Raw genomic sequence first — 72,089 nt, forward strand, 5'->3', positions numbered from 1 at the left:
GGGCTGCCAATGCTGGCGTTTAGTACGAGAAAAACGATCCTTCTGGTTAAGTAGACCTTTCCTGTGTCTCACAAACTGTACAAAACCGCGTGCTGCTGGCAGGTAATGGCTAGTAATTAGCGTGGCAGGCAGGTAATGACTTGAAATCACCTGCTAATTGTTTCTGAGTGTTTGCTCACTTTCAAAACTCTGGATGAGCGGGGAAAGTCGTGGGGGGCTTTACTGATGGGAATGGAGAAAAGGGGAGGGACACAACCAGGGAATCTCTTTCTGAACAGGGTATCTCCCCTTTTGCTGCTTATTTTACCCGCAGGGCCTCTCTGAGGGACTCCGGAGAGGCACTGAGAATTGGCAGGTTACTTTACCAGCCTGCTGCTCCTACTGGGAAAGATGGTGCCTGTGGAGAAATCCTTTGCTGCTCTGGAATCCAACCAACCTTCTTAGTTTCAGCCTCTGCACTAGAAAATTGGGAGGGAGAGAGTAATGGCAGCTTGTTTGTAAAGAAAAATGAATTACACAAAGCCAGATTTTACTTCCCTGACATAACCTACTTCTTTCTCTTTCGTGAGATTTCCCCAACATCATGGAGAGCCCTTGGTGCTGATGCAAGAGCGACCGGGCAAAGAGCCTATGCCAAGTTGAGACTGGATCACTTGTCTAAGGATCCTATAAATGCTTCAGACAAGCGCTCACACACAGAAATCCATACAGGGCACAAGTGAGTAACATAACTGAACATTTTGAGAAGGGGATGGAGGGAGGGGGTCATGGTGAGCCGGAGAATGTGGCTTCTCTAAACTTGAATGAGGGGAGCTTGGGTAGCTCAGTCGGTTAAACATCCGACTCTTGATTTTGACTCAGGTCATGGTCTCCCAGTTCTTAGGATTCAGTCCCACACTGGGCTCTGTGCTGACAGTGAGGAGCCTGCTTGGGATTCTCTCTCTCTCTCTCTCTCTCTCTGATCCCTCTCTGCTCATGCACATGCATGGGTTCTCTCTTTTTCTATAAATAAATAAACAAATAAATAAATAAATAAATAAATAAATAAACTTTAAAGAATAAAAAAAATAAACTTGAATGAAATGCATTCTGCTCCAGCCAATTGCTGGGATATGGATATGGGGAAGAGAGGTCTCCCAAATACTTTAAAAAAAGTTTCTGAGTATAGTTGATGTACAATATTATATTAAGTTTGGTTGTACACATAGTGATTCTCTATAAGTTATGCTATGCTCACCATAAGTGTAGCTGCTATCTGTCACCATACACTATTACAATATTATTGACTATATTCCCTATGCTGTGCCTTTTATCTTTATGACTTACTCATCCCATAACTGCAAGCCTGTGTCTCCCACTCCCCTTCACCCATTTTGTCCATTTCCCCTCCTCTCTGGCAACCATCAGTCTATTCTCTGTATTTACAGGTCTGATTCTGTTTTTTATTTGTTTGGCTATTCATACGTTATGTTTTGTTTTTATATTCCACATGTGAGTGAATTCATATGGTATTTATACTTCTCAGTCTGACTTATTTCATTTAGTGTAATACTTCTGGTTTTATCTATGTTGTTGCAAATGGCAGATCTCATCCTTTTTTATGGCGGTATAATAGTTCACTGTGTACATGGGTGTGTGTGTGTGTATGTGTGTGTGTGTGTGTGTGTGTGTATGTACATACCACATCTTATTTATCCATTCGTCTATCAATGGACACTTAGGTTGCTTCTGTATCTTGGTTATTGTAAATAATGCTGCAGTGAACATAGGGCTGTATATAGCTTTTTGAATTAGTGTTTTCATTTTCTTTGGGTAAATAGTGGTAGAATTATCATATAGTATTTCTATTTTTAATTTTTTGAGGAACCTCCACACTGTTTTCCACAGTGGTTGTACCAATTTGTATTCCCACCAACGGTATACAAGTGTTCATCTTTTTCCACATCCTTGCCAACTTGCAATTTCTTGTCTTCTTGATTTTAGCCACTCAGATAGGTATGAGGTGATATCTCATGGTGGTTTTGATTTGCATTTCCTTGATGATGAGGGATGGTGAGCATGTTTTCGTGTGTGTGTTGGCCATCTGGATGTCTTCTTTGGGAAAGTGTCTAGTCATGTCCTGTGCTCATTTTTTAATTGTGTTGTCTGTTTTTTGGTGCTGAGTTGTAGAAGCTCTTTATATATTTTGGTTATTAACCCCTTTTGGATATATCCTTTTCAAATATCTTCTCCCATTCAGTAGACTGCCTTTTTGTTTTGTTGACTGTTTCCTTCACTGTGCAAAACCTTTTTATTTTGGTGTAGTCCCAATAATTTGGTTTTGCTTTTGTTTGCCCTGCCTCAGGAGACGTATCTAGAAATACGTATATGATGCTAGGGCCAGTGTCAGAGAAATTACTGTCTCTGTTCTCTTCTAGGATTTTTATGGTTTCAGGTCTCACATTTAGATCTTTAATTCATTTTCAGTTTATTTTTGTGTATGGTGTTAGAAAGTGGTCCTGTTGCATTCTTTTGCATGTAGCTGTCCAGTTTTCCCAGCACAGCCCATTAAAGAGACTGTCTTTTTCCCATTGTATATTTTTGCCTCCAGATTTCCTAAATTCTTAAGAGGAGCCAGAAATCTGGAATTTTATGGGAAAATATCCTGTTTTAAAGCTTTGAAACTAATTAGAAAAAATAAAATCTTTGTGTAGGGGAAGCAAAACCACTGGCTTGATTTTAGGTCACAGGCTGCTAGTTGCTGACGTCTGTTTTAAATTATATATATTTTTACTTGGTACCTTTTCTTTTAGTATCTTGTTAGATGGCAAAGAGGAAGAAAGGAAAGGTGGGCTTACATATTCAACAAGTGTTATTTGGCTGTTAGAATTTTCTTGTGTTTCTTATGCCCAAACAGTTAAAGAATGACATCTTAGGAAATCGTCCCACATGATGCCTGCCTGGTTTTGAGCTTTTCCCTAAATGCTGAAGGCCCCCTTGGGCCAACTCTCTCGGGCTCTTTCAAACATGTTTTAGTGGAGAACTTCTGTGAGCACGGACTCACTGGTTCTAATAAGTCATTGTTAAGGAGAATTGACTGACTGTCCCTCATGCCAGCAGTCCAGTAGGCTCCGAAGAACATAGCCGAGGAGCTGGAAAGGCCTAGATTTCATTCAATTTGGGCTCTGCCTACTTACTACTATAACTTCGGCAAGCTCCATCCAACTCAGCCTCCATTTTGTCACTGGTAAATTAAGAGTAATGTACTTACCTTGTGGAACTGTGGTCAGGGTTAGAGAAAAATGCTTAAATTATCCCTTTTATGAATCTTTCATATAGCACACATGAATAGATTGTGGTCATGAGACTTAATAGCCAGATACATACTTTACACTGGTTAAAATCCAAATCATAACTATGCTTTATATTGATTTGAAACCTTCTATGCTTTTCCAGAATACTTAAAGAAAATTAACAAACTTCCTGGTAAAGTTTATTTCCAGATTAAACAGTTTCAAATGAACACTAATGTAATTATGCGATGAGTTTGAAAAAAGTTCAAAAGCTAGAGTCAAGTAAATTCAGGTTTTTTTTTTTTTTAAAACCAGGTGGTCATTTTTATGTATACAAGTAAGAAATCATCTAGCAGATCGAGGTTAATAGAGATTAGTCATACATAGGATTTACTAGGTTAGTATTGGAATGGCAAAAAGTGGAGCTGGTCACCGTGCCGAGGACTAGAAGAGAAAGAACTTGCATAGGTGTCTTTTAGTAAAGAGCCAGATTTTGGAGGTGGCCTCAACATAGTCTGAAAAATCATCAGGTCTACCTTGGATTTTCTTTCTACGCAGTTACTGTCACTTCAGAAGAGTGGTTTCTAACTGCATCACATTACATCAAATTGAAAAATTATCCTTTTATTTGTTCTTATTTGTTAGGTGGGTCTCCCCCCTACTCCCCCCACCTCCAGGGGCAGGGGATAATATAAGTACTAAACATTTTATTCTCAAACTGAAAGAGAAAATTGAATTTATACGGAGATAAAGGTGCAGTTGGCTTAATTTGCCCCTTTTCCAAACGCTTTTTATATATAGTTGCCTAAGCAGTTTGTGACACTTATATCCTCTTTCTACCAGCCATCAGTTTTATACATAGTTTCTCTAAAAATAAAGATATTAAAATCAGTCTCTTATTCAGCCACTAGCTTCCAGTGTTCAGAGTTTGATTGTTCAGTTGTATAGTAATTAAGAAGAATGTCTAGCTCTGAAGCTTTTTGAAGTTTTTTTTTCCCTCCCTCAGGATAAAATAAAATAAAATAAAATAAAATAAAATAGGTACCTAAATTGTTTGAAGACCCAGTTTAATTTAGAAAAGGCAAAACCAAAATGTAAGTATAGAGAACTATGAATCTTATCTGAATGTATAAGTTGAGCTACATGACCTATTTAAAGACAAGAGAAGTTGTGTTTTTTATTATATCATTGTTACTTTTCTTGAAACATCTGACTATAACAAAAGGAACTTAGTAATATACCATGATTTTTACGTAGCCCGATGGCTACAGATCCTGAGGTGTCACTCACCTCCTTCATCTATTTGCTCTTATATGTGTTCACCTCAATATTCAATAGAATATTAAGTGATAGATTTCATTCTCTATAAAGTAGTACTCTAATAGAAAACAATAGACTTTAAACAGAGAAATCCAAACATACATTATGAAGAGTTACGTATAAAAAGTGCAACACTTAGTTTATCAGTATGAAAATGAAAAGATAGCTCATTATTACTATGTACAATCATCCTCACTATGTTACATTGGGAAAAAAATCCTCTTAAGGTCAGATTGGTTGTGTTGCTAAATAATCAGAATTTTCTGTTGTAATTTGCGAAACCTTAAAAATGAGAAGAATTGATATCATGCTTTCAAACAAAAACTCAAATCATTTCAAGCCAGATTTTTATGAGTCATTGCCAGACTGTGCGTTTTCTCTAATTAAATTATTTTCTTTTAAAAAGCCAGCCTTGGTGGGGGTGGGGTGGAAGTCAGCAGGCAGAGGGAGAGAAGGGAGCTCAGAAGATATACACATAAATTGTCTTAATTTCTGAGAAATGGGGGTCTGACAATCACTTAAGACAATATAGTTGATATGGCTGTCAGGACGGACTCTTTTCAAAAGAATGTTTTCATAGAATATTATCGTGACACTTTGCTCAGATGGATGTCTTTAGCAGTATTTGATTAATGTAACGTAATAAAAGAGATGCACACCAAAGTGTCTGTACGTGTCTTGTTAAGTATGTTTGATTCATTATATGTGGTTCTCAGTTCTTTCCTCTTTCCGCAGTTCATTTTTTATCATTTCAATAATATATCTATAAATATGAAAAAGTTGGCACTTTCAAAGTCTTTGACATATATGGCTATGAATTCATAACTCTAAAAAATTGTATCTTTCAACTTGTCATTTTAAAGCTCATAGAGTTTATTACAGTAAGTAACCTGTGTTAGAAATTAGATTTTGAACTTTAGCAAGAAGATAAATAAGCTCATGAACCTAAAAGTTAAAGATACCTAGACATAGATCTAAGATAGAATTACATGAAAAGATCAATTACTAAAGATTATAATTTTAAACTCCCTGAAGATATCATTGAGGCTTCTTTGGTTACTAGTTTCCAACTAATTTTGTTTTCCAACTCCAGATATCAAATATGGAGCAAGTTTGTAATTAACAAAGCTATCCAAATTCACTTTTATGATCATCTTAGTTGTAATGGGTTAATGGGTTAAATGTCATGGTTTACGTATTAATGACATAGATGGTTTTAAGACAAGGTATTCTGAAGGCAAAATAATGGTATATATATATATATACACACACACATATATATACACATATATATACATATGTGTATACATATATATACATACATGTGTATACATATATATACATATATGTATATATATTTATATTTTCTTTGTGTTACTATTTTAATAAGAATAAGCCATATAAGGTAGATGCTATTTTACTGACAGAGAAGCTGCGACAGAGGTAACATGGCGAAGATCACACATATGTCAAGGGGCAAAGCAGAGCTGGGCTTGGAAATCAGAAGTCTGGCTCCAGAGACTTTGACCACCTCTAGGTGAAGCTACATGTGGAATATCTTCTTCTCGGTGCCTTTGGTCCTGCTTCATACCCTGTGCTACGTAAGTAACAGCTTGTCCCTCTCACTTGCCATGTTTCTTTCCATGATTCAGTGAAGAAGATAATCAGGGATCAAGATGGCAGAGGAGGAAGATCCTAAGCTGACCTCCCACGGACACACCAAAACTACAACTACCTATAGAACAGCTATCTCTGAGAATGACCTGAAGACTAACAGAACAGGTCTTCCACAACTAAAGACATAAAGAAAGAGCCACATCATGACAGGTAGGAGGGGCAGAGATGTGGATTGGTCGGGATGCACACCCCTGGCATGGCGACCCACAAGGAGGAGGGTTATTACCAATGTGGAGGTCCGCCCTGATGACTGAGGGGTTCACACACCACATTGGGTACCCTAGCCATGGGGCTCCCACTAGGAAGATGAGTCCCCGTAATACCCGGCTTTGAAAAACAGAGGCAAAGTCCAAGAGCGCTGGAAGGCTATAGGAAACCAAAACTCTACTCTTAAAGGGTGTGAACACAAACTCCCTCACTCTGAGCATCACTGCAGAGGCAGCAGTTGGAAAAGCACTTGGGCCATATGTGAAAGAGACTCACTGACGAATTTTAGGGCAGGTACCAGAGGCGCAGGATCTGTAGGAGTTTTCTTTGGGAACAGAAGTACTGGTGGGCACCATTGGTTTTACTCTCCTACCTAGCTGGTCTGGTGTTGGTGGGTAACATTTATGACTTCCCCATCTACATTGCCATCACTGCTCTCTCCACCCCCATATTCCCCTGTGGAACTGCTGGGGCAGGCACCCCCCACCCCCAACCAGGAGCTTCAGCCCCTGCCATTTATATGTGGCATCTAAAAAATAAAACTAACAGAACAAAACAGAAACAGTCTCATGGATACAAATTGGTGGTTGCCAGAGGGGAGGTGGATGGGGAGAGGGATAAAATAGGTGAAGGAGATTAAGAGGTACAAACTTCCAGTTATAAAATAAGTCAGGGGCACCTGGGTGGCCCAGTCGTTGAGTGTCCGACTTCGGCTCAGGTCATGATCTCACGGTTCGTGGGTTCGAGCCCTGCCTCGGGCTCTGTGCTGATAGCTCGGAGCCTGGAGCCTGCTTTGGATTGTGTGTTTCCCTCTCTCTGCCCTCCCTTTACTCTCTCTGTCTCTCTCTCTCAAAAATAAAAATAAGACATTAAAAAAATAAAATAAATAAGTCATGTGGATGCAAAGTCCAGCTTAAGGAATATAGTCAATAATGCAATTAATTTGTATGGTAACACATGATAATTGGATTCACCAGGGGTGGTCATTTCATATAAATGTTGAATCACTATGTTGTATACCTGAAATTAATATTATATGTCAACTGTACTTTAAAAAGAAGATAGGGGTACCTGTGTGGCTCAGTCGGTTAAGCAGCTGGCTTCTGCTCAGGTCATGGTATCACGGTTCGTGGGTTCCAGCCCCGCATCGGGCTCTGTGCTGACAGCTCGGAGCCTGGAGCCTGCTTCAGATTCTGTGTCTCCCTCTCTTTCTGCTCCTCCCCTGCTTGCACTCTGTCTCTCTCTCTTTCTCAAAATAAATAAACATTAAAAAAAATTTTTTTAAAAGAATACAAAAGAAGATGAAATAGCATATTGAAGCTTGAAAGAGAGTCTATTTAAATGATGCAGCTAGAACAAAAGAAAAACCTCTAGCACATGCCCAATGGTTCCTCTCAGTTTTTATCCAGAAGTACTGTGTGATTATTGATTAAAGTGAATCCTTTAATAACAGAATGCCCAAGTGATGGGTTTACTCTGGTTATAACGTGGAATGTTGTGAAGAACTGAAAATGAACAAGAAACCCATATTGTTCTTTATTTCCTCATTTTCTGTTAAAAATACATGTGAAAATATGCATGCATCCATTTCCCTCAAAAAGTGAGGGTCTAGCAAAATGAATGAATTATTTGATCAGTGAATTCCATCGTAGCTGAGAGGGGGAGAGAGAGAGAGACAGAGAGAGACAGAAAGAAAATAATGGCCGACCATGAGGATAGCAAGTCTGAAGTGTTCCACATAATGAGGTCTGACTCACAGATGATCTGCGGGTTTCGAGTGCCAGGCTAGCACATCATGTGTGAATAAGCCTGTGGCAGGGGCTGAGGGTGAGGCCTGAGGACATGGTTTATGTTGGAGCCTCACGGTGTTCTGGGTGACTCATATACACTAAACAGCAGAGTCATGAACCATTTATACACACCCAATATCAGGTTCACTTCGAGGCTGTTCTCCCGCAGCCATTTTACAGCTCTCTCTAAAAAGCACAGAACTTATTTCGGCCTTTTCCAGGAGGATCACGAAGAGGAATTAACAGAGGGCCTTAATGTCTTGATGGTCCTTTCCTGGGGAGATTGTTCTTCCTCTGAGCCCCGAAAGACACTCCCATGGTACTTTTTCTCTCTATTGTGCTGTGAAAGGAGTGGGTTTGGGGTCAGCTAGCGGCCTAGCTCTCGGCAATGTCCTCACCACCTCTGAGACCTTGGGCAATTCGCTTGTTATTCTTGGGTATGGTTTTCTTGGAAAACTATAAACCTTACAGAATGGGATGGCAGAATTTTATGCATTTATGGGAAATTAACAGAGAAGAAATGTTAACATTCTTTTCAGTGGTCACTTATCCAATTGCTTCAGCTCAGGAACGACCGATGCCAGAGCACTAATTAAGGATGTTAATGTTCAATTTTGTATCTGTTTAGTGTCAAGAGAGAGGAAGAGAGGGTTTTAAATGTGCACTAGTAATTTTTTTATAGGTATGTACAAGGCTTTTTGAAACTATCAATAAAGTCAAGGGACCTATGCAAGGACTAAGAGAAAGTCAAAAGAAAAGAAGCATTCCACATTGTAGGCTGAAGGGGTAGATGGCTTCTTCTGGGTGAGAAAGCATGATCTATCGTGCACCGTTCATGGAACGACCTGTCTGTGGCTGGGCAGCGCCTTCAGGCCTCTGAGTCCTGCCCAAGCCAGGACCTGCCTCTGCTCATTGTCAGTGCTATCACTCGATGCCAGGGAGCAGAGGGGCCCCAAGGGAGTCAATGATGTTGTTTAGGGTTGTCCATTTTGGGGACACATTGGCTAGAACGAATCATACGTTCATAGTCTTGAGGGGTCCTCCGTTTTTAGAGAATTAGAAAGAAACACCGTGTTTGTCATTTTAAAGTGCCCAGGTCTGGCACTTCTGTTCAGCATGTACTTTGGGCAAGTCCCCTCACCTGTTGGGGACTAACTTACTGCCTCTGAGAACTGAGGGAGCTGGACCCAAAGGTCTCTAAGGGCTAAAGTTTTCATGCCACTGACTCTGGACTTCTCTATGTAAACACTAAGTAAACTTACAGTAACTATGGAGAAGGACTATATCCTTGCTGATAATTGTAAATGTCCATGATGTCAAAATGCAGGATGGTAAAAAGTGAAGTTGAAAAATGAGGAAGAGGTGTGACAGGGTGCAGTCTAAATAGTTTTGAAGGGTGTGCACTTTTTAGGCTGCCTAGGATCAGGGCATGTCTTCTAGCGAATTTCAGAGTTGACCAAACTACATTTTGGTTCGGACCTACCTTATCCAGCAAGAGAGAGGATGGTAATTAAAGCAACGATAGCCCCATGGCTCACATGACCCCTTTTTCTGATTGAGGGAGGAGGCAGAGGGGAACACGGGAAAGAGAAAACACTTATATTAAGCAATTGTGTCAAATTCATTACTGAAACATATATTTCAAACATACACAAAAATGTGGTAAAGAGTATAATGAATCCTCATGTTCCTGTGAACATTCAACAATCAATTCATGGACAATCTTGTTTCATCTATATCTTCACTTAATCTTGTTTTACTAAGATTATTTTGGGGCAGATCTCTCACATAATTTTGTCTGTAAATGTTTTCCAATGTATCTCTAAACGTTAAGAACTCTTTTCATTTAACAGGCAATTGCAATGTCATTAACACACCTAAAAATTTACCCCAAATTCCTTACTATTATTCAGTATCAAGTCAGAGTTCAGATTTCTCCAATTTTCTCATACACATAGATATTTAACAATTTGTTTGAATCTGGACCCTAATAAGTTCATAAATAGCTATTGGTGAGTATGTCTCTTCAGTCTCTTTTAATCTATAGGTGTCCTATCTTTCTTTCTTTCCCCCCACCCCCTAATCTCTATTTGATGAAGAAACTGGGTTGTTTGTTGATCAGAAAATCATGAATTTTCTGATTTTGATGATTAACTTTCTATGTTACCTCTTCTCATGTTCTTCAGTCCCCTCAGTTTCCTATAAATTGATACTTAAACACATGATTAGATTTCTTTTCTTTTTTTTTTTTTTTGACAACTCTTCATAGATGTGTACTGTATTTTTATCAGGAAGCAAATAATGTCTCATTGCCTCCTTTTTCTTGTTCTATTAGTAGCCATTATTGATTACTGTTTAATTTCTTCATTATAGGTTGTCCTATATTAATTTTATTAATATAATCAATTCCTTTTCATCCTAGTAGCTGAAATATTTTTATTAAGAGAAACTTCCCCTACTTGAATACTTGAAGAATTATATATTCATTATAATTTGTACATAAAACTCAGGATAAATACTGGATTTAACCCTCTCTTTACCAGTTTCAGCTTATTTTCTAGCATTCTTCAAAAGTGACCCATGAGAGCTGTGTGTGTGTTTAAACTGTTTATTTTGATCTCGTGGATTTAAAAAATATTTGGACCTCGAGCTTGTAAGTCAGACGGATGTAGGTTTGCATCCCAACTCTGCCCTGTTACACCAGGAAGAATTTTCCCTCCTTTCTTCCCATGATTAAATCCTGGTGACCTTTAGCTCTCCTCCGCAATAAGACTTTCTCTTAACTCTCCTGACCAGGTTAACACCTCTCAAATGCACAATTTCACATTCATTTGTGTGGATGTTGGTTTAATGCCTGATTTCTTTGCTAGACTGTAAGTTCCCTATGGGCACAGACCATGTTTTGTGTTAACTAACCATCAGATCCCCATTATGAGGGTGTATGTAAATATTTGTTCATTGAATGTTGAAAAACTTGGCTAAATTAATCTCTCTGAGCTTTAGTTTTCTCATCTGTCAAATAGGGGTGATAATACTGATATCACAATATGAAGATTGTGAAGATGTGACAATATGAAGATATGAAGATGTGAAGATTAAGTGAGACAATGGGTGCAAGATACCTGGTCTATCATAAGCATTCTCAAGTGGTAGCCGGTTTCATATCTGATGACCTTGGACACTACGCTCCTGTCATGAATTACTTGGCTGACACCTCTGATTGTATTGCTTGGGAAACAATTATCAAAAAGTAATTTCTGCTTCTGTTTATGAAATGCTAAGTCAGATGCAAATCAACAGAGTTCTAAAGTGTTCTGAAAGGGAGAAGAGAGAGAAATAGCATTCAAGTCTCCTGCCTCCAAAATTGGGGGGGGGGGGATGAAGGAATAATTGAGAATGATATCAAAATAGTTATAAAGAATTATATGAACCGATGAAATCTGAGGGGATGGATGGAGCAGCCTAAGTTAGGGGAAGGAGAAGAAGCACAGTCTCTGGAAGAGGTTTTGTGAGTGGAAGAGAAATTCTGAAGTTAGGACTGGTCTCAGTGTCAAAAAAGGAAGTTGTCGCTTTAGGAGGGCTGACTAAATGTCCTCCGAGACTCCCTTGACTAAAAATATCTCTTCCATTGGCTTGGGGTCATTCAAATCAGAGTCTATCCTTATGCAAATGTTAGGACTTTAGATATTTTCTTACTCACACCACACTGTGTCCCCACCTCCGTAATTTTGCTCAGGCTGGTCCTTCCTCTGGAGTGGTCTTCTCACTTTTCTCTACTCACCATTTTTGTATCGTGTCAGGAGTCACTTCTTCTGGGCGTCTTTTTCAGGCTCTTGCTCCAATCCACCAGGTGCGTTAAGGACTTTCATTTTAGCAAATTCAATAAGCTAACAGTGTGGAGGCCAGAGACCAATTAGAAGAACGCAGGCAATAGGGAGGTCATAGTCCAGGTAGATGATGAGGCCCTGAACTCGGGCAGGGGGCTTTGGAAAGAAGAGGACAGATGAGGAAGCAGATTCAGGAGGTAGAACTCATAGTGGCTGACTACAGTGTTTTGTCTGAGGCGGCTCCTAACATTCAGCACACAAGTAACTAAAAATGTTGGCCCCTTAGCGCAGTCCAGACCTTATGATTCTTGTATTATTTATTTGGCATTTAGACTTAAGACTAAAAGGCTCCCATTCCTTTTCACAGAGCTGAGTGATCCTGATTTTCCCCCTGTTTTCTCAGGACATCCCGTACATGTCCCTGTCACCGCATTTACATTTACCGCGGTGTTTATATCTGCTGACTTCACTAAACTGTGAGCACCCGGAAGGTGAGAACTCTCTTATTCATCTTTGTAACCTCGGCAGAGTGCTCAACACATACTTAGTGTTTAAGAAATAACAAATGGGTGGTTGAGGTCTTATCTAACCGTTGTACATTTACATTTAGATAAGATATTTAGTTACCTGGAAGGATAAATCAGTAACGTGTTAACACATGAACCTAAGTTAGTTTATCTGATTGACCCCTTTTCAGCAGCAGGAACAGAGTGGCGGAAAACCAGCAAGCTGATTTGGGGGGAAGGTCAACAGCACCTGCTAACTTTCAGCCCTGGCTGAGATGGAGGGAAAGAGCAAAGGTGGTTTGTGTGGACCCCCTTAGCATGATCCCTGTGTGAGAGAGTAGGAGAAAGCAAGAAGTACTTAGGGGAGAGCAATCACTATTTTAGTATTGGCGAGATTGTAGAAACTGAGCAAAGGCAAACTGGATTGAGGTTCGTGGGGGTGGGCAAGTGTTGGAGAGCCTTACAACATGGTCATGACAGGGTAGTATGTAGAAATATCCATCAACGAAATGCATGATAGTCTTTCCAGAAAAAAGCCGCCTTATATTTGCAGTGTTTTGTATATTTGCACAGAGAACTTGCTCATTTATCTAGGTTCTTAAAACACTCAGTTATCTGCCCAAGAGATGCTTTTTGACATAAACAACTATCTACCTGGTGTCAGAATTTCTCAACAGATAAGACATGCTTGTACTCAGGAAGGAACTTCTGCAGTAAGATAGCACACCAAACTTTTATTGTTAATATGGGAAGAAAGGCGTGTGTCAGAATAACAGGAAAACCTACTCCGGTGTATCTGAACCTGATGTGGGGGAGGGGTGGTCGTTTTTATCCGGCACACTGAAAGCAGCCTTTCTTGCAACATGGACTGTCCTTAGAATTCATTGCTTTGTGAATTTTTTTTTTAGTACCAGCAGAGATGAAATGAAATCCAGGATTTTTTCAGACCCAGTTAGAAATGAACAATAAGACATTTATCATTAATAATCAGACTGAGCTTATTGTATTTCATGGGATTTAGCATGTGTCCATGTTTGTCCAATTAAATGTTTCCATCCATAACATGTGTTTCTTCCCTAGGTGGAAGGATGGGCAGGTGTGGATCTTTTTCTATGAGCAAATTTTCCTTCTATCATGTTTAAATACATAAAATATCATAGCTATTTCCAATAGCTGTGTATTTGCTAAAAAAAGTTGTTTAAGTATAAAGATTTACAGGTCACATTTTGACTTCTGATATATATGGAATCTTAAGAAATTATACTAAATACACTTGTAAATTATATCGATTAGGAAGTCTGTGAGAAAGACAATTTACAGAAACGCCAACTGGATTGAGACTAGAGCAGAGTTGTTCAAATATGCTGGTTCTGGCCTCCTTTGGATTTTTATTTGTTCCCTTATTACTGTCAGGTAGACTTCCCCTGAGAAATTTAGGTGGAGAATTTAAAGGCGATGTGTTTTCAGGAAGACTTAGTGGCAAGACCAGAAGGAAGTCTTAGTGAAATATAGCAAAGGTCATTATAACGTGGCCTTGTCTCATAACTCTAGAGGAAGTAGGTAAGAGGTAGTGTCAGAAAGGGAAAGATACAGAGGTGTTTCTAATGCGGGCACAGGAATATGTGGCAATGATAGAATATTACTAAAGTTTTCCTCTAGAATGAGTCATTGCCAAATATAATTTGAAGCTTTATGCAGCTTCAAGAAAATATCAATTTCTATGATTTTTATGAACTTGCACTTTAGAAAGGTTGGCAAATTGATAGACAATGAATAAATGCGTTCAGAATTCACAGTTGAAGCTCATATTGTGGCTTGAATTTAGCTAGGTACGATACCAAAGTTAGTGGCACATGGATGTCTTTCCGATGGTCTGATTTGTTAAAAACAATGCTGACAGATCAATATAAATATAAATAAAATGCCAAAATAATTTGACAGATAACTAGGTATTCTAAGCTTAATTGGGAAGCACGGTTTACATTATAGTTTAAGACTAGACAGTAGTTTTTCAAATCAAGTATCTAACCACCCTAAAGAAATGAATTTCATTGTGAAGCTAAAATGATTACGTACTATAGCCCCTAACTTATTAGAGACAGATGTATCCTTGGTCTAACAAGCTCCATATTGTTAAATGGCAATGCTAGCATCTCCCTTCTTCAGTGTTATCCAAAATGTAATCTTAATACTATTTTATTGAATCTACGGTGATATCTTGTTATTTCCTTTTTGTTCTTGTTTTTGTTTGGGTGGTAGTCAGGGTGTGTGGTGCGGTGGGTGTTCAGAGTGTTGGGGGTCAGTTTGTATGTATTTCCAGTGAATAACACTGAAATAGTTGGTGGACTTATAACCGGAGTTCTGTGTCCTCAACATTTCATATCCAGGAAAATTTGCTACATTAAACAAAAATCAGAACAAAGAGACTGATATCTGTTCCCACATGAACTATTTTCCTATCAATATAAAGTATAATAAAATGTGATAAGAAGCAAAATTTGGCATAGTTTTATAGGAGTTTGATACTGTAGGTCCACATACATCAGATATTCAACTAATTTAGTATAAATAGTCTAGCACTGTCAAATGAGAGGCAGATAGGATAACTTCCTTAGAGAGCACATAGTTAAAATAATACTTGGAAATGACCAATGGTCAAATATGGGCATAACTTTTCATTTTAGAGATACCTTGTTGTATAGACCAATTTAGTAATAGTGTGTATTTACTCCTAAGAATTTGCTGACCAAAGTACTCTGCCTTCCCCCTAGTGTTCCGATAATAAGATTTCATATTCTGTGAGCATTGCCTATTTCTCCATCCTATGAGCCCATGAACAGTCATCAGCCCTTACATCTCTACTTTCCCAAGATACTGCTAAAAAGGAGAAGTCCAGTTCCTTCCACAGGCACTGCCACTACCACATGGCAAACTTGGCCTCTTCCATGGAGGACTGTACCATGTTCAGTGGTTATTTAGTCAAATTGAATCACCACCCATCTGCAGCCCAGTTCGACTTTCCCATGATTCTTAGGAAGGCCTTGGCCTCCATTTTGAAAACAGAAAACAAAACCACAGAGCGATGAGGGTCAAAGAAGAAGTTAAGAAAGCTGTAGCAATTGTTAAGACGTGGAGACTTTTTGTTTAATTTTTGTTCATTTCCCTTGTATTGACTCTCAGGTAGATGCACTAATGACCTATAATTCTGTTAGGTGCTTTATGAAACAGAGGGAAATGGTATACACATGTGTAGAATCAGAGCCACAATATTGGTAATTAGCTCAATGGAACAAAAAATGGATGTTAGGCTATTTGCTAGAAGTTTGAGTGCAGATTTGACAAGGCAAGGAAAACAGATTGCACTCCAGAGAGAACCGGCTTAACGCTTGAATTCAGAGACCTGCAGATTCCTTCCTTGTTGAGTCCTGCAAATAGAGAAGAGGGTAAGAAAGAGAAGTAATTCAAAAGGCGGGGAGGTTAGGAGAGTAAACTGAATTTTTCCATGGAAATAAGATGGTTTTTTTTAATGTTTGTTTTTTTTTTTGGACCCTTTTAAGCCATTGCTTTCAGTTTGCTTCAATGCAGTCACTGAAATAGCTTAGAAAGAAATCTTTGATATGCCAGATCAACCAACAGTTTTAAAATATCCTTTTGTGCCTCCATTTATAATGCAAATAGTCAGTTGGCATTTTGGGTTCATCTCACCATTGTCTGTGAAGTGGGTTAACATACACAGAGTGAGGAAGAGAAGGGAGTCCCACAAGAGAGCGCCTCTTTGATAGTTCAATAATAGTAAAAAGTGTATTTAGGTCTTTTCTAAATACCTTTCACCTCCTAAGAATATAAAAAAAAATGAGAGGAAGAGATCTAAGAAGAATAAATTGTGGTTGCCTTCTACGTTAGCTGAATGACTAAAGATATTGTTCTATGAATTACCCAATACTTAAATATTCCGAAGTCTGGCCTTTATGAGCTCATAAAAGACTTTGCTTATGTATCTAGGAAAGCCAGTATCTTTATATACTGTTAGAACAGAACTAGCATACTGTTTCAATATAAGTTTGAAAACCAGCAGAGATTTTGTTATATAAAGCAACTGGGCAATCACCTTAAACCCACGTTTACATTTAGTTTTATCGTACATAAACATTCCTTAGCTGAAATAGTTTTAAAAACTGGTAACCTATGTTTGAGAATGATGGAAAGAGACTGAATCCTAGTTGAAATATTATTGCCACTGTAGTGTTTTATTCATGGGAATCTCCAATCTTTTTTTCAGATATACTAAAAAAGCCAAAATTCATTAATGTCAGAAACACAAACGAGGGTTGGCAGTGATCATGCATCCATGCTGGGAGGAGGGAAGGCTGGGAGCCCTGTACAGTGTATAAACCCCAGATTCTACTTTTTCATTTGAGTTCCTCCGTAAATCCTCTCATGCATTCTGAAGCTTGAGAATTTCTTCTAGGCAACTGTTGTCAAAATACATTTTCCGACAAATACCCCCAAAAATGCAACCAAGAGCAACAATATTTCAGGAAGCTTCAGCTCAAGTGTGAGTAATAGCCATTGGGTAAACAGAAGTTTTACCATCTTCTGTTTCATGATTGAGCTTTTCAAATGTAAACAGTTTGTGAGGAAAAAAGTGGGCCATGTCAGATTGGAGAAACAGAGGAAAGCTTGACAGGAGGTGTGCTTTGGCAGGAGAGGTAGTTAGGATACATCTGTGATTCCAAACTGGTTGAAATATCTTGTCTTTGAAGTCATCATTCCTTCTTCTCCCTTTCCCTCCTCGCCTGCCCCTGCCTCATGGGCACCGGCATGGACTTTTTTTTTTGCCTTTGCTTCTCTCAGGGACATGAGTTCAAACCCTTCACATTCTCCCTTCTCCTCTCATTCATCTCCCCAGACCCTTCTCCCACTTGGGCTTACTAAGCAACCATTACTCTCCAGGTCCTCTCCTTGCCTCAGCCTTGGTTAAGTATCTTTTATATATATTTCTTAATGTCTATATTTTAGGAGAAAAAAGATCTCCTGGTGACTCCCTTTCTTTTTTAATCTGAGCTGAATTACATTTTACAACTCTGATTAAAGACAAATCTTTATTTTTCTACACTGCTCCTTCTTCTGTCTCATTTAACACAGCTGGTGTAAAAGTGATCAATGCTGAAAAGCTTAGCGTATCAAGACTTCTTTGCAGAAATGATGATAAAATACCGTGAGAAAGGATGCTACATGTACTCTGTAGTGAAACCCTACCCAGGATCCTCTTTAGTGGCTGCTACGTGCTCTCCTGGCTGTTTGAGTGTGGCTGGTAAACTCAGCACTGTCTCCTTCTCTGGAGAATTGCCCTCTGATCAATGACTGCCTGGGAAGGAGGAAGCTTGCAAAGGCCAGCCTTTCAGCCTCAAGGTGGACCCAATGCTGGGTTGCGATTTGTACTCCAGAGCTTCTCCATGGTGTCAGCTGAGCTGTTCTCTGGCCGAGCTTGTCTAGTGTTCTTTCCCTCTTTCTTCTCTCTCCTTCTTCTACAAATGTTCCTCAAAAAAAAAAAAAAAATCTTTCCAACAAGAATTCCTATCTCAGTCTGTGTCTAGAGCAGTCACCTAAGACATACACCTTTCAAAATAAAGAGGGGAGCCTGAGTGGCTCAGTCGGTAAAGCATCCAATTTCAGCTCAGGTCATGAACTCCTGATTCATGAGGTCGAGCCCCATGTCGGGCTCTGCACTGACAGCTCAGATCCTGAAGCCTGCTTTGGATTCTGTGTCTCCTTCTCCCTCTGCCCATTCTCACTAGTACTGTGTCTCTGTCTCTCACTCCCCCAAAAATAAAATAAAAATTAAAAAAACATTAAAAAATTCAATACATAAGAAATGACTAGTTTTAAGATGGATGTTGATATGTATTTGGAAAAAACAGAATGAGAACTTAAGATGTTTTCAGTTGTGGCAAAGCTTAAGAACTATAGAGATTCTATCTTTTGCCTCATAAAAAAGAGGAAATACTTATTAAGGAGTTGCAAATATTTAAAATGTTATTAGCCCAGAAAAATCCCTTGAGTGGGACTGCAGTAGTCTTCTAAGTACTTATTTTATGACCGACTTTATAATTTCCAAAGTAGTTTCAATTACATGAACTAAAGTCAATCTCATGGCAGGCATGACAAGCAGGGATAATTATTAGCCCCATTTTCCACATATGAAGACTGTCTCAGAGAGGTTGAATGATGCCATTATCTCCTAGGTAGTAAGTACCTGGCCTGTAGTTGGTGCTCAAACCCAGGTGTCTGTGTGAAACGTGAGTGAGATTTGCTGATTAATTTAAGTCATGTTCTTAAGTTTATTATAGGCTGGATCTTCATAATTCTGTTATTAAATTTATTTGGGCTGCCTGAGCAATCCACCCACTAATCTCGAGTTAATCTGGGGCAAAGTGGTCAAATTCATATAAATGTGTATATTGGTTATCCATTGATGTGTAATTATCTTAAAAAATAGCAGCTTAAAATAAGAAATATTTATTATGTCATAGTTTCTGTGGATTAGGAATCTGAGGGGTGCTTGAGTGGTGCTGCTGTCTCAAAGACTTCTCAAATCTATAATCCAGGTGTTAGGCAGAGTTGCAGTCTCATCTAAAGGCTCAGTTGAGGGAGGATTAACTTCTAAACTTACTTAGGTAGTTGTCGGCAGGGTTTAGTTCCTGGGGAGTTGTTGGACTGAGAACCCCATTTCTTTACTGGCTGATGGCCAGAAGCCATCCTCAGTCCCATATTACATGGCCCTTTCCATAGGGCAGCTCACAATATGGCAGCTGATATCCCTCAGAGGGGGTAAATGACAGAGAGTAAGAAAGGACAGACAAGGTGGAGGCCAGAGCTTTTTTTCTAACTTAATCTTGAAGTGCTATCGAGTCACTTTTACTGTGTTCTGTCCATTAGAAGTGATTCACAAGGTCCAGGTCCCTACCAGTGGGAGGGGATGATACAGAATGTGAATATCAGGAGGTAGGAGCCATTTGAGAAGCTGCCTACCATCACAGGTCAGTTGGCTTTCTTATGTATGAAGCTATCCCACTTGATCCAGCCCCTTCTTCTCTCTATAAGGAGACACGGGATTATTTTCAATGTGTTAATTTCATGGATTTAGGTGTACGTGCCCTAGTTTAGTTCTCTTCTCATTTCTTCTTCCTCCTACCTACTCTTCAATTTCTCTTCTCTTTTTGCTCTTCCTTTCTTGCTTCTCCTGCCCTCTTGCTTCTGTCTCTACTCACTTCTCTTTCAGACTCTTTTTCTCTCTCCCTTCTCATTCTCTCAGCAATTTCCTTCCTTTCGGGATCCAAGTCCTCTATATCTTTCCTGCTCCTATGACCCTCACTGTTTCTCTCTCTGCTCATGGGGACATGGACAACCAGCAGTTTTAGATGCTGGCTTTAACATTTCTAAACAAAGTGATTTAATTCAACTATTGGGTCTAGTCTTCCTCCCAAGTTCCTCTAGGAACTTCCTCACCATGATGAGGTGAGACAAGAAGCTTTTATAGAATGTTGAAAATTCCATTTGGGAGGAGGATGGGTTTTTCTTCCCATTGCTTCATGTATAATGTCAGGTCTCAATTGTATCTAGTGTCCAGTTTTGTTTTATGTTAAATTCTTTACTTAAAGAATTTAAACATAAGATGATCATAATAATGATGAGATGATGATGATGATGATGTCTAAAGTACACTATTACATTACTTATCCAAGATAACCTGTTTAACTCTTGATGGCAGGGACTTTTTCCAGTATCTAGCACCATCCAAGTGAATAAATGAATGCAACACTTTGTCAGAACTACAGTAGATTGGATAGGTTAGCTATTTAAGCTGTTAAAGTTAGGGTGGAAAAATGGTTTTCCCAAATCTTATGTGAAATTCTGGGAAAAAAATGTTAACGGGATCTGTATTTCTATTTTTCAGCATGAGAAGATGCTTTCAGGAAAAAAGCGACTATTTGACCCAGCAGAGAGCATTTTCCTGATGTAGGGGTGATGTGCAGCAATTAGCTTGTTTTGGTCTGGGATGACTGACAGCGATTCCATGGATTGTTTTGTGATATTAGACAAAGGTTCTCGGGGCAAAATGTGATTAGAATATGTTCAACCTGATGACATGTATGTTAAGCCTGTTGGCACGTAGCAGCCAATTTCATTGTATGACCTACTGGCTAGAGACATCGAGAGTAAGAGTCAAATCATTTGGAGAAGAGTTGTTTAGTGAGTTAGAATGAATGGAGTCTTTAGTGAGTGTCCGCATCAAATTCTGTCCCAGTTTGTTGCTTGTCATGCCCTATTCTCCATCTGGGATGCCCAAGGCACTCTTTTTCAGGACATTTGACCTACAAGTCATATTTCAGAAACTACTGATTTGGTGCTTGCTGATGGAGTTTAGACTCTGAGGAGTCTGCCTGCTGGATTACGTACAGACAAATGACCCATCAGATGCTAAAGGCAAAAGCTTAAAGTGCACTTGTGAATTAAACCACAGTATTGTCAGAAAGGAAGAATTTATTATGTCATTAAATTTAATTCAATAAGTTTTGCTTCTTTAGATGCACTGCGCTGAGGGAAAAGTAAGAAATTAATTTTAAACAAGTGTTATTTTTCTTCTGCTTATCCAGGTAAAGGATATTCATGTGAAAGAGACAGAATATTTTGAGATTTTAAAAAAAGCCATTACAACAAATGATAAATTGTGAAAACTGGGCATGACTGCCTAGCCAGGCATGAACTTCTAAGATCAGAGACTATGTGCTTCAGTTAGTAAACACAGAGGAAAATCAACCTTGCCTAATTTAATGACACCCTGGGTGAAGTTTTCAGGCTTTGCATAAAAATCACAGAGGCTCATTGATACAAAGATGTCAGCAGTAATTGTGGTTGATGCTTAGAGTTTAATCTGAAAGTTAGGATGGGCAGAAAATGAAAATCAAGATGGAGAATTTTTGCTTCAAATCTGGAAATTATTATGATATGAAGAAAATTCTCATAGGTTAAATATTAGAATAAAACATAGAAGTGTGAAATATGTGGTATTGAATCTTTCTACATACATCTCATGATTGCTTTAGAGCAACAGAGAAAATGTTGATAAATAGTAACTTAAAGGTAAGTGAGGAAATTGCTGAGTGTTTGTACCTTTTGTCATTTACCAATCAAAACAATACAATGATCTTACAGGGGGTCTAGAATGAAGTCCAGTGATAAATACAAAAATTGGACTTTCCATTGTATTGATAGTGCTCATTCTAATAAGTGAGAGACTTTTAGTATTTGTATTCTAGGTAATAAATTTTCTATTAGTAACTATTATGTTAGCGGAATAAAAGCAAGAGTGCAAATCCTCAAAGAACAGATTCTGGTCATTGTTTTAAGTCAATAAATTCCATAGCAAATGGCTTAAGTCAAGTAACAGAAAAAAAACAGTTGACCATTGAACAACACAGGGGGGTAGGGGTACCCATGCCCTGCGCGGTGGAAAAGCTGTGTAAAACTTTTGACTCCCCAGAAACTTAATTATTAATAGCCTAATGTTGACTGGAAGCCTTACCAATAACATAAAAAGCTAACCAACACGTATCATATATGATGTATGTATTATATATTATATTCTCTATAATAAAGCAAGTTAGAGAAAGAAAATATTATTAAGAAAATCACCAGAAAAGACAACCTACTGAAAGGGAGAAGATATTTGCAAATGACATATCCTGTAAGTGGTTAGTATCCAAAATATGTAAAGAACTGATACGACTCAGTACCCCAAAAGCAAATAGTCCAATTAAAAAATGGGCAGAAGACATGAACAGGCATTTCTCCAAAGAAGACATACAGACGTCCAACAGACACATGAAAAGATGCTCAGTGTTACTCATTATCAGGGAAATACAAATCAAAACTACTATGAGATGCTGCCTCCCACCTGTCAGAATGGCTAAAATCAAAAACACAAGAAACAGCAAGTGTTGGCAAGGATGTGGAGAAAAAGGAACACTTGTGCACTGTTGGTGGGAATACAAATTGGTGCAGCCATTGTGGAAAACGGTATGGAGTTTGCTCAGAAAGTTAAAAATAGAACTACCCAACAATCCAGGAATTGCACTATTGGAAATTTACCCCCAAAATACAAAAAAACTAATTCAAAGGGATACATGCACCCTGATGTTTATAGCCACATTGTTTACAATAGCCCAACTATGGAAGCAGCCCAAGTGTCCATTGATAGATAAATGGATAAAGAAGAAATGGGACATATATACAATGGAATATTTTTCAACCACAAAAAAACAAGAAACCTTGCTATTTGCAATAACATGAACAGATCTAGAGGGTATTACGCTAAGTGAAATAAGTCAAAGACAAATACCATATGATTTCACTTATATGTGGAATTTAAGAAACAAAACAAGCAAAAGAAAAAAAGAGACAAACCGAGAAACAGACTCTTTTTTAAGTTTATTTATTTATTTATTTTGAGACAAAGGGAGAGAGAGAGAATCCCAAGTAGGCTCCACACTATCAGTACAGAGCCCAATGTGGGACTTGAACTCATGAGCCGTGATATCATGACCTGAGCCAAAGTTGGACATTTGACACACTGAGCCACCCAGATGCCCCACATATGGTGCACTTTTTTTTTTTTTGCTTTTATTCATGCATTGTTAAAGTGATGATTTTAATTTTTTGAAGACAATCTGATTTGGAATTTTCCTCTTCCTTCCTTCCTTCCTTCCTTCCTTCCTTCCTTCCTTCCTTCCTTCCTTCCTTCCTTCCTTCCGTCTCTCTGTCTCTATCTCTGTGTTGTGCTGGAGTCATAAGTTTTATTTTAGTTTTATTCTGAAATTATTTTAATCATGGACCATTACCAGGAATAACAGATAAAAAAAATCCCACCTTCTAGTTTTTCAATATGTTTAGTAATGCAAAGAATATTTTAAAAAAGAATAGGTTAGTGGTCTCACATTTCAAGGTAAGGCACACCTTGTCAGGAAGGGAAAGCTGAGATGGGAAATTCATCTGCTCTTTGTGGAGCTTGCAATTTTTCCAAAAGTATCCTTCTCCACAATTCTGGGATGAGTATCTTGCCTGGTTTCTGTGTCAGTTGTGTTTTTCCCCCAAGAATGGAAGGTTTTAAGTGAGGAATGACAGACCAAGGTCACCATGGATGTCTACAGAGTTTTCCTAAAGAACCTTTGTGTGCCCATTAGTGGAGTGTCAGGAAAGAAACCAATTCCACTCATAATACCATTTTGAGCATCTCTTACATATGTGAAGCTAGGTTTTTGCCTGTATCTATAAAACTGTGGTCTTTACACTTACCTTATGAGTTTATTGTGTGGATTAATTAAGTAAATGCATTTAAGCTCCTATAAGAGTGTTTAGAATACAGAAAGACATTCTGTACTTTATATATATTTATTTGTTAGCTCAGTGTTTCTCCAATTTTAGTGTTCATAAGAATCATCTGGGATCTCGTTACAATGTGGATGATAGCTCAGTAGGTCTGGGTTGGGGTCTGAGATCCTGCATTTCTAACAAGCACCCAGGTGATGTCAGTGCAGCTGATCCACAGACTGCACTTTGAGTAGCAAAGATTAGGCAGTGAGTTATCTCCTTGGTTAGATACAACTGTGACTAGAGAGCAATGAAGTTTTAGTCCTGATGGAGGGTTATCCTACTGATGATCCAGAAGCTCTGAGAAGTGGCACAACACTATTTCACATGTATTTCTTGCCAGTAAACTCTCTGGAAATCTGAAGGATTCTATAATGTATCACAGAAGTAATTATAACATGTAATTCATAACCTGAAGTCCAATGAACTATAATCCCACCAGCCCATTCACACTTCGAAGAGCGTTACGGCATTTGGGAGAAATGAGTGCTCTAGGGGAGTAGAATTTCATTTGGTAAATTCAAAAACCATTTTTGGATTACACTACAGAGAATCTTCAAGATGAAGTCTACTTGCTGTGTTGCTGGGAAACCTCTCAAGGATTTCATTTCAGGGATTTTTTTTTAGCAAGATCCAGGTGCTTGCCATGACCGGTGACAGGTTGCTGTGGAACATTAGTTGCATGGTCATTCATCCTGTTTACAAGGTTTACCTACCGACCGACCTTGCCTGGGCTGTTACTTCAGGTATGTGGCTGTGAACATTGTTGTCTGTATTCGCTCTGCTGTGCTTTTCATCCCTGTGACTTATATCTTTTATACCTGGAAGTTTGTACCTCTTAATCTCCTTCACTTATTTCGCCCCTCCCCCCACCTGAATTTTGTTTTCAGTCTAAAACAGTGAATGGATTCTGAGTGAGAAACAGGGGGCTAGAAATTTGAACTTCATGGGTGTTTTATCTTTGTATTCATACTCAAACTTTGTATGGAAAAGTAAAACTTGCTTTTGTCCTGGAATGAAGGAAAATGGAATGAGTAATTCTGACTTCAAGCCCGAGTTTACAAACTCCAAGTGCTACCGACAGTGACAAAATCTGTGAGTTAATATTTATCCCGCACCTTGGTACCTTCAGATGAAAAGAACTACACAAATATCAAGCACTGTGAACTCTGTAGAATTTTCAGTCCTTACAATTTGCTAACTGCAGGGTCCTCAGTTGGTTCCTTCTGGAAGGTATTCCTTTTGCAGGACCTCGGCAGCACAGGTTTATGCCGGTGTCTGAATTGATTAGTAAAATCATAGTTCTCACCTGTTTTCTTTTGCAGACTTTCTGAACTTTAATATGGCCAATGCCACGGGCTACCATTTTAGTCTAAACTATTTTAGCAGCAACTTTATGTCTGAATAGCCAGAGTAAAAAAATATGTTTGAAATCATGTTGGATGAATTCTACATAGTGTATACCACCTTATGTTGGTTACATAAAACTTGAGGTTTTTCTTTGACGTTTTTGTCCAAGACTAGAGGTAACTGCCTCTCAGACGTGAGTCTCTCAGGTGTGCAATACATCTTTTTTAAACTGTCAAGCACAGACAGGGAGAGGCAGCTTGAAGGGATCTTTTACTAGCTGGTATTATTGGAAATGAGATGCTGATTTACCTGTGTATATTTTTTAACTGCAAGATAATCTGTAATGTGCAACACTGTTCTGAATGCAAAATGCTATAAAAGAAGGCCTTTCTTTAGGAACTTCTGGAAGAGTTGCATTACAAAGTTACATTCAATGGTATATTTTTAGAAATTCAGCGTTTTAGTGACCACAGATCTACCGTGTAGGAAGTGGTCCATCAAACTGAGCCCATGGATTTTGATAGCACTCTCACAAAAAATATGTAGAATTATCTGGCGACCTCAGTAAGTGGAAGAAAACCAACAACATACTCTCACACGCACCCATACTCACTCACACCCACACTCAGCTACGCATACACAAAGTCACAAACGCACTGGTTCTTGCCCCAAATTTCACATGGGAAAGTCTCACGAGAAATGACAAGGTTGTGAGACAAGTTAGAGTAGAAATATAAAGAGCTGATAAATAATTGGCAAGTGGCAAGCAGTTGTTAAAGAGGTCTGTTGTATAAAGAGGTTTAAAGACTAGACCAAAATGTAAATGCCAGATTCCCCTTGTGTCTGTTTCATCACTGTGCCCGTTCCCCATCCCCAACACCTAGGAGGCTGAATTATTTTCTTCCCTCAGACTAAAATAATTTCCGTACACATGGTCGAAATTCAAGAAATGGATATTGGAAAGCATCAGGAAATTAGGAGACATAACTGTTGAATTATGAAGTATAACAGTTTACCTAATGTGTGTGGCAAACACTTCCTTATTCTCCCCACCCTCCTACTTCCCTCCCACTGTTCCCCACCCCACCTGGTGTCATAAACACAAATTCAGAGGCTTTTTGCCATCCTTGCTTTACAGGAATCCCCAGATCGTGATGCTTTCAGACGACACCTTTTGACATTTTTCGTTCTTTCTTTCTTCCGATGATTTTTTACCAACAACATTTGAATGTAGAGTTGTTGGTCTTGCAGGCTGTGATACATATTTTCGTCTCCAAATCTTTTGAACATTGTAAGGCTGGTTGTTGAAGCTTGGAGTTACCCAGGTGGTAGTTATTAACTGACGTGTCATGGTTCACGGTGAACAAGCTAGGTCAACAAACTTGTTTTTCATCATGGCTGGTTTTAATTTGAAAGGGAGCTTGTTACCTATTCGATAATGCTTCACTGAAGTTCACCTATTTCAGGTAGATTAATAGCTTGTTCAGGGATGAGAAGCCTAGGGGCCCTGTTGTAACTGTGTGCTGCAGGTTCAAGGTTCAAACTTCAGAAAGCAGAAAAGTCCTTGTTTTTCTTCTACCTATTTGCCAGTGCATGCGTTAGTGAACCTTTATACTTGGTAACACTTGAACGGTCACAGGTTTGAGATCTTATAGTCATATTAGGAGCCGTGTTATATAATCAAGAGAGAGTTGTGCTCTGGTAGTTCTTGCCAAATTACAAGACTTTTCAATTTCGAAGATCATGGGGTTGGCGGACATTTAAAAAAATATGTGTATATAGTTGCCTGGTCATCCGTTAGGAAGAGAGATTTAAAATCTCTTTAAAATGGAATATTAAATTTTGTGCAAATCCGGATCCTGTAGGGAGGTATTAGATTGAAGTAAAAATGGAGAAAAGGCTTTTCATGTTTGAACCGATCCATGATGATGACATATCAGTAGTCCCTTAAATGAATGTCTAAGTACATTTATAATATGTGAAAAAAATTGTAGTAAATTACTCGAAAAGTTGCTTCTTTTCAAAAAGGGGAGTTTCGCCCTATTTGTTTTCTTTTAACCATTCGCGTAATAGTTCCTTGCACACAAAAGATGTATCAGCTAGCTCTGTCAATCTGGAGAAGAAAAAAAAAATTTAAACTGCACTTTCTTCCTCACATGATTCTTATGAATCTCAGTGTAGCTGAGGTTCCCACTCAGATCTTGCTCCTGGAGCATTTAAATTCAACACTACTATTTGAAGATTAAACCGCAATGGAAATATTAATGATGTCTCTGCGCTGAAAGGAATTTGGCAATCTCTTCAGTTGATAGGTTTCTAAAGAAACTCTCCATTTCAAATAAAGATCTGATATCTGGATCTCCTAACCAGTCTGAAACGTAGCTCACCTACGTGGATTGGCTATCTGAGAGCTTGTAAACAAATTCATAAAATTGTCATGCTGATTATAGTGTTGGCAAACACAATGGCTGATCATGTTATAAATGTTTATCAACACCCGCACTCACCCACCTGCTAAGAGGTGCTACGCTTTAATGAAATTGTTTGAATATCAAGGCTGGTTGCTAAGATACAATGTTCTTGTTACTAGGGATGTGATGCTTGCAGATTTCTGTTATCAAATAATGATTAGAGATGTGCTAACCTCAAGGTGCTCAGTGCAGTGAAAGGTTTACCGAGCTACAAATTAGTAAACTGTCTGCTTGAGCAGGCACTGGCAGAAGAAACATGTGCCTCGTCCATACACGACTGGCATTTGAAAAGAAGGGAGGACAGAGGGAGCACAGCCATGAATGACGGGTCCTTGAAAGTTTGCCACGGAGGGTTTACCTACTCTGCTGCCCAGCGTGATATACCTTTAGCCAGCTAGGGAATTTGTTGAAATCCATTGCCAATAACTCCTTCCTTTCTTATGAAAAATCCATTCTTTACATTTCCTTTTAATTGATTGTTATGGAATTATTATTGTTAAACACATCACATCTCTTATGAGAAATAAAAGCACACAGAAGTGTAATGCTACAAAATGGAGATGTATGTTAGCGTGTGCACATTCTTAAGATAATGCCAGGTTTAAGAGACTTATTGGTATAAATGTCATATTTAGCACGATGAGTTCTGCAATAATGATGCAGATTTTTTTCTATTGAGAAGGCAATATTCCATGATATCTACTACAGTGTAAGATCTCATGTAGGTGCTGGACTGCTTCTCTTTCTTTTCTTGTTACCTTAATGTAATGGAGATGACCAAAGCCCTGTTGTCTACAGTAGTCTGTCTGGTTGTTCATCTTGTTAAAGTAGGGCCGGCGTTGCTGTGCTGTACCTATTCTGGGGATGTTTTGAGCACAACATATTCACACTGAAAACATTTCTATGATTCTGTGACAGGCTTTGGAATTCCCAAGTGCTCTACTCATGACTAGTAATATTTGAGAAATGTGTGGGCAACTGTACTTCTGGTGTCATGTATAATTTTTACTCTTGTTACTTTATAAGAAATCTCAATTATTAGGATCGCAGATCTGATGGGTATTAAATTGACTCTTGAAAGTTCCCTTAATAAAAATGGAAACTGTGGATATATTTTAATAATGAAAGTGTTACAAGAGAATGATATTCAGATGTAACATGTGGCCTTCCATTAGATCATGACTACCATGAGAGCAGAGAGTGAATCTGTTTGGGCTCACTGTTGTTTAACCATCCTCCAGAAGGCTGCCTGCACGAAAGAGGCACCTTAGGAATCAATGAATGATACCTAAATCCAGAAAACTTTGTAATATCTGCAGCAGATACACAGGCATTTGTAAGTGGAATTTTCCTGCCTTTTGTGCGGAGTACAAAGAGATGGGAAGAAAAACGTGACAATGCCTCACCTTTGTGAAATAGATTTTGCATACCCTAATTTTACAGATGAGGAAAGCAAAGTTCAGAGGAATGCGATAATGAATTACTCAGTGCCACACAACCAATGTGAGGCACAGCTGGGGCATCGGTAAATCTAGTCCTATTTCCCAAACCCCAACCGCCTCTCTGATATTTGTGAGACCTGAGTGGGGATAGTTAAGTGGGCACAGATGGGGGGCACGTTTAAATGCAGCAAACGTTATGTGCCTATTTTGTGCCAAACATACAGGTAGGTATGTGAAGGGTAAAAAGCAATAATTTATAACGTCCTTGGTCATAAGAAGTTTCGGTGTTGAAAATGTTGAAATATGATACGGTCACTTTAAGGAACTTGAAGACTAAATGTGAGTTCCAAGGAAAATATATTTAGCCTGAGCATGGAGAGTTCTCATGTAGGTGAGGTTAGGAGATGGCATTGAAAGGATGGGTCTTTGTTTGAGAGATGTGGTTTTGTTATCAACAAGATCCGGTTTGAATTCTTGTTCTGCCACGTCCTGGCTAAATTGGGGTGAATTTCTTAGTCTATATGTGCTTTTCTTTCTTTCTTTTTTTTAACATTTATTTATTTTGGGAGAGAGACACACAGAAAGGGAGTGGGGGAGGGCAGAGAGAGAGGGAGACAGAATCCCGGCAGGCCTCAGGATCTGAGCTGTCTGCACAGAGCCCGATAAGGGGCTTGAACTCACGGACCATGAGGACATGACCTGAGCCGAAGTCCATGCTCAACCTACTGAGCCACTCAGGCGCCCCCATGTGCTTTTCTTGTTGCTATTATAATTTGCTCATGTGGATTAAATTGGTCGTAGTAAGGTAATATGCTTAGCACATACTAAGCAGTCAATACATGTTATTTTTAAGACCTGCTCACTGTGCCCTACAGAATTGAGCGACATTACACTTGTTTTAGCCCAAAAATTGTTCCTGAAACCTAAATTTCACCTCTTTCACGAGATATGTACCTTGTTTTTATACGGCCCAAAGGCTGGTTCAGTGAAACAGTCATATTTATTGATGAATGCAAGAGATGTGGCAAAGATGTCTTTATGTTCTTTGCGACTTTGGTGCTTCAAATAGATTTATAAGCGGCATACGGTTAATTATAGCTGGACAGACACACGTGGAAGTGTTGCTTGGGCAGGAGTGTGATGTCATGCTGGGAGTGACTAGTGGTGGGTGGGCTTATCTGGAAGAGATTTGCTTTCTTCCTACTCAAAGGGTTCTTCGGAGGCTTAAGTGAGAAGATAAATCTGCACGTCCAAAGTGGCATCCAGAGTCAAGGTAATTCAAATGATAATATTACACTATCCTCCAAGGAGGAAGGAGTAAACAAACACCAATCCCTCGCTGTTCTCAGGACTGTAATGCTTGCCAGTGACACCGTATATACGGAATTTTGTTGGAAATTAACTGTCGTGGTACTCAGGAATGCCATCTCTACGCTTTTAGTTTTATCCTAAGTCACTGCTCTTTCCTTTATTTCTGAGTCTTCTTAACACCCGCACTTGCCTGGAGTGTTTTATCTGCAGCCTAAATTAGAATACTAAATATTTGGCCTACTGGCTCGGAAGCCAGCATGTCGCAGCCCAAATGGTCTCTACTCTCTAATTTTGAAGGCTAGAGTTTAAAATTATTCACTAGTGTGGGATGCCTGCGTGGCATCCGACCTCGGCTCAGATCACGATCTTGGGGTTGGTGGGTTCGAGCCCCACGACGGGTTCTGTGCTGACAGCTCAGAGCCTGGAGCCCGCTTCGGATTCTGTGTCTCTCTCTGTCTCCCTCTCTGTCCCTCTCCTGCCCACACTCTGTCTCTCTCAAAAATGAACAAATGTTACAAGAAATAAAAATAAAATTCTTCGAAAAAAATTATTACAAAGAAATGTGAGGTCGGCCCCACTTAGAGCATGTATTCCATGCACCCAAATGCTCCTGGTTCAAATTTAGAGATGTCCCTAAATATAGTTGTGCTGAACTACCTACATATAATGCAGACCATGTCGAAGCACAAAGCCCTCTCAGTGTGGGGTAGTGTGGGCATTTTGTTATCTTCAGCAGCTGTTGCCTCTTTTTGAGGAGAAAAACCTACTCCCATTTAAATTTATGTTGCATCCAGTGCGTTGCATTGCTTGCGATTATCTGTGGCTCAGCTGTGTCACGTGGGGTGACCTGCTTTAACCTGAGTTAATGCAGTCCACATGTTGTGCTGAATGACACACATTAAAACATTCCACTTCTCCACGGAACTGTGTGAGCAGGTGATTTCTCTAAATGGCAGACACTCCCATGCTTGTATTTTAAACCTCCACCACTTTAACTAAAAATATCTTCAAAAGCCCACCCCAAACACTTCCCGTGGTTATTTTTGCAAATTGTTGGGTGACTTACAAAGAGCAGGGAGGGATGCGCGAGGGGAAGCTTCGAATTATTTACATAATTTGATGGGATGGTGCCTCCTTTGAAAAGTCCACTCGGTGGAAGTCACAGATTTATTTACTTCGCATACTCAGAGTCCTAGAGAGGCGACCTAATCATGTAATTATTAACTTGCTGCTGCTTGGATCCCAGCAAGTTGATAGTTATATTTCTCATCAAACTAAACTTAAAAGAAACTTATTTGGAAAGTACTAGGTCCCAGCAAACAGCCCTCATAGGAATGCACACTAGTGTTTTACCGAGATATTTACTTCTCTTCTGTGAGAACAATGAATTCGACTCGAAGTGTTTGGCTGTCAGTGATAAAATTTTATTGCGGGCCATTCAGACGGTTTCGCCCGATTCCCTGAACGATGCAGGAAGCACAATGCTAGCACACCTAGGGCAGAACTCTTCTTTTCTTGTTAAGCCAACGGACCAAACGGGTTTCTAACACATAGTCCTGGTTTCTCCAGCATTGTGCTCTAGCCAAGTAAGGCAATCAGCCAGGCGTATGGTGAAGAACAGAGATCCTTAGAATACAGGTCCGGGAAGCCCAGCTCCATACTGTTCAAAATCCCAAATGCACACACTAGCTGGGTGACCCGGTACAGGGCACTCAACCTCTCTGAGTTTTCCTCTCTCATAAAATGGGCCGATGGTAGCATGTGCGCTGGAGGGTGCTAAATTTTATAAAGGAAGTTAGCTAACTTGGGTGAAGTATCCTGTGAAATGTTTGATACATAGGAGGTGTTTGAAGCAGGAGAGCCGCCGTTAGGTTTGTGAAGTTTAACTAGAGGAAGATAAAACCAAAAACTCTCCACATGTAAACTGAGTAAAATAAGTCAACACGTTTAGAAGATACTCCAAGATCTCCTGTCCTTCTTTGTTTTCTGGAAATGTTCAGGGCCCCAGTGTACCATGCAAGTCAATTTTTCTGGGCGTTAGTTTTCTGGGACGTTGTGTTATGGGCTTTAGAGCTTCTTTTTCTCTTTAATTAAGAAGACTGTTTATCTAAAGTATTTGAAAATATGAAAGGCCAGAAGACTAAATGCCACAGTAAAGGCAAGAAATAAAACTTTTGCTTACCTAAGACATTAGTTTTCATGATGTAATATATACATTTTTAACCTGGTGTTACCAGATCTCCAACAGTGACTCACTGAAGACAAAACGTCAGGTTAATTGAGCCTATCAAGAAATGTAATGATTTCTCAGTAGAGTATCTATTAATGATTGAATAATTTATCAGTTGTCAAGTGCATTTGTACGAAGATATGTCCATATTGGATAGAGCATAGGAAATAATACAGCAAAAAATAAAATTCTAGTGAATCACATTTGGCTGCTATCTGACATAAAGGAAATATTGGATGGGGAAATGGCTCTACAGTGTTGGAAAATTTACTTTTTGCCCGTAAAGCTAAGATATAACTAAATGAACAACTATGGTTATTTCTTTCAAATAGAATACCTGTTGATATGGGATGTTTTTCAGTCATTTCTCAGGACATGACTTTACCCAAATTATCAACCATGATTTTCTCTTCCCATGCAGATCAAATTAACATCTTTCCCACTCCAAGTAGTTTTCCTTCTTTTCTTCCGACTTTTGGGGGTTTTTTCTCATTAAATTAGATAAAAGGATTTTTATGCGTTCCCTCCATAGTTAAACGTTCTTTGAGTTGCCTATTTGTTTACATTTATATAGCAGGTTCTAAAAGTAAAATCACTTCTTGCATATCATCTAATATGATAAAATTGAAACTGAGCAGCTGGTTGGCTGCTCATTCACAGTAGATGTTCAGGAACTTCGTATTGGATGGGTGAGTGGATGGGTAAGTGAAGCAATGAATCAAAGCAAGCAAGTATAAAGGAAACAACTGGTTTATCATGAATGCTGTGTACCACTGTAGTTGTTATTGTACTTCTCACAGTTATGGTTTGTGCTGTTTTGATTTTAAGGTTCACTTGTGACACGTGACTTTACATTAAACGTAGGTATTTCCTAAATACAAATCAAAGCCACAATGAGATGCAACCTTACACCTGTCAGAATGGCTCACGTTAACAACTCAGGCAACAACAGATGTTGGCAACGATGCGGAGAAAGAGGATCTCTTTTGCATTGTTGGTGGCAATGCAAGCTGGTGCAGCCACTCTGGAAAACAGTATGGAGGTTCCTCAAAAAACTAAAAATAGAACTACCCTACGACCCAAAAATTGCACTACTAGGTATTTATCCAAGGGATAAAGGTGTGCTGTTTCGAAGGGACACGTGCACCCCCATGTTTATAGCAGCACTATTAACAAGAGCCAAAGTATGGAAAGAGCCCAAATGTCCATCGATGGATAAATAAGATGTAGTATATATATACAATGGAGTATTACTTGGCAATCAAAAAGAATGAAATCTTGCCATTTGCAACTATGTGGATGGAACTGGAGGGTATTATGCTAAGTGAAATTAGTCAGAGAAAGACAAAAATCCTAGGACTTCACTCATATGAGGACTTTAAGAGACAAAACAGATGAACATAAGGGAAGGGAAACAAAAATAATGTAAAAACAGGGAGGGGGATAAAACAGAAGAGACTCATAAATATGGAGAACAAACTGAGGGTTGCTGGAGGGGTTGTGGGAGCGGGGTGGGCTAAATGGGTAAGGGACAGTAAGGAATTTACTCCTGAAATCATTGCTTCACTATATGCTAACTAATTTGGACGTAAATTTTAAAAAATAAAAAATAAAGTTTAAAAAACCAAGTATTTCCTAGATTAATAGTAAATTTGATGAAGTCTCCATTTAAAGAGTTTGAATCCATCTTCCACCCATAATACACGTGGACTGAATTAAGTAGAAGCTACAATATAAGGAAAGGCAGGATGGTTGGCGGGATGGGATTAACTTTGACTCAGGTCTTATGTGAGCATATGATTTTCCTCCTGGAACATTGCACATAGGTGGAAGTCTGAGTATAAAAAATAGACACCATTGTGATTTTGGGTAACAAATCATATTTATTGAAACACATGTGTTAAATATATCTGGGTAGGTTGATGGAAATTTGCTTTGGGAAACTGGCTATAATTTGAAAAGAGCTTCTGTTAATGTCTGTGTTTTCCATACTGCACCTACTGACCCTTACCGATCATGTGGAAGATGCTGAAGGGAGAAATGTCTCTGGGTGGAGAAAAATCTGGATTACCCTGGCTGCAAAAGTGCATGGCCACAGTTACTCTTGTTTTCAGAATTACTTTTTCTTCCTAGAAACACAATTTAAAATCTACAAGAATAAGCATTCTGTTTAGGTAACATCTAGTCTTAATCCTTTTTTTTTACAGATGAAGAAACTCAGATGCTTGTCCCAATGGCACTAGTTTATTGCATAGAATGTCATCCGAAGTCTCCTAACTTCCAATTTGATATAATTTTTTATTATAAAAACAGTCAAATAATATCATTCCTGAAGATGGAGACATAATTATCATGGCATAGATTTAGCATGCTCAATAGCTATGAAGCATTTGTACTATACTGCAACATATCAGCACTGACGAGAAAGATTGGAGAAATAAAACAAACAACCAAGCAAACCTAAAATACAAGAACTTCTAATGTGACCAGGATTGACATAATCATCTGGTTAGAAAACAGTTCAAGAAAGGACATACCCAAAACTAACTTTTGCTCACAGAAGCTAAATTGTGCAACTCACATCGAGAGAGGATTGGGCTGGTGGGGAAGTGAGACTTCATGTAGAAAAGGGCTTTAGAAGGGAGAGTAATGTTTGCATGGTTAGGGAGGAAGAAGGACATCCAGTTAGGGGGAAAAAACCTGATGTGAAAGCGTGTGTAGTACAAATGTGCCTGTTGCAATGATCCATTGTTTGCAGACATTATCCAAGGGTTTGGAAACGGGAAAATGGGCTTTGTTGTGTAGGGATAGGCGAGGTTATTAAGCTTTGTAGTACATTGGGAAGCACATAGACTTTGGAGTCAGGTAGACCTGAGTTTAAGGTAGCATCTGTTATTTAATAACTTGGCAACTCTGCTCAGGTTACTAAACTCTCTGAGCCTTGGATTCCTCATCTGCATCACGGACATAATGTCCGCAGGGTCACGTCAAGTGAGACAACATATAAAGCGTTCAAAGAGCCTCCCACATCCTAGGTATACAGTAAGTATGTCCCTTTATCTTCTTTTTCCTATTGGTCCCTCTATAACACATAGCATATAATTCTAAAAACACTGAATCATCTCACAGATATATATATATTAATTGTGTATGATGAGTCAGTTACTACATTGGCACTGGGAATATTTCAGAGAGGATATAGAGAACTGTCTAAGATCAGGAGTATGTTCTACGACAGAGCTACAAAAAGTGAATACCACCAGGCCATATAGCTGGAGGATGCACACATTTCATCAAATTAATATTCTGTCCAATTGAACCAAACTAAATGTTAATATGAATTTGTGGAGAGAAATGTCTGATTGATCTTTTATTGTAGCCAAGAATTATCTGCAGAGCGTGACACAAGTACTTAGCCAAGAACTATCTGCAAAACATAAGTATTACATTACGCATCCAGAAGGTGATATGTAACAATTCCAAGTACATGGATTGTTTTTATGGAGTAGTCAGCTTTATGGGCACTTAAAGTCTATGAGGTATATCTTTGAATATTCTTTGGTTGGTACAGTTTGCCTAAGTCTTGCTTTTTTTCTAATTGGAAAAGTGTGCCTAAGGAAATAGGACTTGTATAATCGGTCCTATCTACTTCGGAACTTTTATTTGAGGAATGTGTACAGAAAAACATCAATTCAGGTGGACTGGGGTCAGGGGAATAGATCTGGTTGAATTTAAAGGTTCTTATAATTCCACAGATTAGCCCAGTCTCTCTCTTTTGGCCGGTTAACATCAGTCAGGGTTTGATTGTTGATGCTGCCTGTTCTATGGGGATACTCACTGCAAAGCGTTCATTGTCTACATCATAACTGACGACACTTTAAGGATGTGGATGACACCTGTAGCCTGTTGATATACAAAGAACAGTTTTCCCATGGGTTTGGAAATACCAGCTTTTAGGTACTTTCAATTATTCTTATCTATGGCCGCGGACCTATGTTTTCATAAAACGGGGCCTATTATATAATCTTCCTCTTTTCTTTTTAGAGTAATGGAAGTGTTTGAATCCAGTATCATAAAATAGGTATTAATACAATCCTGCCAGAAACTGACTTCTTATATCCGAAGGCTAAACTTTAACACGGATGTAAATGCAACTTACACTTAAAAAGATGAGAATTAAGAAGTTCAAGAACGGTAAACTAAAACAAATTAAAAGGATGATTTTGGTTTAGGAAACTTTAATACAGAAAGTTTCTCTTGTCCCTATTATTCAGTTTCCCTCCTTTCATGATACAGGTTTTTTTGTTTTTGTTTTTGTTTTTTGTCTGTAACAACGGAGTCATTCAAGGTGAGGTTTACCTATGTGGAGGACTTTTAGCTCCATGCTGCATATATATTCTGTATTTTCCAGAAGTTACAGTGTGATTCTGTGTTTGATAATCTGGTGCAATAGGCATTGTTGTGGTAAGAATCTTGCCCTTGATGGAAAGTAATGAGACCACATTTGTTCCTTTTTCACTTTTCATTTGGAAGATGTAAATGCAGGTGGTGTCTTGGTTCTTGGGGGCTTTCCTCTCTGGCTCTGTGTGTTGAAGAAGTCATGTTGATTTTTTTCAATTTTATTCAAGATTTTGACACTCAGGAACACAGCGGGCACTTATATGTTGTATTCCCAGAGTGTTTTTAATTGAGGAAGGGCACAGCTGATGAGAAAAATATAAAGAAATGAATGCATTAAGGAACTAAATAGTCAACTTTTTCAGTTTTTCTTTATTTAATAGTGAGAGTATACATGGTGAGAACTCCTGGGCTTGAGCAGAGATAAGAATCTCTCTATTTTTTCATTGCATTCATTTTCCTTGCTTATTAGTGTTTGAAAGATATTTTTCTCATAACATTTTTATTTTCCTTCAAGATTTTCTGTATGTATTTTCTCTTCACTTTCTAATGTCTTCTCTACCAGGTATCATCTGGTTAATTTCTAGACTGTCAGATACTCACTTTAACTCAATTTACCTTTACTGCTAAATCATTATGATTAAGAGGAAAAGAAGCCGAAAGAAGGATCAGCTGGGTTGTGCTGTGTAACAAAAATCTTCAAAGTTCCATTGGGTTAAATGACAAAGGTTCATTCCTACTCACGCTCCTTGTGCGTTACACATCAGCACAGTGTTTCTGCTGACTGATTACTCAGAGCTCCACGCTGACGGAGCCACCACCATTTTGAACATTTCTAGGTTTAATGTAAGAGGGAAGAGATAGTTCTGAGAGGTAGTGAACTAGAAATTAAACATTCCATCCTGTGACACGTTTGCTTATATTCACAACGCATTGGGCAGAACCAGTCACACGTTCCTGTGTAACAGAAGGGGAGGAGGAAGTGTAATCCAATCCGATCTTGCGCCTGCAAGGGGTTAGAGTGGAACTGCGTTAAGTACCACGACAGGAAGCTTGCCGGGCTGCCTTTGATCTTAGTTGAATGTTATGGATCACAGATGGAGAGACAGACAAGTTTGGCTTTATTCACAGATGTGAAGATGACTGGCATCTGACAATGTCTGCCATGTAGCCAGTTAAACCACACCATACCTTGGACAGTGTACTTTGAACTCCAGTACTTGGTGCCATGCTAGCTCAGTTCTAGGAGTGGAGGCAGTATGGCCTAAACCTGTGGTCTATTATAAACACAGGCTTTGGGGCTAGGGCCCCAGATTGGAATCCTCAAATCTGTCATATGCTGTCAGTGTCTTCTTTGGAGCTATTGAGTTCTCTGACCATTACTTACTACATCTTCAAAGGAAGGATGATTATGACAAAATAAACAGACTTGCTGTTTACCCCTTTTCTTACCTGCCTGAAATGTCAGTGTTATGAGAGCAGAGATTTTTGTCTGTTTTTGTCCCTGAATAACTTATAAATTCTTGGAGCACTGCCTTATACATAGAAGGCACTTAATAAATCCATGTTGAATTAGTACATGTATGTATAGGATTTTTATTAGCATCAAATGAGTTCATGTATCCGAAGTCTATTATATAGTGGGTGGTACATTTTTAGGGATCAATAAATGGTAGATGTTTTTTATAAATCTGGAGGAGGGAAATTAAAAGATTAATTGAGGTCTGCAAATAATAGGGGAAATCTTTCCTACGTGTATTCGTAGCAGACTGTGTCTCCGGGAAGACCCAAGGACAGAGTAGACTTTGGTGGGTTTAGAGGTCAAATTTGATTTTAAACTAAATGTATTTCTGTCCTAGAGAACACCCAAATAGGGGGCATTCTTATAACTGGCATTGTTTTATAACTGTCATAAGTTTGTAGCTTTTCTTGGGGTCAAGACAAATTGTCGCAGCGTTGCATTGGTTGGGACTTCTCCAAAAGCTGTGGGATTGACATTTGTAGTGATTAGGCTTCATAAGTGTTCCTGTGATCCATCCATCCATCCATCCACCCATCTGTCCATCCGTCCACCCATCTGTCCATCCACCCATCCATCTAGTTCAATAAATATTTTTTGAGTACCTACTTCATGCAAGGGAATGAAACTTTGCTCTAAAGTGTTCTCTTATTAGTATTTTATTTTCTGTTAGCAGAGATTTTAACTCCAGTATTGCCAGTAATGCTTATTAAAGATCTGTAGTTCAGATTATGACAAGACCTTCCTGGTAACCAAAGTGTCATATTACATGAGCACACAGTCTTGTCCACAGAATGATGATGTATTTGGAACGGTTTCCTTGGTAAATTAACATGAACCAGAAAGCCAGTAAACATTTTAGCAAAAATGGGATGATTATGATGCTAGCCCTCCAATTGGCATCACCTCTAGATAAAGGGCCTGATCTGATTAGCTCCACTATTAAACTTTTGGTGCTAAGTGTAGCTAAATGCCATTTCAAGAGTTTAAACTTGAGGAATTTTAGGAATGTGTTCTTCCTTTTATTTTGATTATCTGTGGATGGTTTGGCACAAATACCAAAAAAAAAAAATTCTCTGCTGTATTTATTTATGATATGTCTCTGTTGGGAAACAATAATCTTTCTGCTTCTTAATCTAAATTGAACTGCAGTATACCAATAAAACAAGTCACAACATACAAAGTAAATTTTCTCCATATAAATAATTAACTCCTCAAGATTTATTGGCCTTTCTCTATTTCCCCCTTTCTCTGAGTGGTGTAATCCAAATAAAATGTTGCATTTATTCTGATCTTATAAAATATTCATAAAAGAAACCACTACCTTTGAATTTGGATTAAGAAACTATGAAGAAAATATGATTATAAATGTTGACCTTTGTCTAAGTACTACCTAAAGCTTATTAGCAGAAAACAACCATCTGCAGGGAATCTCCTTTTACCTTACCTTTATTTCGCTCCTGGGTTCTTATTGAAACTTTCATTGGCTTTAAACTACTACGTAATGATTCTGAGACAAACAAAAGTGAGCGATCAGTTTGTCTTTCTGTCATGTACACATGAGGATAAGTGCGTCAGGATTTGGCTAGAAGACTCTTGGATGATCTGGGTGGCTTTGGAAATAATGAGGACAATGAGGAAAAAGGATCTGTGTCCCAGATGAGCAGATTTTGCTGATGTAGAAGTGAGAGTTGGAACTGAAATTTTATCTTTTATGGTCATTTGTTGCTCTGTGCCTTATGGAGATAAAATGTATCTGTACCAATCCTCAGGGTAAACTTGCCTCATGCCCCTTGGTTTTTTATGTGTCCTGGGACAACACATATCTTGGTTTTGGCTCTCACCTAGTCTAGAGGATTCCAGCAAGACTGAAAGGACACTGGTGCTTAAGAATTTGAGTTTACTGTGAGACAGGTTCTATCGTGAACATTCTAAAAACCCAAAATTCATGATGATGGATGTAATGTTCTCAGAAGAGGTAGATCTCTGATGCTCCTTTTACCCTCCAGAAAAGATTTAAAATGGATTATCAGAAAAGCAATTCCTTGATTGTTCTCTGGAGTATATCAATCCTGGGTGAACAACTAAATGTTTGTGCTTTGGTTTGTCTAATGGCAAATTCCTCAGTTCAAGAATGAAACCACCTTAGCCTCTGAGGGAAATTTCACCTCTCAGAGAAATCACTAGATATTGGCTGTTTCAGGAACTCTGAAATACCAGTCCAAGGATCACCTCCATTTGGGGATAATATTTTCAGTGGATAGTGTCACACATATGTTGCAGTGTAATTAAAATGATTTTTCTTGAGAAGCCCAATATTTCATTTTGGGATCACGCCCTCCTAATTTTTTCACATGAAAATGTGCTTTCTTTTATAAAATTATGATGAGAATAAAAGGTAGCAAAATAAAATTTTTAACTCCATAGTTATCTTAATTTTCACTGCATATAGGCCAATAAAATGGGAAAGTCTGGAAACCGGTGAACTGAACAACTTCAGGTCTACAAGGGGCCTGTCATTTCTAAGGGCAGTCAGACTTCTGTCTCCTAATTTCAGGGGTGACTGTCCTGGTGAGGTTCCATGTTATCACCTGTCCTGGTCCAGCCTGGCCAAATGCTGTTGGAAATGTTTGAGCTCATCTTTACTGTTTGCAGAAAGCTGAGTTAAATTCGACTAGAACAGCAAGCCCAAAGAGGATCTGAGTCAACAGGAACTGACATGGCCTTTACAGCTGAAGAGTCAGCGTTTGACTGCCTTGTTGTGAGATAGACACATTTTAGTGTTAGTGTCAGGATTTTGAGCAATACTTATTTTTCTGACGTGGATGAGGCCTTAAGTTTTTCAAAATAATTTCCTTTCAATATTAAATAGTGATTGAGTATCATTGGGTGGTGTTTCCTTTTCCTTAAGAAATGATTGCATTTAGTGGCTTCACTTCCTAAACCCTGGAGAAAGATGCAGAACTCTGCCGATGATTATATATTTTATATTTTTAATTATGTGTTTATTGAGGAAATGTTAGGGAATTTGAAAACACATGAATAAGGAAATGAAAAAAAAAGTTTACTCACCACACATGGCAACTGTTAACATTTTGTAACCCATTCTTTGGTCTTCTCTATGCATGTGTTTATTAACTTGGGATCATACTATATGTAACATTTTGTAATCTGATCTATCTTTGATATTTTATAATATACAGTGAGTGAATATTTGATCATTTGTCACTCTTCAATATGATCTTTAATAGCGGCATGATATGCTATTTTATAATCCCATCTTGTTGCATATTTAGTTTTGATGAGCATACTGCATCTCATATATATACATATATTTTAATATATATATTTCAGGATGGCTCTGAAAAAGTAGAACTACCGGGTTAAGGATACAAATATATTTCTAAGGACATAAATATTTTTATTCAAACAAATTTTTTTAAATGTTTTTTATTTATTTTTGAAACAGAGAGAGACAGAGCATGAGCAGGGGAGGGGCAGAGAGAGAGGGAGGCACAGAATCTGAAACAGGCTCCAGGCTCTGAGCTGTCAGCACAGAGCCCAACGCGGGGCTTCAACTCACAAACCGCGAGATCATGACCTAAGCTGAAGTCGGATGCTTAACCGACTGAGCCACCCAGGCGTCCCCCAATTTTCTTTTAATCTTTATTTTTGAGAGAGAGAGAGAGGGAGACACAGAATCCGAAGCAGGCTCCTTGCTCTGAGCTGTCAGCACAGAGCCCAAAGTGGGGCTTGAACTCACAGAGTGTGAGATCATGACCTGAGCTGAAGTCGGATGCTCAACCGACTGAGCTACCCAGGAGCGCCAGGACATAGATATTTTTAAAATCTGAAGAAAGACTTGAACACTTTATGAGAGGGGACAATAAAAGTCAGGTACTGTTTTGAGACCTATAAATCACAATCCAGATTAAATGTCTGGCCAGCAAACATTCATATTTTCTGCTGAAGATCCTGAGAATGTAGGGAAAGAATAAAGAACGCAGCTGTAACGTCAGTGTGACCAGATAGGAATATGGGAGAGCAGAAAATTATTGATTTGCTAGTCCCTGCAATGAGGTTGGAAAATATTCATATAGATGATCACATTTGGTGGTGATATCTATGTTTACATGATTAAGAACTACCCGATATACATTTTTTTCAATGTTTATTTATTTTTGAGACAGAGAGAGACAGAGCATGAGCAGGGCAGGGGCAGAGAGAGAGGGAGACACAGAATCCGAAGCAGGCTCCAGGGTCTGAGCTGTCAGCATAGAGTCCAACCTGGGGCTTGAATTCAAGAGCTGTGAGATAGTGACCTGAGTCAAACTGAGACGCTTAACCGACTGAGCCACTCAGGTGAGAGCTACCCCATAACAAAGAGTCCAACAAAGTGGACACAGGACTGTTTAGTTCTTGATTGTATACATTAAACTTATATATACTGAGGAAATATATAAACTTATATATACTCAGTATATACCGAGGTGTATACTTTCTACCTGTTGAGTTTTTGTGTTTCGCACAATATATTAACTACAGATTTGGGGGGGGGGGCAGTTGTTAATTCTGAGTTCAGTTGACAAAAGTTTTATTCAAGAGGTACCTGGAGATAAAATGCATGTCAAATATCAGGGTTCATGTAATTTATGCCTTATTGTGTTTGCAATTTAACCTGCAGTTTTTCTACCTACACCTTAACTGGTGAAACAAGGTAAGAGCGCGACATGCTGAGTGAGCATCGCTCCCCCATCCACTGCTCGATATGCAATTTGATCACACCTCTGGCTTTGTGAGCTCTAGGCATGGCTTTCAATTAAATTACCAGACTGCCATAAATCTGATTTTGGACTGAATCTCATGTGTTCAAAGTATTAAACCACTGTTTACCAATCCCTAATGAGAAGTCATCAAATAATTCAAACAGCAGTACAAATACTTCTATTTAACTCTAGGTAGAGCCAAATTAAATAGAAGCTCATCTTCATGGAAAAATTTGTGCAAACATAGTTTGAAAACATTCGCTCCGTTCTATTCCGTAAACAAAGTCAGGCTAACGTGAGTTTATTTTAAACACCTTTATTAGGGACACGCTTGAACTTCAAAACTAAATTTATAGCCTATTTGACCCCAACCTCCTTCAAGCGGCACCTCTCCTCTTGAAGGTTTCCTGGATCACCAGGAATAAATCGCCCCTTGCTTCTTCATCCAGCCATAACACCCTATGCATTGCACTATTGCCGCTTATCTGCTGGTTACTTGTTTCCAGGAGTTCCTTCCCAGTTAGTCTGTGGATCTGGTGAGATCTGGTTCTGAGTCTTTAGTTACCTGTTTTCCTGGCTCCTGGTACAAATAGATATTTGAAACTTACCTATTGAATACACGCTACATACAGAGGTTGCTATAATCCAAATGCACTTGAATTCCAAAAATATTCGGTGATTACTTATTTTCCTTTAATCTCTTATCTATTTTCAAATATAGCAGGCATCGTACTCTTCTAAATTGCAATAATGTGCACTACGCATTTGCAATTCCATGTTTTGGAGTTAGGAAGGGATATAATGAATAGTATCATTAATAAACTTTTATTAAGATCTTTCCATGACACAGTACACCTCACTAGCTCAAGATACAAAAAAAGTAGGAGGATCTCCTTAAGATACAAAAAGTAGGTCTCCCTTAAGACCCGGAGAATCGAAAAAAATATATATAAATACAATTTTTCAATTTGTGGTAAGAGATTCTGCTGTTTTTTCCTAATAGCCACAATAGCCCCAGCAGATGTCATCCAGGTTTGCCTCGGTACAAAAAGATAGAGACTGGTAATGTTTCAGAAGTGACACATGTCACATTCCCTCACAGTTCAGTGGCCAGAAGTAGTCACATGGCTTCAGTTGGGCTGCAACGGGGAGTGAAACATCGTTCCCTGTGCCAAAGAAGGAGATATCCTGGAACTGGTGAACATTAGTGACTTTAAAGACTAAAACTGAAAAAAATTTTTTTTTAAATAGATTTAAAGTCTTAACAATAAGAGTGGTAAATGCTTCTGTAAAAATTCAAGCAGTATAAGATAATGTAAAATCATTAACAAAATCCTTCCCCAAATATAGCCACTTTTCATACAGTTTTGTGCACCATTTTAAGAATTTTTTTATTGTATTTACATGTACACACATACTTTATAAATCACAGTGTAGATGATATTAAAGTAGGATCATAGATGTTTTTGTGGAACATTCTTTATTTAAATAGTCTATTATGAACATCTTTCCCTAGGATCATATATGGATCTACCTCATTACTTTTTATGACCTCTACCTGCAGTGTTTTCCATTTGTGAAGATAAAATTATATAGACAAAGCGTTGCTCTAATGGTGATAATAATGATGACGAGGAGGATATAGGCAGTATCCCTTTAGGATACAATTTTAGGAAGTATGAGGTAGGTACTATTATTATTACCATCTCACAGAGGGGGAAACTGAGGCATAGCAAGGTTAAGAAACTTGCACAAAAATCACACAGCAAGGAAGTGACAGAATCACGGTATGACTCACTTCTTTCTGGATCCAGAGCAGATACTCATAACCACTGGGATGTATTGCCTCTCCAGGGTGTAAGACTTTACATTTTGAAGTATATTTCAAAATTACTTTCTAAAAACGTAACGTCGTATGAAAGTCCCAGCAATAATAAAGAGTGTCCATTTCCTCACACTTTCATCAACCCTGAGCTGGTTTCAACTCTGCCATCCTGACATGTGAAGAATTCTCGTGTTCAATACTGTGTTCGTTTGTGAGGACTTCCAGAGCAGTGCATTGGAACATGAAAAGAAGCAGGAAAGATGCTAGACACTTCTGGGAAATGATACTTGTTTTCGCAAGAATCTCTTACATTCATACTGTCTGAGAGGAAGGATTTGACAAGATGATTAATTTGTCTTTTCTCTTACCTAATCGTGTAGTTGCTACTCATTTGAAGCAGTTTCCTTCTAATGTTAGCGTCAACCCAATCCTCAAGCATCCGCAGTTACATTTTTGTGTGAGGAATTTAGAGAAAGGAATGAGAAGAAGCATTTGTCTGGTTTCTAAAGTGTGTAGATTATGAGAGTGGATATTCAGCGTTATGGGTTGCACCATGCTATGTGCTGAAAAGTCTCGCAACAGAGTGTCTGCATGTTCTTAAGTTCTCTTTTGTGTGTGTGGTGGTGGGGGGTGGGCGGGTAATGGAGGGAGGCTCTAGAGAATAGGACTATAACAAGGGCCCATCTTAGCCAGATCTAAGAGCAGTACTGTATACAATTATTTAGTGAGCACCAACTATGTGCCGAATCGTATGCTAAGCACTAGAAATACAGTGAGAACCCGAAGACAAATGGTTTCTGTCCTCATAGAGGGTATCACCTGGGTCAAGGGGCAAACTAAAGTAGTACGTGATACTTGAAGAACCTGTGACTAGTCACGAATGTCTTCCATGAGGAACTGATGTTTGACTTAAGATCTGAATGATGAGGAACGATTAAACATTTTTCTTTCAGAAAGGATTACATTTGCTACCTTTAAGATATCTGGTTGAAGACAGGTCAGATAGTGCTAGGAAGCTTATTGTCATTGTCCAGCAAGAGACAGTGATGATCGAGGTTCAGGTGTTGGTGGAATAGATGGGGAGGAGACACATACAAGAAATGTTTAGTAGAGGAAATGGATAGGACTTGTTGATGGCTTTGATATCAATGGTAAGGGAGAGAATAGTATCAGAGATAATGCCAGGTTCCTGGCTTGCATACTTGGTGGTGTCTTTCTTAGCTATGAGAGTCACTGAGGTAAGACTGAATTTGAGAGAGTGCATTATGAGTTTGGTTTTGGAAAGACTGAACTCTTAGTGCCTTTGAGATATCACGAAGACAAAAGTCTTATCTTATTCACTGTTGTATCCCCAGTGCCTAAAGTGGTATCGTGCATTTTGATAGGTACTAAAACGGGTGGGTTTTTTTTTTTTTGTTAATTTCATAAAGACATATCTTTTTCTTTATTTAAGTTACTTTACCTTTCTTAATAACATTCTAACATTTTATTCATGTAAAAATCTTAATTTTTTAATAACGTTTCATTTTTTTGTTACTGCAACAGGATCCATCCCCCAACCCCTTCTACCTCCACCCCCCCCCCACCCATGATATTCTCTAATGGGTTGTTTTTTTCTTTAAAGGAATGCTATTTACTTTTTAAATTAATGCAACCAGCTACTTTACTTAATTCTTAGAGTTTTCTAATAGATTTTCAATCAATTCTCTAGGTTCTTGTAGTTATAGATTTCATTATTAGAAAGTAGAGATAATTTTGCTTTCTTATTACTTCCTTTAAAAAATACTTAAACCTATATTATTTCATTTAATCCTTCCCATGACCTAAGCTTGAAAATTCCTATGAACTCCTTCTTCTGGGTAAGCTAATATACAACTTCATAGTAGAATAGTAGAGTAGTTATATTTCATTTTATTAATGGATTTGTCTTAAACAAGTTTCAAAGTACTGTTTCTTTCAAAATGTACAGTGTGCCACCTCATTAAGAAAAATCAAACATAAATGATGAGTCTATGAATCCTATAAATGAAGTCAATGCCTAGAGGCTCATTCATTCATTCATTTATTCACACATATTCACTGAATAACTGGGGCATATCAGGAAAAATTCTATGTTCTGGGGATACGGTAGTTAAAAAATAAAGGGAAAAATATCTGCCATGATAGAACTTATATTTTAGTGGAGATAACAGATGATAACTGGAATAAATAAAGAAAATATATGTTTTGTTAGGTGGTGAAAGTTGCTAAGGATAAAAGTGGAGTGGAAGAAAAAATATAAAGTATTAGGGAGGGATGGTAAAGTTTTAGATAGGATGTATAGGGAAGGCCTCATTGAAAAGATCCCGTTTAATAAGAAGAAAATAAGGGGCAATTTATCTGGTCATCTGAGATGTCATTCCAGGCAAAGGGACACATTTTGTGCAATGATCTGTTATTGGAACAGTGCTGTGGCTAGTGTGCCTCGAGCAGAGACATGAGGGAGAAATCAGGGAGTTCAGAGAGGCAATGGGTATGGGTGGTGGGGTAGAGGCCCTGTCGGCCACAGCAAGGACTTTGGCTTTTCTTTTGAGTAATACCAAAAGCTATAGGTGAATTCAGATTGAAGGAATGACAGAATGTGGCTTATGCCTGAAGAGGGTCACTCTATCTGCTAGTAAGACAGGACTGTGGGTGGACAAGGAGACCTGTTAAGGCCTATTTCAGCAATCCACACAAAAGGTAATGGTAGCTTGGGCCAAGTTTATAGCAGAGGAGGTAATGAGATGTGGTTGGATTGCGGACATATTTTGAAGGTAGGATGAACAGGGATTTCCTAATTGATTAGCTATAGGGTATTGGAGACAGGGAGAAGTTAATGATGCGTGAGATTTTGGCTTGCATAATTTAGGATGGCATTGCCCTTGATTGAGGTGGATAGACAGCGGGAGAAACAGTATTTTTATCTGGGGCTTGGTTATTGGGAACTTTGTAGTTCTATTTGAGAGGCAGAGTTTTAAGGGTAGGCAGAGAGGTTTCACAGCGGTGTACCATCTCATTCTTTCCCCAGTTCCGACCCCTCCAGCAATGGCACTCCACTGACAAATATGTGGTTTCCCAGCAACATCAGGTTGAAGAAAAGCGGGGCGAGAGAAATGGGGCCAATTTCAAAATGGGCAAGGGAGAACAAAGGGAGCCTGGCTACCTGCACCTATGTTAAGAGATTTCACTATATTTGCTTACCATGTTGTGTTTGTTTCTGAGCTACAGAATGCATTATTATACAAAGATACACTCTTTCTAAGACCTACACTTCCTTGCCATTTTATTTATTTAACAAATACTTACCAAGCATTTCATCTATGCCAATTTCGGTGCCAGGAGTTGGGGATATGGGGAAGTATAAGATTTGGTCATTTCCCTGAAGCAGCTCACAGCCTAGAGGGCACATATACATAAATCATAAGAAGTATTATAACAGAAGGTCGATCCCAAGCTATGAGACTAGAGAACAGGGGACGATGAATTGTCAGGTAAGCTAGGCTGTGTATTTCTCTTTTGCAACTTAATTCTGGGATTCCATTTTATTAGTATTCTCATTTTCCTGTATGAATCAGGGGTTTAACTACTAAGAGATTGCAGAGTTCTATATCATAAGACTCTTCATTGCCTGAGCTGAATTTCCTTCAGGACTTGCAAAATCTTGGGTCATGGGATTCCAACTTAAGATTTAAAAAAAAAAAGTCCCAAGTTTCTGTTCCTTGTTTGCAATTCTCCTAAACATAATTATCTAACTTCTTCTCCAAGTGCCGTGACAAAGCAAAGTTTTTTCGATGGGGGTACCTATGTGCAAATTGAACGTGTTGTTCATGGTCTCCGTAACCAGGTGCTTGCCAAGAAGCAAGACTGATATGCACAAGTGAACAGCTTAAAGGAGAATTTTTATTGATGGCGGAGAGTTGAAGATACCTGTATATGTTGTACTTCTGTGGTTCATCCTTTTGAAAGGAGTCTATGAGCCCAAGCATTCATTTCATGGAGTACGTACTTCTTTCTCATAGAAATTTGCATTTCTGTTTTTAGTATAGACCAGTGTGATCCAATGAGGTTAGGTAGACTTGACTGTTGGTTGTTGTAGGATAGTTACAATGCTCTCACTTACCGTAGCAAGGTATTACTTGAAAGACACAATCTAGCTTTCTACCTTTAAATTTATGTAAGTATAGCAATTGCATTTACGTAAGCATAGCGATTGCTTTACAAAGGATGGCCTGTACAATTTTCTACTGAGTCCAGTGTGGTCTCATCTTTGAGTTACTTTTTTTTCCCAGAGTCATCTATTTTTATGGTCAGAGGATAGGGAAAATAAGGAAAAAAATGGGGAAAACTAAAATGATGACCAAATGATATTTGTTCATTTATACGTACAACAGTTGCTTCTTAAGTGGCCAGTCCCTGTGGGTGTCATTTTGCATGGTTGGTTTGTGAGGGCCAAGCAGTAGGTTTGTGCCTGGGACAGGTTAAGAGGAGACTTCGCCACACTGTGTTTGTGTTTGGGGAAGTGTGACTTTGTTTCAGTGCCCCACCGCCCTTATGGAGCCCACACCCCTGCAGCTACCAAGAATTATAGAAGTAGTGGCTTAATGTTCTTCCTACCCAAAGTTCTCCTCCCACCGTCTCCCCATCTGGCAGCTCATCGATGACTTCTGCTGTACTCTCCACTCAATCTAACTAGTTTGGCTAGCGTCACCTGATTAGAGCCTGTTTGTGGTTACTTCTAATGAAATCATTTTGCAGTAATAAATAAAGTTTTCTAAAATGCTAAATAGGGCAGGAAAGGGTTACATCAAGAAATACGATCTTTTACCTTATTTTTAGAAGTTTTATTTATTTATTTTGAGAGAGTGAGAGAGAGCGTGCGTGGGGATGCACTTGTGCAGAAGCAGGGGAGGGGCAGAGAGAGAGGGGGAGAGAATCCCAAGCAGGCTTTGTTTGCACTGTTAGCGCAGAGCCCAACATGGGGCTCCATCTCATGCACCGTGAGATCATGACCTGAGCCAAAATGAGGATTCTGACACTTGACTATCTGAGCCATCCCGGCACCCCCAAGAAATCAGATACTTAAAAATGTCTACAAATATTCTTTATTCTGATAACCAATGAACTTGGGATATATTATAAACTGAACCAGATCATGGTGTCTCTGGACTGTTTTTCCAAAAAATTGATTTAAGATCTTCTACTTTTTATTTCCAATTTTTAATCTCAGGTGTAGTCCAAGAATGTATTCGGGGTGCCTTGGTGGCCCAGCTGGTTAAGCGTCTGACTTTTGACTTCAGCTCAGGTCATGATCTCACAGTTTGTGGGTTTGAGCCCTGCATCGGGCTCTGTGCTGACAGTGTGGAGCCTGCCTGGGATTCTCTCTCTCTCTCTCTCTCTCTCTCTCTCTGTGTGTGTGTGTGTGTGTGTGTCTGTTCCTCCCCTACTCTCTCTCTCTCTCAAATAAATATATAAATAAACAAACATTTAAAACAAAACAAAAAACAAAACAATGTATTTAGCCTAGTTTAAACAATTTTTAAGCCCTACTGCATGTTGGACACTATGCTGGATATAAAAGACATGACTGAGACATAGTACTTGCTCTTCAGGAGTACATGCTCCAGTGGAGAACAATGGTGCCTAATAATGTCATTATCACAAAAATCACCATGTTTGGGGCATCTATTATGTGCCGGGCACTCTGCTTGAGATTTTTCATGCACTTAATCCTCACAATATTCATGCAAAGCATACGTTTATTTTCCACATTTAACAAATGAGAAAACTGATGTTCATGAAAATCCAGTTACTTGCTCAAGGTGATAGTAAGTAGTATATTTGAGTTTAATGTATGCGAATTATCACATTCCATGACGTGTGCTCTTACCATTAGGATATAGCACTTCCTAGTAAAAGAAAACCCGTACCTTTAGAGGAATGTGAAATGGGTAGATGTGCTCGTGTATCTACGTAGATGTCCTTCATTAGGCATAAAGTTTCTTATTATATTTCTGTTGTTTCTTAGAAAAGAAATTAAGTTGCTCTATTTTCTAGAAAAGTCAAGACGTGAGGGCAAAATAATACGGTATCATTTTAGCAAGCGTATGAAATTTACAAAGGAATGCTGACTTATCCAGGGAAGTCAGGTTGGATAGACCACATTTAACCCTGCAGCGTTTCCTGCCGTTCAAGATGTTTTCTGACATTTTGAAAATTTCTTTAGATTCATTTTTTATTTCTCACAAAGAGCTCATTTTATTATTTAGTAATCAAACTTATTTAAAGCAAAGACGATCGATTTATCATCAGACTTGGCTCTGGATAAACTTTCAATGTTTGCAAGAATCAAACCTACCCTTTTAAAGAGGACAATTTGGCACATTTGACATTCAAAGCAATACGAGGCAACATACCTGGTTCAGTTTTGGTGGCAGTTCCACCAACATTTCTAAAGCAATCGGTGGAATTGATGTAATTTTCCAAGGGCACTAGTTGGAAGTAGGCAATACTCACTTATTGCTTTGAGTTCTTATATTTTTAGTGAATTATTGCTTTATAGTTACAGATCATCCAGGTATCTTTTCTCCAATGAAGTAACAACTTGAAGTGTCCTGCTTCCTGTGGAAGTGTTTCTTTTAACTTCCCCTCTCCTGGCCCTTGTCCATGAAGGAGAGAGCAGCCGGTTCAGGCTGCACCTAGCAAAGGATCAGAATCCAACTGAAAAAAGGAAACAAGGGGTCAGCGAGAGCCAGAGCAAGAGAGGGAGAGAGAAATCATCAAAATGAGGAAGTGATTCCTCTGGTTATCAGAAACAGGAGCAAAGTAACAATGGCTGAAAATTCACCTCCCCATGGGGGAATGAATCATCAAAATAACCGGTGGAAAACAAGGTTGTGCAACCTTGACCAGCGTGTGTCACCGGCTGGTGGAATTTTTAGAAAGGCAGCAGTTTGGGTTCATCACTGCGGTTCGTGATTGCACACACCTGTTTGGGGTATGGATTTTGCAACCCCCCAAAAAGGGGAAACTGAACTCACTGCTCCTCCCGAGCTGTGCAAAAAAGCAGAAAACCACAGCTGCTTGAGCAGTTAACAGATATCAGTAAAATACCCATGTTACATAATTAAGGATAACGTTCTTGAAGCATATGGGCCGGAGGTATTATACTCTCATTAAAACTTTAGGTAGGGAACAATTTAGCATATTCTCACACATTTCTAGGGTTGAGTTCTATAATAAATGTTTGTAATTAGACATGCTCTAAACAGTTTATTAAATAATACATGAAGAAATGGTTGATGAAATATAGACGGCTCTGCATTTTGTGTACAATGACACAGAGGCATCAAGATAAGAAATAAAAGATTTCTTCTCATTGACTTGATAACTAGTCACTCTGAGCAGCTTAAGTAAGACTGGAAGAGGTTTCATTCATCAGAGCAGCGTGTCTGTGATCTTAAAGAAATAGGGATTGATAGCTCTGGATTTTTTTTCCTTTTCTTTTTAAATACATTACATGTAGCAATCTTTGAACTCTACTCCTGAATAAAAAGAAATGCTTTTGACCAGAGCCATGCAAAAATCTCATGCACTTTATCCTGGCAAGAAAGAAGCAGCTTGATAGGGAATGATAGGGGTGGAGAGAGCCAAAAAAAAAAAAAAAAAAAAAGATCTGAAATTACATTTAAAAATTATACCTTGATGAATAGGTGGTGCTGTTATTTATGAACTGGAGAGGAATAAGGCAGAGAAGTCTCTTGAAAATCGCCAAGGCAGGTGTTTGGTCCCTGGGGAAGTGGTAGGAAACATGCCCCGGAGATGATATTAGATGCAGGAAAGAAATTCTTTCAGTTCTGCAGCCCTGTTTGATATTCAAGCCAGGTGATTAATGGTCAACCATTCTTATCTGAATGGAAGAGTCTGTGATCTATGGAAAATGAGCTTGGATGATCTCAGGAAGTTCTCAAGGGATGAATAACAACTTTTTGAAGTCAGGAAGGTCAACTGGCTGTTTTGTTTTCTAATGCACACAAATAAGAAATCTTGTAACAGAATAAACGTGAAATTTGGAACGCCTTCTAGAACATACTTGGGGAAACTGGGCAAGGATGACATAGCTTTTACTGATTTGTCTGCTTAGTAGGTAAATGGGGCTGCCAGTCTGGCAGTTCGCACTGGCAATAAATCACCACTAGACATTTTATTTAAAAACTGGCACTGGCTCGGGGGAGGTAGGGGTTGTCAATTTGCTTTTATGTTGAGGCCAGGCACAATCATAACACACACAAGCCACCTGGAAACTTCAGGCCACATGGAGAAGCATGGCTCAGGTCTCTAATGGCTGTATTTTTGCATGCTTGGAGAGCGCAGGGCTAAATCACAGTCTCAGGATCCTGACCAGAAAGATCTTGGCAAACTGGCACAGCCTGGAGACATCCCTTTTGGAAACCAGTTTGGTTCTAGAATTATGATGTAGGAAGGATATCATAGATTTGATGTAGGACGGAAAATGTGATGACTTACCCTTTTATTGGTGGTGGTGATGGGGGAGGGAATCTGCGGGGCCCATGCAGAGCACAACACTTAGTACATTTCAAAAATCACTCCATTATTAAAGAATTGGGTAGATTTCTTCCCCTCCCCCCTCCCCCCTCCCCCCCCCCCCGCCTTATCTGGCTTGGGAGTTCACTTTTTAAATTTGTGATAAATATTGAGAGGGGAAAAAAAAAAGATACCAATGTGATCATACAACCACCACTGTCCTCATGTGGGCGGGGATAGATGTTCTTTGAAAATGAGGATTTTTAAAAGATAAAATGGAAAGGGGGAAAAGGCAATATGGAGCCATTATAGCTTCTCTATTGGAAATGGTGGGGATGAACCCCCTTTCTTGCATCTGGTTCCTGATGTGCTGCGTGTTCTTCAAAGCTTCCCATATCCGTGCACAGTTTCTTTTGGATCTGAGTATATCAATTTGAAAATATGATAGTGTATCAGGACTATTATACTACAGATAAACTGATTTACCAAATTATTAGTCTTTCTTCTCCATTTACATATTACATTTGTAAATGTTAATTATACTGCGTATTTTGTACCATGCAAACTATTAGAAAGGATCTGGTTAAGATAAAGATGTATTGACTTACTTTGGCCTCATGAATAATTCAATTTGTTCACTTTCTGGAAATATCCAGTTTGCTGTTGATGCTACAAATATTTGAATTTGCTTCAACTTGTCCATCAAAGATTTGTTTCCCCTCCCTTCTGGATTTCATATATGTAATTTTGATAACACTATTTACCAAAAAGTTAGAAAAAATATACATTTTGGTTTCTGCTTGGTGAAGTCATTCAAAACAGTGCCTAATGTCAAGAGCACACAAGGCACCCCCTCCAATGATGTGCTGAACCAATTGGCTGTTTTCCTGGTATTCGGGACATGGGAGTATTTAAAGAGTTTTGGCATTAATTACACATAAACACTTAGAGCATTACATACCTAGCCTGATAGGATTTTTCTTTGTTTTAAAATATAAAATATTAGATCCTTTACTAAATGTTTATAAAAGTTCTGTTATAAATGTGATGGGATCTGCGTTCCTTAGGCCATGGTGTCTTACAAGCTCTCTGCTAGTGAATGACAACATTCATAAAATGAAAAAGGGAAAGAAGAAAAGAAGAAAAATGAGAAACCCCCAAAGCAGTCACTTAAAAAAAATCCCACAATTCTGCCAGTATAAGATGCCTGCATTAAATGTCATGCCAGCAAATCCTCACTCAAAAAGATCAAGACGCAGCATATACAGTATTAAGGAAGAGAGCCTCTTGGGATAGCCTCTAAAATGATGTAGGTAACTGGCAGGTGTTTATATTTTTAATTTTGATTTGTGCACCGGTATTCATTTAATGGTATGTTTTGGAGACAGACATGTGACAGTCTTCATCTTGCATACATGTCTAACAATTATTTGGATTTAATATAGACATTAATTCGGAGTGAAATTTATTCATCTGAATTTACCATACTCGAGGGCCCTGAAAGATAAAATGTGAATATTTACAGCATCTTGGGTTTTGCAGCTAACCTGTTAATTTCAGGGCAATTCAGCTTCTAGTATTTACCCTTCTTTTTTCTCTTCCTGCTTGAGACTTACTATGGGCCACAAATTTGTGTGTGTGTGTGTTTGTGTGTGAAGAAAGTGTAACTTATTTTGTGGAGATCACAGTTCTAACCTTATTTTCGTTATTTTGTAAAAAAAAAAAAAAAAAAAAAGCCTTCTTTCATCCTAAGTGCAGAAGTGGATAACATAGTTTGTTTATGTAAAGTTATTAAGATATGAAATATATCAAGGATAACAATGATTCCAGGGGAAATAATATGTATTTTAAAAGGCATCTTATTCTCCACGAAAATAAAACGCCATCACTTTTCACTGAATTCTCTGAGCATGAAAGGGCACAGGCATGCACAGGCGTCCTTGCACTCACTCACTCGCTCACTCAAGCAAAAATAGTCTCTGAGGGAGAGAGTTGCAAGGCTGCTACCAACTTCCCCAACATACCCAAGAATGTCTTTATTTAGAAACTCCCATGTGCTATTTTTTTTTTTCAGCTCTGGAATCTCAGGGATTTTCCCATCCCTCTGCATGCTTGAGACGTTTTAGAGCATGGTAACCCCCTCTTGGAGTCCTCTAACGCTTCTGTTTTATTTTTAAAATGTGGGCAGTGTTAGTCTACTGGGAAGTGCCCATCCTGTGACAAAGGAGGGCGAGGTTCCCAGCGCATGTGGTAATACCTCTGAAGATCATTGTTGGGTCGAGAGCCCAAGGCCGTGATCCACCAAGGTTTCTTTTGAAGGGCCTTTGAAAATCATGAGATTTTAAGTCAAGCTCTTTCTGAGAAGGTACATTGAAGAGCCATGCGTGGCCACATTGGTAGAACACTTTGTGACTTCTTGTAGGCTCATTGAATGGTAACAGTTGATCTTTTGCCACAAGCCCAGGATATGACACATATCTAGTCTTTTTCAAATTGTAATCGACAGAGTGGATCTGAATTTTGGTAACACATTTGCTTTCAACGCAAGTATGGCAACTTGGCCCTTTTTGGGCCAGACTGTGATAATCTCTGAAGCAATTTATTATAGTATTGTCCCCCTTCATCGTGTGGGTGAAGCTATTAATATAAGTTCAAAAATCATATTTGCATATTGTTTTTGATAGAAACACACTACTGCCTTTACAATAAGGCACAATGTGCAATTGCAGAAAACTCCTTTTCACTTATGAACGTCTGAGTCTGAGATTCACACAAGCCGCACTTTTGTTTGCCTCCAAAATGTGGGTGCCAAATGAATCTACTGCACTAGGCTTATGAACACTACTGCAACTGTGCGGCCACTATTTCTCTACTGGGAGAATTGTTTCGGCAGATAAACCATCTGGCTTGAAACACAGCCCTCTTTGACAATATTCCCCATTATGTTAGCTCTGAAACAATGTGTACAACTATGCTCCAGTGGAGGACATGTTAACAGAAATTCAATGTCAAACAATATCTGCTCTGTAATCTTTTGCTAAATGTAAAAAAAAGAGGTAATCAAAATGCAAGATTTTAATTCTTTAAAGAGTCATTGTGAATGTGGTATAAGATGAAGAAAACTCAGGAAAATATTTAATAAGGAACTATAATAGGAGAATGTTTAACATAGTGACTGTTTCTTTAAGGATCACCCATGGAAAATGTGGCTCCTTTTGTTATAAATATCATAAAGATGGTGCCTTAATGCTTTGCGTTCGTCCATTTCCTTTTTTCTTAAGTGTGTTCTAATGTGGATTGATTATATGCGGTGGGAGAATTGTTGCAAGCCAGTATCTGTGGCTCGAGATCCTGACGTGAACTTGGGTGACTGACTCGCTGTGACTTAAGAGTCAGGGACACTATAGAGAAATTGCAGTGGGAACAGGTACCACCTATAACCAGCTAGAGGAAATGTGATAGAACTTTTAAGAATCCAAACTACCAATGTTTTTGTTATGGAAGAAAGAGGGAAACACAAATATATATAAAATATGTATATATATATTTATTATAGTCATATATATATACACACACACACACACACACACACATACATAATCAGGTTCAAATCTATTTAAGGTAATGTTAAAAGAGAAGACTTGAGTGAATTTATAAGAAAGTTGTAAAAAGTTGAGCATATATGAGTCTATGAGACCAGAAAAATCTATGGTGGGAGTGTTTGGCCCGTTTGTTGGGATGATTGTAGAAGCACTTAACATGTTACTGAAATGAAGAGAAATTGAGCTATATCCTAGGAATTGCTACAATGTATGTAGAGTAAGAGAGAGTCTTAGGGAAGAAAGCTAACTTGATGAATCCATGAGAAAGATTGATAACTTATGATAATAACTCCCATGAGGCTTGAAGAAAATGGTACATAGATAGGAAATGTTGATTGTTTTTTCCTCCATCACAAAATTGCCTTGTATATCTAAGACATTCAGGTTTTTTTTTTTTTAATTTACTAAGTAGATTTAGTCCTGGTTACTTTGTCTTTCTTTTTATGTTCTTCCGGTACCACTCTGTCTTTAGTTATGCAAACAACATGTCTCAATGAAAATCTCAACTTTTGGCTTACAAGGAACCATGGTGTTTATTTTTTCTAGTACTTTTACTGACGAGAGAACTAAACTACTTTTTCTTTCATTTTATAATTTTATTGTACTGGATAACCAAGAACTTGTATTAATCAAAGACTTCATTCCACATGCTCTGTGTCCAAGGTGATTTCTGAGTAATAGTTTCCAATAAAGAGGCCCAGTGAATCACATGAGTTGACCAAAGGACCCAGGAGGAGCCTCATGAAAGACTAATCAGTGAGCTACTGTGAATAGGAGAACAGAGGTCTGTCCCTAAATGAGAGGAAGGCTCTTTTGAGGGTTTGGCTGGTGAGCATGAGATTTCTTTCTCACATTCCTCTCAGAAAAAAACTATACTGCCTGCCACCTGGGAGCCAATGCCAGTGACCTACAAAAAAAAGGGTCCAATGGAGACTGCTGGTCAGATCTGATTCTACTGTTGTTTCCTTGCTGAAGAGGAGAGATATACATAGATTCCTTCTGTGGGCTGGCAAGTATGCTCTACAGTCCTAAAGGCACTGGGATTTTCTCAGTCTATTCAGGGTCATTAGCTGTAGCAGGCACTCTATTAAGTTATATTGTGTCTATGTTTATGACTAGGTAGTGAACTCTGGATTATGTCTCTAGCAGGAAAAGAACAATCAGCAAATTAATGTATTAGACTTCTATGAAGTCTTCTTTGGTAAAGGTTAATTATCACGCTAATAGTACAAGGTCTGCTGCCAGGAGGAGAGTACTTAACACATGAGCTTCTGTTTGCATTTCCCAATTTTTTTTTCTCACCAGTGATGGAGACATACTGTCACGTGGTAAGGACAAACCTTTGTTGGAGAGAAATTGGGGCATGGTTAAACATTAATAAGTCATTTGATTTTTTTTGTCTCCCTAATCTTTCTCCTGCAATTTTATAGATTATCTGTGGTGTGTGTGTGTGTGTGTGTGTGTGTGTGTGTGTGTGTGTATACACGTGTGTAGATTGGGTCTCTGTGTGTGCATGCATGCACATATTAAATTACCAAAGCTCTGACAAGTTTGAAAGGTTCGCCAGAAGCATTTAGATATAGATATGCCATTACTCTTTAATTTGTAAAAGATAAAATTCAAGTAATTGTCATTGGAAAGCAGAATGTGACTTGTTTGAAGGATTATCATCAGAATTTGCTGAGATAATCATTTGATGATACAGACATGAAATTGAGCTTCTCTGTGTTTTTGGTTTAAGTGTTTTAGGCATAGAATTGTAGAACTGAGAAGACAGTTATTTCTGATGATCAGAGCCCCAAGAATGGGATTCTGAGAAAACCGGAAAAGCTCTTGTCCCAGTAGGTAAGGGGACAGTGGTGAACGATTTACTTCTTTGCTGTCCTGCGCTGTTCTTCAGGTAGACCGTGTCCCCTGACCCTTGTAAACTGGACAAAGAAAATGAATGCAACAGGTCCAGGTAGGTTCTCTCCCCATCTTAGATGGAAAAAAAAACCACAATCCAGCAATCCAAGCAGATTTATAATTTGATGGTCATCACCGTTTACCCAAGTAAATGAAGCAATAGTTGAGGTTTAAGAAAACAAGAAACGAAAACCAGCCCACCAACCGCACCGAGGTAGGCGAGCAGCCCGTGCTCCGGGCAGGTAAGGCGGATTAATAACAGGCCACTGCTAAGAAGGTTTAGGCTCTTACTGTCAGAGGGTAATAATTAATGATCAAATGTTAATGGAGATACTGGGCTGCTGATGTCATTAATTCAGCTCAGTGGAGCCAGTTCTGCCCGGGACCTGCCACAGCTGTCCCTGCATTTGCTTAATTATTCCAGTGCCTTCAGGCTCTTTTTCTTTCATTTTTTTCCTTACCCTTCCCTCTCCGCCCCCCACCCCCCCACGAACTACAGGACATTATGTTCTCCCTGACGCAGAATTATGAAGAGCATCCTGCTCTCTGGGCCCTGCCAGGCCAAAAATACGTGAAAACCCAAAGGCAACAAAGGAGACCATAACTTTTTACTGGGATGAAAAGATGGGGAATGCTGAAGAAAGGCCATCTTTAAATAGCCTGATTGTGCTGACATAATTTTGGGGTTCTTTAAGGATTTGGATGTTGAAAGTGAACTCTGAGCTGTGCAAAATGTCAAAGTGCTCACTTCTCCCACAATCAAACAAAGAGAATATAGAAAAAGTGGTGCAAGAGTGTTGATAAAACATAATGCTGTACAATGATCCATCCAGGGGGGAACCAGAAAGTGAGCTCTGCTGGGTAAATTGGGGCAAGGAAAATCTTGGTGCGGGGAAAAATGCCACGATAATTAAAATTCAGCTGTAGGAGTGTATGAATTTGCTTGCTGTGTTTTCGGAAACTTCTTGCATTTCTTTAGCTGTGAGTCTCTTTCAGCCATTGTATTGCCTTAAATTTAGGGAAAAACTATTCTTTGCAAACCCATTTGGATCTTTCTGCCCTGGCCTGATCTGATAATCAGGACATTTCTCACTTTGCTGTTTCCTAATTGAACGGAGTGTTTATTTGGGTTTTAAAAGACCCTCGCTTTTCAAAATGTGTAATGGAGAAAAAAACTAGTTCCTTGGCTTTGGGGTATATATTTTCTAGTTGTGATGAGTGTTAGGGTGTCAAAATAGGCCAATGTGTCTTGTGCCTCAATGCTGGAATGCCGCTTGACTCCCTTCCAAACTGAAGCACTTAAAAAAATGCGAAACACTACAACAATTTCAGATCTCTCTCTGTGCGGCACATGGTGATTTAAAATAATTGAAGCTCTTCAAATTTTTATATGCGCTTGAATTTGGAAGTGATCGGCTCTGAGCATGTGCAGTACACAATGATTGAAAATTATTAGAGTCCCTCAAATTTATCGTGTTTCAGCTTGGAGTGATAGGGGAACCAGGACTTTGGCAGTTAAAAGTGTTTTAAAATGATCATTACAGTCAGATGTTAGGTGATCAGAATTCTGGACACTTGTGTACATTTTTAAACTTATTGTTGAAATGACTTGATTTTTAGATTCAAAAGATATTGTTAGCCCACCAGAAGAAGGATTTAAATAAACCATCTAAAATGCACCATGGCACAATGTTACTTTCACGGTCATAGTCCCCATTGATGACCTGAATGTGATCATGATTGTAAAGCCAAATGCTCAAATTTGGCAAGAAAAGAAGTGTTCTTTTCTAACCCCTGCATGACAAAGAAATGTATTCAAGTAAAAACACCTGATGCGCTGTGGTGACAACATGTAGAGTCTGTAGTCTGTCCTTGTCTGCTTTTGCTTTAAACAAGGGGCTTTTTGAACTAATTATTTCTAACACATGGTCAAATTTTGTTTTTATTCAACTATTTTGAAGAAGCTGCTTTTATGAAAGATCATTTAACTTAAATATTCATGTTATGACATCTCTGAGATGAAATATACACACTCATTTTTAAGCCCTTTGTTTGCTCTGGCTATTTGGATATTGAACCAAATGCGAAGGCACATCATTATGAAATGTACAAGGTGGAATTCTCAGATGATTTACTTGGTCACTTGATGGTCATTAAACATTCCTCAGATCTTTTACCAGAGGATATTTTCTACGCGGGAACATTTAAACTTTAGCTGAGTGCCCTGATGCCGAGATTCTAGGATGTAAGGTAGATTTATGGTTCAAAAGTTAATAATATATAAGAAGAAATCCAGTCATTAAGCAGTCAGCTAAAATTCTTAACATGTTTTATTTGTACCTTGGAAAGCCACATGGACGCTCTCTTATTTGATTTAAATGGAAGTGACAAAGGTGAAATTCCAGCATATTTCTCAGTCACTTCCCTTCCTCAGTAAATGTTTTCATTTTGATAAAAATTAGGATAAGTTGATTATGGATTTGATTTTTTTTAACTAAAACCTGGAGTTGGAATTTGAAATAGTTTGGCACAGGAAAACTTTCTGATCTTATAAACTGGCTTTATGAAGCTCCATATTTTTATTAAGGCAAAAATTTAACAGGATTAAAATTAGAAAAATCTAATAATAGAAAATATGTTGTATTTGGGATTTCTGTAACCCTAGGGATTCAGGGCCTTGAACTATGTGAAGGCCTACATTTGGCAGAGTAGTCAACTTTTGCCCTCAAATTTATTATTAGTTTTTAAAGTTTGAAAAATTCTCTGTGTTTATATCCTTTTTGTTTCCCACTCTTATGTTGCCCTTTTGTGCTTAATTTTGACAGGCAGAAAAAAGCTAAGAAGGTTTGTTCTTAGTTTGCTAAGAAAAAAAGCTAAGAAAGCCATTATTTGTGGCTCTGCTAAATTAAGAATGTGTCAGTAGACTAGTGTTATGCTATTAAAGAATTGAATTAAGCCTTATTTAGGTCACGAGTAGAATAAGCACAATTCTATCAAGATAGTCTTTGTTGAGCACATAAGAATGCCTAGAAATTGCCCAGGTTCAAAGAATGGTTGTACCAAAATAAAGTTCTTGTTTTTAGCTCTATCAGTTTGGAGTGCCTTGGGAGCTGGGAAGATTATTTGGAAAAGCTGAAGCTGCGTTGGTCCTTAAACTCTAAATTTTGCAGTAGTGTTAGCTCAGTAAACCAATTTAAAGAAACATCTGATCTGTATTGATACATCTCCTAAAATAAAGAATGCCATTATTTCATATTTTAGTATCGTCTATGGGGACAGCTGGTATTGTTTTGGAAACAATAAGGACATTAGTTACCACTTGAAAAATAACACAAAATAGGCCACTCTTGACCTTGAGAAATTGGAAAGGAGGTTTCTCAGGTTAAAACTCACTGTCCTTTTCAACTTTGTGCATATTTAGAGAAAGAAAAGTTTAAGTAAATTCTTTTGTGCCACATACAAAATAAATCCCCAGAGAAAAAAGAGATTAAAAAAAAATCAAACGATAAAAACTTGAAGAATATAATAAATTATACAGTTTTTCTCTATAGGTATAAAAGGAAAAGAGAAATAATAAATTTGACCTCCTAAAAATGAAAATAAAAAAGATACTTCTACATATCAAAAATATGAAAACTGAAATATAAACAGATAAGGAAAATGTCTATAGATATCACAGATGAGTTCTCCATAACATGAAAATATTTTATCCAAATTTGTGGAAAAAAGAAGTAAACTGTAGTAGAGATAGAAGAAAGGGTGAAAAAAAAACAGTGAAAATAAATTATAAATGGTTAGCAATTTATGAAAATAAAGTTCAACAAAATAGATCATACTTAACATAATATCAAATATAACAAATCAGTTGAAATTAATATAATTATTAGATAAAATTTCCTAATCATGAACTGCAAACATTAAAAAAAGAGCCATTCATTCAACACATGTTTTTGAATGTCACTGGGTACTAGGAATAAAGTTATGAACAAGATGTCAACAGTCCATAGTCTGGAGAAACCTGCAATCTTGAGTGAATCACAGAAGGGTCACAGGCAAACATGGGGTGGTGCGATAGTCTCTGTGCGGTCTAAAGAGCAGGGCCCTGGGGTACCCCCGAATCCGACATGAGGAATGAGGGAAAGCCTTTCAAGGGAGTGAGGCTCAGGCCTGAAGGGTTAGCATCATTTTTGTCTCTCTGCTTTTTCTCACAATCCTCATTCAAATCCTTGAGTAAATCTCTCATTTCTCCTTCAGAATATACAGAGGATCCAACCAGTGCTTGGCCTCTCCCTTTGTATCACTCTGGGCCACACTGCCATCACCCCTCCTGGAATATTGTAATTGCTTCGGAGTTACTCACCCTGCTTCGACTCTTCCATCATATGGTCTGCTTTCTCCCCAGCAGCCTAGTCCCTCTAACCTGTGCCTACTCACTACCTCAACAACCTGGCAGAGTTTTACATCTCACTCACAAGACCCAAAAAGCCTTTCATGACCTTCCAGCCCTACAGCGTCTGCCCCATGAGCCTGTTTGACCTTAACTCGTCCATTTTATCTGTCATTGCCTGAACCTCGGCCCTTCCATCCTTCTCCTGCCTAAACACACTATGTGTTCCATCACCTCATGAGCTTTGTACTTGCTATTCCTTAGATTAGAAATGCTTTTCTCTCAAACACATATAGGGCATTGTTTTGTGATTTCACTCAAGTTTCTGCCTAAAGATCATATCATCAGATGTTTTCCTTGACATTCTGTTTAAGATGACAGTCTTTTGTCTGTGTCTTTACCTTCTCTTCATATTATTTATCAACTCTTAATGTTTTTATGTGTTTATTATCTGTCTCCTCCCACTTGAATGTAAGGGTATTGAAGTCAGGAACTGTATCCATCAAGGCTCAACCAAAGAAGCAGAACAAGTAGGAGATTATGTATGTATGCATGTATGTATGTATGTATGTATCTATTTATCTACCTACCCATCCATCCATCCATCCATCCATCCATCCATCCATCCATCCAGCTATCAGTCTGTCACAAGGAATGAAATCAGGTGATTGGGGTAGCTGGCTAAGAAAGTTCAAAATCCATAGTGCAGGCCTCCAGCAAGGGAAGATTGTGGTCAGTATGAAACAGGCAACAGACCCAAATTGCTGTCCACAGGCATATTTTATTCTCCCCCAACCTCCTGCTATGTTCAATATAAATGTATAATTGACAAATAAAAATCGTATAGATTTAATGTGTACAGCATGATGATTTGATACACCTATATTGTGAAGTAAAGACTGTGATCAAGCTAATTAACATATCCATCACCTTAGGTTCGTTCGTTCTTTCTTTCTTTCTTTCTTTCTTTCTTTCTTTCTTTCTTTCTTTCCTTCTCTTTCTCTTTCTCTCTTCTCTTTCTCTCTCTTTCTCTCTCTCTTTCTTTCTTTCTTTTCTTTCCTTCTCTTTCTCTCTCTCTCTTTCTTTCTTTCTTTTCTTTCCTTCTCTTTCTCTCTCTTTCTCTCTCTCTCTCTCTCTCTCTTTCTTTTCTTGTGCTGAGAATACTTAAGATTTACTGTCTCAGCAAATTTCAAGTATACAGTACAGTATTATTAACTGTATTCAACACTCTGTATGTTAGGTCACTAGAAGTTACTCATATTATAAATGAACGTTTATATTCTTTGACCAACATCTTCTCATTTCCCTCACCTCCAAACCCTGTCAATCACTATTCTACTCTCTGCTTCTGTGAGCTTGACCTTTTTAGCTTGCACATAGAAGTAAAGTCATATAGTATTTATCTTCGTGTGTTCACTTATCTTAGTTCATTTAGCATGATGTCCTCCAGGTTCATCCACATTTTCATAAATGGCAGGGCAAAAGACCTGAATAGATATTTTTTCAAAGACACAAATGACCAAAAGGTATATGAAAAGCTGCTCAAGAGCACTAAGCATGAAAAAAATGCTAATGAAAATCACAATGGGATATTACCTCACACCTAGTAGGATAGCTATTATCAAACAGACAATAGGTAGCAAATATTGTGGGACGTGAAGAAAAGAGAGCCCTAGTTCACTGTTGGTGGGAATGGAATTTGGTACAACCACTATAGAAAATAGTGTGGAGATTTCTCAGAAAACGAAAAATAGAACTATCATATGATCCAGCAATCCAGTTTCTGGGTATATATAAATAAAATCACTATCTCAAAGAGTTATCTGCACTTCCATGCTCATTATTGTGTTATTCACAATAGCCAAGATATAAAAGCAAACTGTCAAACTAAGTGATGACGAAAAAAATGTGTAAATATATAATGACTACGAAAAGAAAGAATTCCTGCCATTGACAACAATAGAATTTTCACCTTCTTGTTTTTTGTGTGTTCTTTTTAAAATTACTATTGAAGTATAATTGACAGACAATATTATGTTAGTTTCAGGTGTACAACATATTGATTCAAAAATTCTATACACTATTCAATACTCTAATAAGTGTATTCACCACTTGTCACCATACAACATTATTACGGTATTATTGACTATACTCCCTATACCATACTTTTCATCTCTACTACTTAATACCTGGAAGTTTGTACCTCTTAATGTCCTTTATCTGTTTCATTCATCCCTTCCTTTTCACCTCCCATCTGACAATCACGTTTGTTCTTTGTATTTAAGACTGACTGTATTTTTTTTTTTAGATTCCACACATAAGTACAATTATATAGTATTTATCTTTCTCTATCTGACTTACTTCACTTAGCAAAATACCCTCTTGGTCCACCCACATCATCACAAGTAGCAAGATCTCATTCTTTTTTTATGGCTGAGTAATATTCCAGTGTGTGTGTGTGTGTGTGTGTGTTACACACAATGCATCTTTATCCTTTCATTTATCAATAGACACTTGAATTACTTCCATATCTTGGCTATTATTGATAATGCTGCCATGAACACAGGGCTGCCTATATCTTTTTGAATTAGTGCTTTTGTTTTCTTTGGGTGAATACCCAATAGTGGAATTACTCTATCATACGGTAGTTCTATTTTTTAATTTTTTGAGGAGCCTCCATAACTTTTTCACAGTGGTGATGCCAATTTACATTTTACATTTTATAGGGCATGAGGGTTCCTTTTTCTCCACATCCTTTGCCAATAATTGTTATTTTTGTCTTTTTGGTACTAGGTATTATGACTGATGTGAGATGACAGCTCATTGTGGTTTTGATTTCCATTTCCCTGGTGATTAGCAATGTTGAGCATCTTTTCAGGTATTTGTTCATCTGTGTATCTTCTTTGGAGAAACATCTATAGATGTCCTTTGCCCAGTTTTTATTTGATTATTTGTGTTTTTGGTATTGAGTTGTATGTATAAGTTCTTTGTATATTTTGGATATTAACCCTTTATCATATATAACCTTTACAAATATCTTCTCCCATTTAGTAGATTGTCTTTTTGATTTGGTAATGGTTTCCTTTTCTATGCAAAACTTTTTATTTTGGTGTAGTCCCCAAATACTTTGCTTTTGTTTCCCTTGCCTGAGGAGACATATCCATCAATATTTGCTAAGGCTGATGTCCAAGAGATTGTTGCCTGTGTTTTCTTTTAGGAATTTTATGGTTGCAGGTCTCACATTTAGGTTTTAAATACATTTTGAGTTTGTTTTTGTGTATAGTTTACGAAAGTGGTCCAGTTTCATTCGTTTGCGTATAGCTCCAGTTTTCCCAGTCATTTATTGAAAAGACTGTCTTTTCCCTATTGTGTATTCTTGCCTCCTTTGTCATAAATTAATTGAGTGCTTAACTATAGATTTAATTCTGGGTACACACTGTTTTGGTTACTATAGATTTGTACTGTATCTTGAAATCTGGGATTGTGATACCTCTAGCTTTATTCTTTTTTGTCAAGACTGTTTTGGCTATTCGAGGTCTTTTGTGGTTTCATACAAACTTTAGAATTATTCTAGTTCTGTGAAAGGTGCTATTGGAATTTTGCTAGTGTTCACGTTGAATATGTAGATGGCTTTGGGTGGTATGAGCATTTTAACAATGTTAATGCTTACAATCCATGAGCATGTTATATCTTTCCATTTGTTTTTGTCATCGTCAATTTCTTTAATCAGTGTTTTGCAGTTTTCAGAGTAGGTCTTTTACCTCCTTGGTTAAGTGTATTCTTAGGTATTTATTCTTCTTGGTGCAACTGTAAATGGGATCTTTTTAATTCCTTTTTCTGCTACTTGGTTGCAGAAATTTTTTTCTTTTTCAGGGAAGCCTTTGCCTTGTTTTTTAAAGCTTTCTAATCAGTTCACCTAGATTATCGAAAATACTTTCCCTTATTTAAGTTAACTGGTTATGGATTTTACTTATATCTGCAAACATCCTTTATGTCAACAATTAAGTTAGGGTTTGGTTAAGTAACCGAGGACTATATCCTCACCAAACTGACACATCAGAAAATCTATCACATTAGAAAGGTCTTATCTGGGAATAAATGGGGGCTCCAGACACAAAGGGAGTTTATATTCATTCAGAAGCATTTCTGCATTAACCTCTGCTAGTTTCTCATGAGCAAATTTGGAGGAAGGTATTAAGTCTAGAGAGAGTCTTCCTCAATGGGTCTTCCTCAATTGACTCTTCACACTCAAAGGTGTGAAGGTGGTGATTAACTGCTGTGGGGGGTGAGCAGGCACAAATCTGCTTCTTTGTACCTTTTCTCTCATAAAGGAAAAACCTGGCCAGGAAGGGGCAGCAGATCCTCTCTTCTAGGTTCAGGTATTTCTTCTGGGGAAGAAGTGGAAACAAAACCTGTCTGTTTCTGGAGGAGGAATAGGAAATAATATCTTAGGAACCAAGCAAAAATCCATTTTTGTGGGAAAAAATATAGAAGCAAAAACTCCTCCCCTTAGGGGAGCAGCAGAAATCCATCTTGGGCTCAAAATCCTATATTTAAAACAAATAGAGATGTGCTACTTCTGGGGGAGAGGAGGAAACTCCAAGGACTACTGCAAATACAAGGTAGAATTTTGCTGCCATGAGTCAGAGGGCCAGGAATGCTGAGAAGGCCCATATATAGAGACCCTGCCTAAGACTGAAGCTGGACCAGGACAAGAGAGAACTTCCTAGCTTCCTGTGAACCCAGTGCTGAATAGCAAAGGAGGGTCAGGGCATGGAGGTAGACCCTGGTGTGGTATAGGCCCATGCACTATGCTGAAAGCTGATGAGAGAGCAGGGACAGAGAAGAACCACTTAGCACTCTAGCTGTCACTCACAACCCAAAGTGACATCAGTTAACTGCTAGAGGGATGTGAAAATTGAGGATTAATGAAGTCACAGTTAGCTAGCAACAACAAAACCCAACTCAGCTCAATTCCTGACTAGATTGGCTCAACACCCCCAAATAATCACTTCATAGTGGAAGACAGATGTCCATGAAGTCATGAAGGATATTAGAAAATACTTTAAATTGAATTAAAATGAAAACAGAATATATCAAGATTTATGGGACAGATCCATAGCAGTGATTAGAGGGAAATTTATAGCATTAAATGGTTAGATTAGAAAACAAGAACAATTTAAAAACCATAATGGAAGCTTCACCTACAGAAAGGAGTAAGAGAAGAGCAAATCAGGCACAAATTAAAAAATAGGAAAAAAAATTATGAAGATATGAACAGGTAAACAAAAGAGAAAGCCAAAATCCTAAAAGCTGATTTTCTAAAAAGGTCAAATAATGTTATAAACCTCTAGACAAACTGATCAAGAAATAGAGAAAGCACAATTTACCAATATTAGGAATGAAAGGACGTCACTACAGAAAATTCAGATTTTTGGAGGACAGTAAGGGAATGTAATGAACAACTTTATACCAATAAATTTGGTAAATGAAATGGACAATTGCTTTCAAAAACCTAAGCTGTCAAAGTTGACTCAGAAACAAATAGATAACCCTGATAAGTCTGTACTTATTGAATTAAGTTTGCTGTTAAAAACTGTCCAAAAAGAGGCACCTGGTTGACTCAGTTGGTAGAGCATGTGACTCTTGATCTCAGGGTTGTGAGTTCAAGCCCCATGTTGGGTATGGAGCCTACTTAAACAAATACCACCCCCCCCCCATACACATACAATGCATACAATGGTCCAAAAACACAAGTTCCATTTATTGATGGTTTCATTGGTGAAATCTAGTACACATTTTAGGAGGAAATAATACTAACTCCATCCCCAATTTTTCAGAAAATGAAGAGGAGGAAAACTTCCCAACTCATTCTATGAGGACAGCATTATCCTGATACTAGTAGTTGGAAAAGTCTTAAGAAGAAACCAAAACTATAGAATATATCCTTTATAAACAAAGGCACTGAAGTTTTTCACAACTTGGAAATTAAATTCATCCATATATAAAAAAGATAATACATTGTAACTTGGTGGGAAGCAAGTTTATTTCAACATTTGAAAATCAATGTAATTTATTATATCAAAAGATTGAAAAACAGAAACTCTATGGTCACCTCAATAGATACAGAAAAAGTATTTGACTAAATTCAACATTCACTAATAATAAAACTCTCAGAAATTTAGGAATACAAGAAAGCATCCCCAGTCTCTTATAGGGCCTCTAAAAGAATCTACAGTTAATATAATACTTAATGGTGAAAGGTTGAATTATTTACCCCTACCTTCTGGAACAAGTTAAGGATGTCCTTTCTCACCACTCCTACACAAAATGATACTGGAGTTCCTAGCCAGTGCAATGATGCAATAAGAAATAAAAGGCATAATAGATTAAGGAAGAAGAAATAAAACTATTTCTATTTGAAGACATATTATCTACCTAGGAAGTCCCAAATAATCTGCAAAAAGACTACAAGAACTAGTATGTGAGTTTAGCAAGGTCTCAGGATATAAAAATCTGCTTCATTTCTATACGCTAGCAAGGAAAAGTTAAAAATCGAGATTGAAATAAGGCAGTAACACTTAGAATAACACTGACAAGCATGAAATATTTATGGAAAAACTAAAAAGACTTTTGCATTATTTGCACACTGCAGCACAGTTTAGAAACATCAAAGAAGACTCAAATAAATGGAGAGCTCTACCATGTTCATAAATGGAAGACTTAATATTTAGATGTCATTTCTCCTCAGCTTGATCTAGTGACTCAATGTAACCACAAGAAAAGCCCTAGCAGGATTTTATGTGGAGATCAACAAGTGATTCTAAGATGCACATGGAAAAGCAAGGGGCCTATGATAGTAAAAGTAATTTTGAATAAGACAAGTAGATGGCTCGCACTTCGTGATTTAAAATCTAACCACAATGCTACAGAAATTAACAAGCATGGTTTTGGTGAAAAATCAGACATATGGATCACTGGAAAAGGATGAGACCCTAGAAATATACCCATACAACTATCTATAGACAATTGTATAGACAGAGATGCCAAGGTAATTCAATGGAGGAAGAGTAGTCTTTTCAATATATGGTATTGGAATACCCCATAAAGTGCTAGAAGTTAATGTTGACTTATTCCTCAACCCATTTATAAAACTCAATTAGAAATGTATCTTAAACTTAAAGGCACACACTAAACCTGTAAAATTTCTAGGAAAAAAAAACATAGAAAAACAATCATTGTGACTGTTGGGTGAAGCAAACATTTCTTAGATAAGACACAAAAAGCAGAAACCATAAAAGAAAAAAATAATAATTTAGATTTAATCTGAAGAGATTTCTTTTGTTCAAAAAATGATGTTAAAACATGAAAATACAAGTTACCTACTGAGAAAAAAAAGATATTTATGAAACGTGTTTGGTAATACACTAGTATTCAGAACTATTGTATAAAGAACTCTTACAACTCAGTAACAAGAAAATCAACCAAATAAAAACAAAACAGGCAGATGATTTGAACAATTCACCAAAGAAGAGGTACAAATGGCAAATAAACATGAAGAAATGATCAACACCATTAGTCAATAGGGAAATGCAAAATAAAATCAAAGTGAGATATCCTACATACCTATTAGAAAAGCTAAAAGTTAAAGAAAAGAGACACTACCAATTATAACTCATAAAAGTCTGCACCTCGAAACCTGATGTTAAAAGTGTAATTAAAAATGACATGAAACTAAGCAGCAGTTGAAGGCATTATCCTAATACAGTATCATCTCCTCTTTTCCTCTGTTCTTAAAATCCAGATGGAAATGAACCACCAGCTTTGTAAGAGGCAACTTTAATATCTCTTTGTAATAGAGGTGTTGAATAAAGCTCAGCCAAGATGCTATCTAAGGGAATGATTTTGAAGTTGGTGTCTAGACTTCAAATAATGTATTTATTTTTTTCAGTTTAATATTTTTAAATTATTTTTTTATTAATATGAAATTTGTTGTCAAATTGGTTTCCATACAACACCCAGTGCTCATCCCAACAGGTGCCCTTCTCAGTACCCCTCACCCACCCTCCCCTCCCTCCCACCCCCCATCAACCCTTAGTTCTCAGTTTTTAAGAGTCTCTTAAGTTTTGGCTCTCTCCCTCTCTAACTTTTTTTTTCTTCTTCCCCTCCCCCATGGTCTTCTGTTAAGTTTCTCAGGATCCACATAAGAGTGAAACCATATGGTATCTGTCTTTCTCTGTATGACTTATTTCACTTAGCATAACACTCTCCATTTCCACCCACATTGCTACG

General features: G+C 38.2%; 1 long non-coding RNA gene across 1 annotated transcript; it reads left to right on the top strand.

Annotated features, from left to right (window-relative positions):
- The first annotated feature begins 11,353 nt into the window (after positions 1-11,353).
- Positions 11,354-29,834, top strand: LOC128314023 (uncharacterized). Its single transcript, XR_008295329.1, has 3 exons — positions 11,354-12,116; positions 12,497-19,639; positions 20,557-29,834. It is a non-coding gene; the product is annotated as an uncharacterized LOC128314023 (long non-coding RNA).
- Positions 29,835-72,089: the final 42,255 nt, after the last annotated feature.

Source organism: Acinonyx jubatus, chromosome C1, assembly GCF_027475565.1.
Source record: "Acinonyx jubatus isolate Ajub_Pintada_27869175 chromosome C1, VMU_Ajub_asm_v1.0, whole genome shotgun sequence".
Lineage (NCBI taxonomy): Eukaryota > Metazoa > Chordata > Mammalia > Carnivora > Felidae > Acinonyx > Acinonyx jubatus.